The following is a 71,304-nucleotide window of genomic DNA, read 5'->3' on the forward strand; positions in this document are numbered from 1 at the left end:
AAGAAGAAATATTTAGTTGTTGGGTAAATCGAGAATGAAAAGAACTTCTTCATGAAAAGAAAATTTATGGATAGTGCTGGAGTTGCGCTAAAATTTGTGGGGTTGTAGTTAAGTTACTAATTATTTTCTTTTGTTGTTTCTAAACAGTTTATTGACTTGTTATGAATTACGTAAGGCAGAAAAAACTTGCTTGCTGCATCCTCAGGATCACTGTTCTCTACAACGAAGCCTGTGCGATTTCCCGGCCTCGACGAACAAAGAACTTGGCTAATATCCAACCCTCTTGACCTCACCCTTAGTCAATAACCTATATGTAACGCAATAATATGTAATGTAGGACTATGTAAAACAATAGGAAATATCTCATTACGTATCGTCCTGTAGGACTTTGTAAGGTTTTGGATGACAATGTACTTTAAAGTGATTTTCCGGAATGTAACCAAGCTTTAAGTTTGGTTTATATGATAATATGAGTTTACTAAGGACTTTGTGTTGTTATCAGGAAGATGAAGGGCTCTCGATAGGGCTATATCAGTTCAATTGTATGAAAATGTACTATTATGTAGGGGTATATAGGCCTATGCGTGGCTATGTCAAGCAATTTAGGGCTGTAGAGTCTTGGAATGCGTGAAAAATAGCTCTCTATGACTATTTCTAACTTTTGATTGGGCTTATACCACATTTATTCCAGACTCAATCGAAGTCTTGCTATGGGTGTTTGAATCGTTCGACAAATAGAACATCTTCGGTAGGCTTCGGTAACCTACGCGAAAATCCGAATGATTCGGAAAAATCGAGTATAGTCCCAAAGAAGACAATCTTCGGAAATTCGACTAACTCGGCAAATGAAACTTCTTCGGTAACCTCCGGGAAAATCGAACATTGTCGAACATCTTCGGAAATCCGACTATTTCGGCATTCGAGCTCCGTCGAAGCTTGATGTGCAGAAGACAATCTTCGGAAATCCGACTGATTCGGCAAATAGAAAATCAGCTTCGGTAACCTTCGGTAACCTCTGGGAAAATCGGACTTAATTTTTCGAGCATCCTCGGTAATCCGACTATTTCGGCAAGTCGAGCACTGTCTGTCGCCTTCGAGAGATATACCATGGAATATCCCACGAGACACCTGTATTTTCTTGGTATACACACTCGCCTGAAGGCTTGTGTTTATACCGAAAAAAATCAAATGACTCGTGGGATGTAGTTATTCCATAAGGGGTCACTGTTCCGGCATTTTGTTACTTTCCAGTAGTAAAATTTGTACATTAACCATGTCATCTGGAGCCCTAAAAAACTCAACTCAAGCAAAAAAGTGGTAGGGCTTTAGCCCTTCCTCCCCCTCCGCGGTCCCTGATTTCATTTGTGGTTTTGTACATATCTTTCAGTAGCCTGAAATTCCAGTCATCTCCCGCCCTTAGCTTAATCCCCGGGCGATTAGGCTGAAGGCGGAAGATGACTCACATTTCACGCCAACCTTTCAGCATCCTCGGAGACCCAGGGGTAGTTAGTCGGGACGATGCGATATTTTCGGGCGAAAGTCTACTTCTTGATGTAAGCTTTCGCCCGATAATATCGCGTCGTCCGAAAATATCGCGTGGACTAACTGCCCCTAGGTCAATTCCCTAGGTCTCGGAGGATGAACTTTCAGGTTCCAGGCCTAAGCCCGAGCAGCGGGAAAGCCTCTTGAGCCGACTGTAGGAGTGGATGACCAGCAGTTTCCTTCTCATATTCAAGATGGCGGAAGGTGAATACTCTCGTGTAGTGTTAAAAATTAAAATTGCTGTTTGAACAAAAGGTGTATTTATTCTGTTTCTTTACAGTAAAACTAGGCCGAAGTATAAGTCCCTTTATGTTAATTTTTTCGAAGACAATTCCAGTTTCGTCTACGGAAAAGGGCTGGAAAATGTGCCCTCCTTCTTGTCTGAGGGCTAGCGACATTGTCGGAACTGTTCTCTCTCTCTCTCTAGAGTCCGAGTAGGCAAGTACAGCAAAGGCGCTGACTATAATTAATTCTCACTGAGTCACTATGTGGTTTTTGTTCGTAAATTTCAGGTCAATCGGAGCAAACTCTTGAAGAAGTGTTGAAATCGATTATGCACGTGATCCTAGTTTTGTCCGGTAAAGGTGGAGTTTTTTTTTGTATTTTATTGTTTTTATTTGTAAGTTGTGCAATGGACAAGCAACATCGTTAATGTTGCTCTTCTTTCTCTAGCCTTGGATTTACTATAGACAATCGTTTCTTGATGAATTTTATATTTAATATAGTCCCACAGAACACGAGGATCTTCAATTTCTCTACCTTCCTCAATCCACGTACAATATTTATCTCTAATGAGTGATACATACGTTTCATCATCAGTTAAGCTTGCATTGAACTTCCAAAAGGAGGGCCCATGACGTTCGTCTTCAATTCCGTTAATAAACAATGTGATTGCTGATTGATCCGATTTAATCGCAGGTATAATGTCTACGCTCTCTACATCTTGTTGCAAACTACTTAATGTTAGCCAGAAATCTAATCGTCGTTGAATTACTGGATTTTTTTTGTCGCCACAAAAAACGCCTCTCATCCGGATTCCTAACTCTCCAGATGTCTATTAAGTCAAATGATAGGCGGATTTGTTCTATTATTTTGACGGATTCTTTTAATTTAGGCTTTCCTCCTAAGCCATCAAACTCAGGATCTAAGATTACATTGAAATCTCCTCCAATGATTATATCACAATCAGCTTCTATATTTAGACTATCAAGCTCAGTTTGGATCTCCTGGAAAAAGATGCACTGCTCGCTGGTTTTATTTGGAGCATAAATATTGACAAAAACAAACGGCTGCTCCTGCACATTGCCCATTAAAATGATATAACGGCCTTTCTTATCATGTGTACATGATTTCAATTTGAAATTAAGCCTTTCTTTGACAAGAATCAAAACATCTCTACTATGCTCAGAGCCGTGAGCAAAGTAAAGATCTCCTTTCCACTGGGTTTTCCATAAATTTTCTACATCTGGCGAACTGTAAGTTTCTTGCAAAAAGACTATGTCGGCCTTATTTTTAGACAACCAGTGAAAGAGTGCCTTTCGCTTCTCAAAAGTTCGAATTCCCCGAGCATTGAGTGATAACAATCCAAAATTTACATTGCGCTTTGTGAATTAGACAAATTAAGTACAGAAAAATAACTTTTACCTTGCTGCTGGTTTCTCCTTACAGTGCCAGTCTCTTATTAATCAAACTAGTGATGAGAATTACAGCAATCATCAACTGGAAGATATTGTCTTGATGTACCAACAAACTCTCAGAACTCTGATGTCAAGAGAAATGAAGGACAGTGAAGGAGAATTTATTTAGCAGTTTGAACATGGTACTGAAAATGGTGAAGGATAGGAAGTCTGAAAAAATATATATATTCCTCTAAGTTTAGTCATTAAGGAAGAAAACATAGAAAAATATGGCTTCACTCCTCTACGGATGCTTCTGCCACTCTCTTAAACCAAGCGTTGCATTGCTGTGGGAGCATATAAACCAAGCACAAATTGCCTCCTTCACAAAGTTCTACTTGTTAAAGCAAGAAAGTATGATTATTGGACAGCATCTTGACTTGGGAAAAGCTTCGTTCGAATTTTCCTTCGATACATTGTTACACAGCATGTGCGACTTCAAACTTGTTTTGTCTGTGACCTCTTCAGTTGGCCGCCAGTAAAGATTTGAATTTGGGATGACTTCATGTAACCATGCACGAAAAATAGAACTTGATACAGAATAATAACGACTGACAATAATATAACCAGATGGAAACAATAACAATAAGATAGAAATAAACAAGTAAATAAATAAATAAGTAGATATAAAAATGAAAATTATAAGTTTAGCATGTGGTGTCAAGGTTTATATTTCATGCATGGTTACATGAAGTCACCTTGGATTTCAATCTGTTATGGGGACCAAATTAAGAGGTCATGAACGAAACTAGTTTTGTAGTTGTATATATTAGTGTAACTGTGTGTTGAAATAAGATTTGAATGCAGTTTTTCCCTAGCAAGATGACGTTAAATGATTATACTTTAGAGATTTTGACAAGCTGACTGTAGCAGAAATGATTTATAACCAGAAAAATAATTTGAATGTGGTCTTTCCTAATCCAGATAGCTGCAAATCCTAATTTTACATGGGCAATAATATGCCTGAGATTATTTGTTCAGAAACTCATAGAATGTTGCAGCTAAAAGGTCAATGAAAAAATGGAAATAAATACAAGTGGTACTGCCTCAGTTACCTGCATGGTATTTTGTGATTGTTAGAATTGTATAAAGTACTGTCACGAAAGCTATATAAACTGTCATAAATAGTCCTTTATTTAGATCATTAGGAGATAAGTCTTTGCCAGTTTTGTTTAGGCCATCGCGGACGGCCTTTAATTACCTTAGTTTCCTTTCAATTATCAGTCAATTCTCTTTTCTTGGATAGAACACTTGTTAGCCATATACTTCCTGTTTGGCGACGTTCCACCGTTGAACGCCCTTCGTTTGCCACATGATAAGGAACGCCACTTTTAATTCTAGCCAGTCGGAGTCACGTTGTCATAGGAGAAAGAAGTGATCGGAGTTTATTAGTAGTGAGTCCTTACACGTAACTATCGGAGTACCGTCGGAGCATTGGAGTTACCTTTTCTTTTTCAGCCTTTAACGCAGTACCGGACGTAAGTTCTACTCGTTTATATTCACCTTTTCGTTTTTCCTTTTACCACGCTTTTGTAGATCTTGTAAATTTGAGCTCTCTTTTAATTATGTATTGTAATCTACTCTGTAGTTTTCACCGCATATGTATAATATTTGGGCAAGTCGACCTTAATAAACGCTGATCAAGTAAAGCTTGTCCAGTTGTTCTACATCGTGCGGTTGACGCTCGACGATCTCAACGCGCACCACGTGCCAGCTACTTGGGTTCGTTACAAGTACCGGTAGTCGTTTTTCGAGGACGCCAGATTTTGTTTTTAATTTGGTGGGTTAGTGCGCAAGCGTGACAATACAAACCCCTGGACGTAGCAGCTCTCACTGGACTCTTTTTAACAGTTATGATAAGGTTGACCCAACAAGTTTGTCTGGTTACGATGTACAGCGAAAATGAAAACAACTTAAGAATTTGTTTTACCTTAGGAAATGTGATATCAAGCCTACTTTTATCAATGTTTAATTTTAACAGTCGGTAAGCGACTGTTTATTAGAACTACATGGAACTGTTGCCAGCCAGACAGCTAAAAATCATGCAGTCAGGAATAGTAACAACGGTAAACGGTGTTGATTCTGGATAATTTTTCTGACCCTTAAACTGCTAATTTTCATAAAGCTGTAGTTAGGGAAGAGTCAACAGCAAATATGAAGGACAAAAATGTTCGTCGCACTCACCATTGATCGACTTGGAAAGACTAAGTCAAAACTGGTGCCCATGGTGCCAATGACTAAAGAAATGCTTATCGCCGCACCGTAAAAATCTTTTTACGGCAGATACTACTACAACAGCAAATATGAAGGACAAAAATGTTCGTCGCACTCACCATTGATCGACTTGGAAAGACTAAGTCAAAACTGGTGCCCATGGTGCCAATGACTAAAGAAATGCTTATCGCCGCACCGTAAAAATCTTTTTACGGTAGATACTACTACAATGGTCCAAGCCTAAGAAGTAATTTATAGAAAACTAGTTAGTGACCTATACCATGGACTATTTTTAAAATGGAAGACGGTGGGAAGGAAAGGAAATTCGAAGTACTTTCTGAGCATTTCCACAGGAACATATTCTCTATTGGCTTTATCCTAGCTGTAACCCTTTAATTAACCTCGTTCCCAGGCTCTCTCTCCTTTGCCTTCCTTGTCACATGGGATTCAAAGTTGAGAGAGCCTGGGAAAGAGGTGGCCCTTTGAGTTTATTAGGGAACTTAAAGTGCCCATAATGCCAAAACTTTTTTTTCGCTCATCTAATTCTATATTTCACCTAATGAGCTTCTGCGAAAAAATTTTCGATTTGGATAAAACGCAATTTTTTTTACGAATCTTTACAAAGTTCAAAATTCTATTTTCTTGCGGTCGACTCCTGCCGCTGATCACAAGAATAACGTGCTCAAAATGGCCACGAGACTGATGCCTGTGATGTAGGTTCAGGAACCTACAATGAAGACTGATGTTGTTTTCTGGATCATTAACGTTGTTACAAAGAGCGGCAACGCACCTTTCCGGCATTTTCAACTAAATGTAGACAACTCTGAAGCAAATTTCCACTTGTTTTCAAGTCAGATAAGTCATGACCCAAATCACGTGTTCCTGAACCTACGTCACGACTCACTTCAAACCGAGGAAGACTTGTGCGAATGGTGGACCAAAATGGCGGCAAATTTGAACGTCTTTAAAATGTTTTCGCAGAAGTTCATTAGGTGAAATTTAGAATTAGATGAGCGAAAAAAAAAATTGACATTATGGGCACTTTATAAAGCAAACCGCGGCGACGATGGCAACAAGACGCCACCAAACAAAAGGTTTAATGAGCAAAACAATAGGTGTACACGTGAGTTATAAATCTTTGTACAATTTTTTGCCGTCCTCTGCAAATCAAAACGTGAAATAACCAAGATCTGCGTAGTCTGAGGAACACGAACGACGAAGGCGAATTTTTCGTATTTCCATTTGGAATTAAACTCTGTCATTGCACATTTAACCGAGCATGATTTTAGAGCCATTGGCGTACTAAACATACCTAGATAGTTGCGAGCGTCGCGGGTAAAATATAAATTCATTTTTACTAGGCGTCGTTCCCGGCGTCGCCGTCGTCGTTGCTTAAGTTCCCTATTCCGCAGCTCGGGGGGAGCAGGGAGTGGTGCAGGAGGGATTAGGGTGGGAGGGAGGAGAGGGCTTCCTTCGCATCAAATTGTCCATTTCAATAAAGAAATTGGGTGCCTAATACAATTAACCCGTATTTCAAGCTATTCATATAAAAATTCAATGTCACTTAACTAATTTAAAATGACCTGAACTACGTATCTTCCTTCAACCGGCCGCTCGTCTGTCCAACAGTAAGCCTTCACAGTCCTAACCCCTCATGTTTTCTTGGCCCCTTGCTCTAGAATAAGCGCAAGAGTTTTGTCGTTCATCGCTCCTTCGATGAATTCCGACAACGATAAAACACCGTCTCCATTAGAATCGAAGGTGCGGAAAACCTTCAGCGTGCGTTCTTTGGGTTTGAGTTCGTCCCAGTTCGGAATGCCTTCGGTTTCTTCCGGATTGTCACCCATTGTTTTGTACAACGCGTTCACTATTAGAAACATTCCTTGCTTCGTGATAAATCCGTCGCCATTGACGTCGTAAATGCTGAACGCCCAGCGTACCTTTTGCTCCGTTGTACCTCGTGTCGACACAGAGAGGGAGCACATGAATTCACGAGAGTCTGCGCACAGAAAAAAAAATTATCATTCATCGTCAGTGTCCTTAAGTAAACAACCTTCCCTTTTCGAAAATAAAAGCTTCAAATCTCCGGGGGTAGTCCCTATAATAGTTTGTTAAGGGAGGCTCCGCCCGAAAGGAGTACTTTTTCAGGCTTCGGGTATATAAAAGGGTGCGGACTTCACAAGTTGTTGTATATCAAAGGGTAAGGAAATCTGTCATTTAGTTATTTAAAGAGCCTTAAATTAAAATATCATGGCTATGTCATTTTATTAATTAAGCACCACATGAAAATGGTAAGAAGACTTCCTTTTTTGGCGATTTATTCATAACACGGGCCAGTTATGAAAGTATGTGAAAGGGCTACCTTTTCTCAATTAAAGGTATTCGAAAGGGGTACCTTTTCTGTTAAATGGTATATTAAAGGTAAGGGGTTGACCAGTATCACGTGACCATATCGCGGGCTCAAGCTTGGAGCTCATCGAGGTCATGTGTTTTTTAGAGTTGACCTCTGACCAAGTGCTGGTTTACTATTGGATCTCGGGCTCATGTCAGATTAGGTTGCAAACGAGACCGGGTTGTTCGGAGGCCGGTTACCGCTAACCCAGGATTAAAGTTAACAGAAGTATAAATAGTTCTTTGTATACAAATGTTTTTCACTGCTTTTGTTTTGTGTATTTTGAGATTATTTAAACTCAAAACAGAAGGCCAAACAATATACAGAAAACCTCACTGCAAAGTTACAAAATTCAAATCAAAGTTTTCGCTTAATCTGGGTTATCTTAATCGGGCTTTGAAAAACCTGGCCCAGGAGTTCCGCTTTTAGGCTTGGCTAAATCTAGATGTTATATTTCTAGTACCCAGGGTCCTCTCTCTAACTTTGATCTTCATCGTTTATGGAAACTGGGCACCAGGTTCTTAGTGTTGTCGCCTGGAACTCATTGACTTCTCGTTTGTCATTTGCAAATGCTCTCAGCGCAAAGAATGAATATTCTATCGTCAAGGAGTTTCTTTCAACCTGCAATTATGCATGTGTTTTCTGCCTTTCCAAAGTGCGTCTCTCTCAGATGGTACTCAACGATAACCAGACAAGAATTTGGCAGACATTTTGAGAAGCTTGTTGTTCAAAGTTTGCGAAAGTATTCGTTTGATGTAGCTGTTTGTGGTGGGCCAAAAGACAGGGGTATTGATTTTAGAGGTGTTTGGCTACTGAAAGCATCATCCGTGCCTGTGATAGGCCAGTGTAGACGGTACAAAAAACGCTTAGGCCCAAAGCATGTTCGTGAGTTGGTCGGAACGTTAACTCATGAAGCGAAGGGCACACTGGGTATCATTGTTACAGAATGCGGGTGAGCATTTTGCCGCTATTGAAAGTAAATTTGATCAGAGAACCGTATCTTCAAATCAACATCGAGAGAAAATCTATAAGAAAAAGTCACTCTGTAGACTAGATATGGGGATCACCACTGCGGAGCTGATTTATAAATACGCAGGTATACAAGTATTTCTACTCGATGGGAGATGGCATAGTAGTCCCTCATGCACAGGGTCACCCTCCAGTGCTGCAATTCACTGGTACTCATATACACACCTGGGTTAATTGCCAGAGACCGTAAGACTACAGTGCCCTGCCCAGGGCTTCAATGGAGACCACTTGAAGGCCAGTGCTTCTGCTATAAAACTTATAGAAGAATCATAATCAAGGATTAATTTTTTAGGAAGGAAACCAGCCTATCCATGCCAGCTCCTTCTACCTCCACACAGCTCTGCAATTTCTTGTTTTTGAGAGTCACATTTAAAGCTGGGGGATTTGTGTGACATGAATTAAGCAATTAGGGCTAAGGAATATTGCTACACTCACTGGACAGGATACTAACCAATTATTATAGATAACTGCAGTTACTTTGTGGAGAAGCACTATATGGGTAAAATGACTCAACCAGGCTCGTAGGGAAAGGGATGCAACGGGTGCACTTGCACCCCTTCCCCACAGGCTGCAGAGGACCACTTTATTGTTGACCAACAATTTAAAAAAAAGTGAATTGATAAAAAATATATGATTCACTGTGCAATAAAAAAATGTATCCTAATCTTTACGTCCTCCTAAAGATTTGCTGTATGATCCCAACGTTTTCATCTTTATTTCTGTTTTTGTTCTTTCAAATAGTGACATTATTCTCTAAAACTGTAAAATACATACGCAAAGTAGTCTCTGCACCAAAAAAAAAAAAAAATCCATTTTGACGTTCAAAAGTTTGAGTAGTATCCATGTTTTTTAAGTTTGCTTTTGGCTGCCTGTTTCCACATCATACTGTCTTCAAAATGCACAAAGTTCAGTCTCAGACTACCCAATTTCAAACTTTCTTGGGGGAGCATGCCCTGGGACAGTCCTAGAGGCTCGCGCCTCCGGCAATTGTTTGGTCCGTCTCTTATTTGTTAGATGGTTCACAGGCTGCCCAAGCTCTCAATGTTATCCTTTTTTTTTTCCTTTTTATGCGAACGTTCAGGTTAACGTGACATATGGCATGTACTATTACATAACGACCGAATTTGACCACGCGAAACATGACTCCCGCCTTGCAGTATGTGGAGGTGTTGTGTTTCAACGGTTTGAATTTATAAAGGTTTGTATGGGAATGCAACGGCTTTGCTTGAAAAGCCAATTATTCTTACATTTTGTGAGTAAAATCTACTTACCCTGTTACTGTGTTGTATTCTTTGTTGTTTGCCTGCTCCTCAGGCCAATCTAACGCGATTTCGGCGAGTTATCGTTCTGTGGGTTTCCGCTACTAAAAGAAAGTCTTTCTTTTAGTAGTTAGATCGGCCTGAGGAGCTGGCAAACAACAAAGAACACAACACAGCGACAGGGTAAGTCGATTTTATTCACAAAATATCAGAATAATTGGCTTTTCAAGCAAAGCCGTTGCATTCCCATACAAACCTTTATAAATTCAAACCGTTGAAACACAACACCTCCACATACTGCAAGGCGGGAGTCATGTTTCGCGTGGTCAAATTCGGTCGTTATGTAATAGTACATGCCATATGTCACGTTAACCTGAACGTTCGCATAAAAAGGAAAAAAAAAGGATAACATTGAGAGCTTGGGCCGCCTGTGGATGGTTGAATGTCTGCTTTTGTACCTCCTTATCACTTAGCTTTTCAGTGTTCCTGGTTACACAAGTGTCTGAAGATGTTCCTCTCTTCAGTTATCACTACCTGGACTGTCAAACAGTCAATCATTGAATAATCTTTCTTTAATTTTTTCAGATACAGCAAAGATGCTTATGGGTTGTTCATGGGATCTCTGTACCCTATTGTTCTAAGTAAACTACAAGGCTACAGCGACGACTTACTCCAGTGGTATTTTGATCAAGGAAACAATGCAATGTGTGCTAATGAACATCAAGACATAATAGAAAGTGAGTCAGCTCAGATTATAGATGAGGGGTATTCATCAAAGAACACTCAAGTTATGGATCGTCATAATAACTATAGTAATTACTTGGAGGGAATGAGTAACAAGGGAGTAATTAATACCCAGGGATTCAGTTATCTTCATCAGTCATCTGCAACAGTTCAGGGAGACGTGAAGGCTAGTTTTAGCCATGAGAACATCAGACCTTATACAGAGACTACAAAGTCAAACACTTCTGCGACCTCGGATCAGTGCATGCAAAATCGCTTGAGAACTAAACTGGTGCATAATGGGCCACTATCAAATGTCTTCGCAGATGTTAATGACAATTTTGAACAGTTGACAAGCTCGGACATTTCTGACATAGTATCTGGAATGTTAACCATGTTTGAGCTGAATCCAGCTGCACAAAAACTGTTGCCTAATTTGGTTGTTGGCATGAAATACAGAAGGCGAAATTCAAAAGTTCCTGAACTTTTTATAAATGAGGATGATTCGTTTGTCAGCTTGCCCAAGTAAATATATTATTTTGTAAATTACATTATGTACATTAAACCAATTGTTACAAGTTTATTTTGATATGTGATGATAGGCTATAAGCGTCTGGTATTGGTAATAGACTATTAGTCTTCAGACAGTTTGGTTGACTCAATACTAATTTTAGTATGTCAGTTACCTGTTGACGTGTATAATTAGTGTATCAAAACAGAAGTACTTATAGAGGTCTGTTGTTGTTAGCTTCTGTTTAACAGTTGAAAAGAAGAGAAGGAAGTTTGCATTCTGAGTTGAAGTACCATAAAATATATGATTATTACCATTAACTGCTTTAAAAGCTTTACATATACCAAAAAAGGCAGTAGTAGTTTTATCGGGTGTAGGGTAAAGGGCTTTGTGAATCTTTTGATGGCAATCAAAAGAGTAAATCATTTGCTAACAGTCCAAAGATGAATCCAAAAATATCCTGGTTCAGACATTTGTACATAGCTACACTGTATTCAACATATAAAAAGGCCTTGACTGTGCACTGTTCTGTTGTAAAGCAAGCAGGAAGCAGTAGAGCATGAAAGAAGTGTAGGGAGAAACATGAGACATACATAGTCAAGTGTTTCTCCCTACTTCTTGAGTGCTCTACCGCTTCCTAAGTGCTTTAATTACGACAGAACAGAGCACAGTTGAGGTTTCTTTATTTCTTTTATGATAAAAAGAATCCATTAATTTCCCCACACATCCAGCATACATTTTCAACTGTTCTTGGATAAAGCACACTGTTTCATACAATCAGAATGCAGGTTATAGGGAAACTTTATTATTGATGACAAAGTATATAAAAACACGGAAGGAAGTGATATCAGTGCAGAGGAATTGTACTTCAAATTAAAGCTATTTTTAATGGAATGTAATTTTGTGTTGTCTTTGCTTCATTGCTATGCTATGTAGTCATACACTGTATTTACTGTATAAGACATTTTCCTTATAAAATCAATCCAAAGTAATGAAATAAATATCTGGGGCATAATGAAGGGGAAATGTGCTGTTTTTCTTACTTCATTCATAAACATTGGAAGATGAATGTCTAACATCTTACAGTTGTTAAAAATAAATTTGAAAAAAAAAAAAAGAGAGGAACTAGTGTATAACACAGAAAATGGGAGATATAAGAGTAACTATTACATCCAATGTTGTTGATCTTCTTACATGTAAACCAATTTTAATACCCTCCAAAATACCAGAAAAAGTTCTGTATTCTAAATTATATCAAAACTGGCAGTCATGAAAAAGAAATGAGCCTTATAACTTGTCAATGATTCAAATGGCATCTCTTATTTAGCCAGCCAGATGGTCATGTCAGCCAGCCCATGGAAGCTACATGTATAAATACAAGTTCAGCCAGTTGATGGAAGCTACCTTTAACAGTACTCATTGTTAATGAAATACTCTATTTCAACAGTGTGGTTGATTATTTAGTTTGATAAACTTGATACAAAATTTTTAATGTTTGATATCTTGTCGAGGGGAACTTCCCACACACAAGACATGTAAATTAAAGACATGTAAATGAAACTAAGTCATACTCAAAATCATTGTCAATAATCTTTTTTTGTAATAAATGTATAAGCTTGAGGAAAATTCTTTGGAAACAGTAAATTGGGTGGAAATTTTTATGAAGTGACTTGGGTTGGAAATATTCGAATTGGAATTTCCCAAAACGGAAAAAATTAAAGCAAGTAACCTTCAAGAAAGTAATAAAATATTGGTGATAACTGTTCTGTTTCCTGTCTTATCCTTTCCCACGCCACCCCCGCGGAATTCTTTGTTTGTTGAAGATATTCCTTGTGGCCAGCGGCAGTTAAAAGCGACGAAAACAAAAAAAGACTACGTGGAAGTTAATGGTGAGAAGCAGCTGTTACTGAGAAATTTACGTTAAAACACCACTTTTCCTCTTCCTTAGGATTACAAGAATAGTGACAATAGTTAAATTGACGTTCGAGGCCGGAGTCTTGTTGTTATGAGGGATTTTATATTGCTCAACCGCGCCGAGACAGCGTCCATTTGAAAGGTGCTTTTCAGATTTTTCACGCGCCGCAGTGGACTACAGAAGAAATAGTTTCATTTCGCGATTGCCTTTGAGGACAAGGCTTTAAACGGGTATATTCTATGTTGTAATGTCGGCAGACTTGAAGAAAATGCCCTCAAAAGAAGAAGTGGGGGGAAGCAAGATCGAGCTTCGGACTTCATCTGGTACGGTAATTTGTCTGAATTTCTCTGAAAAAGACCAAGTACTTCCGAAGATTGTTCGACTGGTCGACCCAGAAACAGATCACGCGGTTGTGTTTCGGTCGGAAGATGGAGTCTATCACGAACTAGATTCGGACTGTGCGTCGAATCTGCAAGAATTGCAACAAATAAACCATTGTCACCATTGCAACTGCGGTGATGGAAACGAACAATCTGCAAACGCGAATGCCGACGTCCGGAAGAACGACGAGAGGCTCGAAAAACAGCGGGAAAAACTGCAGAAGAAACTGCGGGAAAGAAAGGCGAGCAACCAAGATGACGAAAACTGTAATGGCCATTGCCATCAAGTTATTCAACTGCCGATCCAAGGACTAAAACAGTATGTACGAGTTAATTCAGCTGGCTGTATGAATGGAGAGAGCAAAATGAACTCTTCTAAAGATGGTAATTACAGCATGAATCTTAATCCTTATGTTTTCGCTTTAATTGTTCGATAAAGTATACAAAATTCTTTGTTAGCAGCTAATTTGACAGGTTAAACTTATTTTAACGCTTAAAAACTTTTGATCTTAGATTTGGTTTGGTCTGTTTCTTTGAGGAGTTTTTTTTTTCTTGAGATTATGTTATTGAAGTCCGGGTGCCATGATGCTATATGATCCTGTCATATCGTGAAATAACTCCGTGAAATACATCTCATTGTTTGAATATGGGAAATTTCTTTTGCTTATAAGCTTTTTTTGTCTGCCTCCCGTTTGCTATTTCTGTCGTGGTCTAGCAGACTGAAACGACAAAAACAGTCAAACAAGAAACGATTAAAAATGAAAATCGCGCTATAAGTTGGTGTGGAAGTTGACACTGGTAAACTGACAGATTATTCCCCTTTTCTTTGTGATACAGATTCTACATCGGACTCAAAGCCAGCTAAAGGTATTTATAGTAAATGTGCTTCTGTTTATAATCTTTGATGTTTCTTTTGATCTTTGTTAACAAATAGCTTTATAAGTTATAAATGACTATCGTAGTGAATTACGCTTGTACTTCTGCCAGTACATGTATTTACCTGTGTCACGGATGACGTGCCATGGAGAAAGGTTTGAAAATAGATTCTTTTTGTTTTGCATTATGTATAATTAAAAATATCTTGGGGGAGTTTCAGGGAAATCTAAAAGAGGAACAAGTCATAAGGTTGTTCCGTCCTACATTTTTATTTGTAGTTTCGTAATATCACAAACTTCCTAGATGAATGTACAATTTTTATGTCTTTTTTCAGACATAAATTGACCAGTAGATAGAAGTCTGAAAAAATTTAACCTGGCTCCTGTGTTTTCTAAGATATGCAAAAACAAAAGCAGAGAATCTGCAGTACATTTATATTATAGTACACAATTATTTGTCTCAGTTTAGACTTTTTAAATCAGATTTATAAATACTAAAATTAAAATATGAAGCTGCTCTCAGGCTTACTGCTTACTGTAGTTCAAACTGGGGTGCTAACTATTTTGTTTATTGTGTAAAATAACCAAGATTTCTTTTCTTATTGCTCACGGATCAAAGTAAGAGAAGGAGTATAGATATATGAAACATGAGATATGTGGACCTGTGCAGTCTTGATGATAAATTGAAACTGACCCAGTGAAAGAGAATTTGTTTGAAAATATTTTCATATGCTGATTCCAAGGGGTTACTATATATATGGTCCTGGACAAGCAGATGCAAAGAATCGTGTGGGGCTGGCTTGTTATCGGTGAATTTGAGAGTTTAAAGGTTTTGAAATTGGCCCATTGAAATAAAAAAGATACCTGCAGGTATCAATAAGGATGGAAAATTTAGTTATTGTGTCAAGATTGGAGCAAGGGTGTCAAAAATGGTCTTGAGCAATTTACTAAAAAGCTGCATTTATTGCTCATGCGCAGTATGGCGCATGAGTTAAGGATAATAAATAAATGCTATAACTTATGTTTCGGCGTTATCTTGTCGCCATTATCAAATGCAGATTAAAGTCGTTCAGTTCAGTTATAGTTATATACTAGCTTAGGTGTTAAGAAGGAATCCACCAAAAGTTCAAGTAACAAGTGGGCTAAAACTTTTTACCGAGATTATTGGAAACTTCTGTGTGACTCTTTAAATATCTTCTCAAAAGAAATCATTTCTAACAACACCAAATATAGAAAATAAATTTTGAAGTAATATATGAAACACTTAAAAGTACTGGTGAAATGAAACTGATGATGAAATTTTACCTGTGTTTTACCTGACAATTCCTCTGAACTTTGAAATTTACTTGCTTGAGTTCCCATGAGAAAGTGTTTTTGTGTTATTTCAGACAACTGTTTATATCTTTAGCTTTTAGAAAATGCAAAAAGGAGTGTAATATACTTAAAGTTATTCTGGTACAAGGTAAATAAGGCAAAGTTGATATTTGTTACAACGGCCCAGCACTGGAATATATTCGTAACAACCAACATAAACAAGTCTAACACTTGAACAAAAAATGCCTAAAGAGATTTTGTTCAGAATTGCTATGAAAGAAAGATATTTCATCCAATTCGCAATTCTGATCGTTTGTTAATTCTCTATCTATAATTTTTTGACTTGGCTTGCCTTGTTATTTGCCTGACGATATCCTTGTAATAAAGATGGCATATTACGTTACAGCATTTATCTTCTCTCCTGCATCTTAATTATCTATATCTTAGATCTATAATGCGCTTCTTTCAAATCAGCATTTCTCCCGTATTATTTCTAGTTGTCAGATGGCAAACGTTTTCAAATTGCTTGTCTGACTATGTACGCATTGCGTATCTACTTTATATGACTTGTATTCTCTTGCGCATGAGTATAGGCTACTCGGCGCCTCTTGTTGATCTTTGCATTGTTGTGTGGCAACTGTTGTTGTACAAGTACATACATATACAGATCTGTAAAATTCTTTTTTTTTAAGGAAATATCTTGTTCAAATTTTATGCATTCCTCTCTTATTTGGCACAAATTCTTGCTTGTCAGAGTTAGCCGAACTGAAGTTGTATTTCCTCAATCAAAATGCTTTATGTAGCCAAAACTCTAGGTGATGAAAATAACTGCATAATAATGTAACACTGTGCTCAAATAAAATACTGGAATGAAGTAAATGCAAGGTCCACAATGCTAAATGTGAAATTAACATGGGTGAGGGTTTAATGGAGAAAATATCAAACAATAAAAAAAGTTATGTCAGCTAGGCATCCTTGTTAATACTGCTAGTCAGTTTGTTCATGTGTCATTGACTGGATGTGATACTGACAATACATGTGGTACAATACTGAAGAATTGGGTCATGCTGAGGATGTTGCTTTTGAGTTATGGATGCACGGACAATTTGGAGAGCACAAGAGAAGCCAAGAGTTACTAAAGGCGTCACTGAGAGCAATAAATTGGACACATAGCTTCCTGAGTGCTCTCCAAACTACTGAGCATGTTCATAACTTGATAGGTAAGATAAAGTCTGTATACATGAGCTAGGTGGAATATCAGGCCAAAACTTATCCCAGTTTCCGTTGTATGAAGCAGCTAAGAGTTTTTCTAGTCACCCCTGGATGGAATGCTAGTCCGTTGCAGGATTACCCCCAACATTAAGTTTGCCAGTACTCATTTACATGTACACACCTGGGTGGAGAGAGACACTGTGAGAGTAAAGTGTCTTGCCCAAGAATACAACACAATGTCCCTGGCTAGAACTCGAACCTGCACCACTTGCATCCAGAGGCGAGCCCACTAACCATGAAGCCACCACACTTCCCATAACTCGATAGATGTACAGCTAAAGACAAGAACCAATTCTTCAACAATGTAGTGACATTGATTGTGAATAAGTAAGAAACAGCTTTATTCTTGGTGATGAAATTAAGTTCTCTTTTGTGAATGGTACAGACAAACACACTCTCTCTGCTCCAGTTCTCTGTCTTCGTCAATACTTTGTGAGGCTAGAATTCCTGCTGAAAGAACTTCACATTTGTTATAGTAACCATTTCAAATATCAATTTTATTTTTTGGTTAAAGCAAGTGAAAACGAATTTTTGTTATTGTGGTGATTTGCACACATCATTTTTTTTTTTGCTTTGATTATCATGTTTTCATTCAGTAAATGAATATTAAAATAGAAATTTGAGACAATGCCTCAACATCTTATTCATTTTGAGAATAATATGCTTAAAAAACATGGTTTTATTTTTGAATACCAGACTCTTGTCTATTGTTCTTACTAACAACATCCATTGATGGAATAGTTTCTTTTTTATAATTCTTCAAAGAAAACCTCTGTTAAGCAGGAGAATAGTGGTTTAATTACTATACAAATAAAATTCCAGAAGTAATGACCTGTTACCATAGTAAAACCAGCTTTGGTATACCGACTGCCTTAGATTGTGAAATACAACATGTGTCCTTATCTAAACATATCATAGTAGAAAAAAAAAATTGCTTGAATATGTAGTCTTGATATGACATTCCAACAAGTTAGTAGCCATGGAAATGTCCATTCTTGTTACAAGTTGGATATAAATCAATTTTCTTTCCACCAAATAGATTTTAAACACAGTTTATGGTTTTTCTTTATCAACGTATTTATTATTTTCAGAATTTAAGCTGTTAAAGGCCATATTTACTAATTAAATCAAATAGTATTTTTTTAAAAGCATAATTAAAACATCACATTTTGTTTTGAAACATCTGTTACCCAGGATATAATTATTTCAAGCCAGTTAAAAGGTTTTGTTTGAAAGAATCCCTCAATACACTGTAGAACTTTGTCTGATATATTTTTTCAAATCCTGCTCTATCAGTGTTTTGTCTTTGCTATAGATTCTACCTGAACACATGATTGACTTTAAAATATCTACGAAGTAACCATCAGCTCTACCGACCTGCAAGCCCTAGTCTGGAAATTAGAATTAGTTATTACATATTTAATTTCCAGCACTGTAATATTTTTTTGTGAATTTATTTATCATTGATGTACATGCTGTGCAAGGTAGTAAATATGGAGCATTCCCTCTTCCTGCATTGCAGGTTAGGTAGCTTTTCCTAAGTGTGCATAGGAAGTTTGATTTGTTTATTGTCTTAGCTGTGATTATCATCACAAAGAGAGGAGAAAGTAATAATTTTGAAAGAGTAACTTACATGTAACATTAAACTGCATAATAATATTTTGTAGGAAGTAGTTTTTTCCCTAGTTGAAGGAAAACCTTTTTTTTGTAGCCTGAATTAACTTTGCAGTATGTTGTTTTGATCTATAGCTTAAACGCATTGTGTTAATGTTCCAATTGCTTTGATTCTTCTCTGTTTACTCGGAGGCCTCATTCTGTTTGTGATTCTTTCTGGTTTCTTGTTTATAGAGAAAAGTATGTCGGAAGAGCTGAAGATTCAAAAGGCACCTGAGGTGAGCTTGATCAATAGAGCAGTAATGTTTGTTTCTCTTCGTATAATTCCAGTTTGTGATGTCACTGAGGCTCACCCAAAAATACACAGTAATGAATATCTGTTCGAATGACAAAAACCTGTTTGCTTGCCAGTTGTCATCTATCCAAGATGGCTGGGGTTATCCATTCCAAAAAATATTCAGCCTTTCAAATGGCAGCTGCTATCCATTCCAAAAAATATTCATTCATTTAGACTGGAAGAGGTTTTCCGTTCATAAAACAAAAACATTCAGCTGTTTCCTTACTCACTCGATGCTGCCGTCTGTTTGAAAAATATAATTTAGCTACTGAGCCATTTACAGCCATCCGTTCAATTCTTTTTCTTTGGCCGGTCCAATGGCTGGCATTCTCTGTTCAAAATTTTTCTTTAGTTGTTCAAATGGCTGCAAAGTTGATTTTGCTTTGATGAATTTGACTAAAATTCGTCAAAATCATCAACTCTGCCAAGCTGATTTTGCTTTGAAGAATTTGGCTAAAATTCGTCAAAATCATCAATTCCACCAAGCTGATTTTAAGCTGATTTTGTTTTGGCGATTTTGACTAAAATTCAACAAAATCATCAATTCTGCCAAGCTGATTTTGCTTTGACAAACTTGACTAAAATTCATCAAAAGCACCATGCACTCAAAATTTTTCTTTAGCCATTCAAACAGCAGGCATCATCCATTCAAAATTTTTCTCTAGCCATTTATGTGGCTGGCATCATGTATTTGAATTTCTTTCTAGCAGTTCAAACGGCTGGCATCTTCCCTGCAAAATATTTTCTAAGCCCTCTCAAAGGCTGCTTGAAATTGCGACTAACTGGTCGCCAATGTGACCAAAAATCGGGTGTTGGCGACCAGATATTCAGAACTGGTCACCAGTGGACGATTCACCTTTTCTTCCATCAACCTTTTAACCCCAAAGTGTAAATGACATTACTTGTGGATGAAAGGTACAATTTATTTGAATAGATATAGTAAACCAAACCCGCGATTCTTTGATCGCCAACTGTATCGCCATGTTTGATTCAGCAGCTTCTCTATTTTAAGGGACACTAAAGTAAATGATCCTCTCACATCGGAAAACTTCGAAATGGCTACCCCTGTTTGAAATCACCCTATAATGCATTGCAAACCCTTGAGCATTGAGTATGTCATGTATGCCTAGACAAGTTGCGTCTCTTCTATCTGGCTACTGGAAATTTGAATTTGGCGACTATTTTTTACCACTGGCGACTTAAGGATTTTTTAATTTCGAGCCCTGCATCTGAACCATTACAGGATGGACATCCTTTTTTTTTCCTTGGCCACTTGAACAGTACAGTACTGTTTTGAAACCACTTTCTGATGCATTTTCAACCTCACAACTGAGGCTGGGGGAAATATTTTGCTCTGACATGGCTCAAACAATACTTGAAAGAAACTGGAATCACCACCACATACTAAAATTTTTTTAGGAGGTTAGGGGAAGAGTAAGATTGCACTGCATGATGGGAAGGCTGGGTGCAATAGCATCGAGTATACAACAGTTTTCCCTTGTTCTGATTGGCCACATTTTCTATGGCATGGTACAAATAATTGAATATTCTTCCATGAACATGTAGTGTTACATGTGTACATATGAAATGTTAATGAGTAAAGAAAAATTGAAAACTTGTCATCTTGTTTTCATCCAAAACATTGACAGTTCCCTCGTGCAGTGTATGGTTCATTGTAACTTCTTGTATCAACCATCATTTGAACTCTCTTTCCCACTTACCATTGGTTTACACTGTAACACTAGATGTACATACATAAAAACACTGTACATGTAAACATTCTTGCTCACCTAATTGTTTGCTATGAAGCCCCTTTTTTGAGATAACGCAATAATTTTCACGGGTGCATAAAGGACTGTTAGCTGGTCAAAACCACCAGCTATCAGCCACCTTTGAACAGCTGTCTACATGTCCTTTTGTCTCATTGTACCATCACATCTGATGAAAAGTCTGTCAGTTATTAATAAAAGGAACTTGTAAATAATCTGTTTCACAGTTTTAAGTCGCAATCAATGCCTTTTTAACAGGTGTACAAATTAGATGGGCAAATTGATTCCACCATCATTGTATAGTTTGCTTGATATTTGTCCAAGCGCTGTTGAACGTCTGCAACATTAACAACAATATTTTCCAGTATTACGTGCAATCTACTGAAACAGCAAGGCATTTCAGCTCAATGTGGCAACTGCTGGGGTCGCCAATGCGACCAATTTTTTTTCACTGATTTTTTCATGATTTTCACTGAAATGCACTTGCTGGTGACTACATGTAAATTTGAAAACTTAGGGGACAGCTGGCCCCAAGGTTTTTTCCTCAAAGTCGTCCCTGCATTTGCACTGAAGAGGGCAGGGATTATCGAGATTCTAGGTTTCAAAATTTTCTGGGGAGGGCACGGGAGTGTGCATTCTTGAGGAGCAGGGCACAGGGCTACCATGGCCGCTTACTATTTCTTATAAGCCTTCTTCTTTAAAACTAAGAGTGACGGCCTTGAATTTAATAACTATTAATAGAATGTTGTTACTGATTTCTAGATTGAAGTTTTAAACTGCTCAACAGTGAAAGTGTCGTGGGCAGGGCAAGTTAGTAACAACAGTCATCTTACTGGATGCAGTTTTGACCTGCAAATGTTCTCCAAGGCATCACCTTATAGTTCAATTTACAGGTACATATATGAAATCCCTTGCTACAGTCCTGGCCAAGAGATACATGTAGAAGGTCACAACTTGAGTTTCCCAAATATTTACATGTAAAGTTCGGTGTCATGTTGTTGCAGTGCTAATTTGTACATATATGTATTTTCATAAGAAATACATTGTTTTGTAGTTTTACCTTAAGTTGAAGTTCTCTTTGATAAAATACTTTTTTGTTTTCTGTTAGTGGTTCATCTAAGGAGTTTATTGTTAAAGAACTCAGACCTGGAACTCAGTACAAGTTCAGGTTAGTTTTTTAGTTTAAGCTTTGCTGCGTGTATCTTCAGGTGTTTCTAAGGACAGTAAGGGGTGGTGAATGCTCCTCCAAAAACCATATCTTGCATGGGTCTCGCAGTCTCTTTTTATCAGCAGCATGTGCATCTTGCATTCCTGGAGTCTTGAATTTTTGCAAGGCCGAGAAAGTCTTGATTGATTTGTTTTGTTTTTTTAATGATGTCCAAAGGTCTAGAGTCTGAATGTATCACTCTCGCATTTAAAACCGGTTGAAGTCTCACTCTTGAAAATGAAAAAGTCCAATGTTGTAGCTTGTAAAGTAAAACACTATCCTTGTCTTCTCAAATTTACCATTCACCACCCCCACAGTTCTTAGTTGGGGTTCTAGCTCTAGGAAGGGCACTTATTGGCGAGCGGGCACTTTGGAAAAACTAACTGTTCTTAATTTAAACTGAAAACTGATATATTTCATGTAGCTTTTAAAGCATGTCCTGCTTGATATTCACTCTTAAATTTAGTTTGACTAATTAAGTTTATTATCATTATTATGAATGTTCTATTTTATCAATATACACTGTACATGTAAATAGTTTTGTGAACTTGAATTTTATTGTCGTATTTTAAGTTGTGAAGCACTGTTGGTCAGCGAATGTAAATAGTGCTCTAAAAGTTATTAAATTATTATTATTATTATTATTATTATTGTTGTTGTTTTTGTTATTATTATTATTATTATTATTATTATTATTGTAAGTGTTATTGTAATGGTTGGCAGGTGCTTATTTCTTTTTGGATATAAACACTTGAACAATGTAAAACAAAGAAAACTTCTTGTTTTAAGGAATAGTGTCCTAACCAGGAAATTATCTTATTGTTAAACTCTGGATCTACATGTACCCAATCACTAATGCCATTAATGACACGAGGAAACTAATCAAAATTTGCAGTAAAACCTTCTATTGAAGCAAAAATAATATTATTGATGATTGTTTTTGCTTCACTTTTTATACTACATTGGCCAAACCAATATGTTTAACACTGTAGTGATTGATTGTTAGCTCTGGCAAAACATTCTGTACTCATTTGTAGACATACAGGTGGGAGAAAATAATCTGAAAGAAGAAGACAGTCATTCAATTGATGCATGTGTTGCGGCAATATTTTGACAGATTACAAGCTAAGAAGGATGATGATGAGGGAGAATTTTCTCCAGAAGTTACCTGTGATATGCCGTGTTCTGTACCCTCCACACCTAATCAGCCTCATCTTGGAAGCAAGACAAAAACCAGCTTCACAGTCAAGTGGACGGTTAGTACCTATACTTTCTCTTGTAATTAGTATTACATTGAAGAGGGTCATACAGTATTCTCATGATACATGATTAGCTGAATTTACTTTCCATGAAACGTGAATTAAAGAAATTATTCTTCGTGATCCATGACCAGAAGGTTTTGTGCACCCCGTGAAGAACTTGAATTACTAACCAATATTCATGATTTCACTACTCTATTCTACATCATTTTGAGACGTGAGTCCTCTGAATGGTTAGAGTCGTCTATTGAAAGTGATTTGGGTATGTGATTTGCAATAAGGAGCATTTACTTAGCCTTTCATGATTTTGCTTTCTTCATACACTCTTCTAGCATAAGAGCAGGTTACTAAAAAAGGTACCTTACTTGCTTACGTTCGTGATTCAGGAAAATGAGATTTTGATATCCGTGATCCGTGATTTGCTATTTTTTCCACCAGAGAACCATGCCAGAGACCTCCCCTGTAAGACCCTCAATGAATTTTCTCTGTACCTACTCTCAATATCAAAATTTCTCCTTTCTATTTTACCATACATCTCTTTTTACTGAACTTTTAATTTGATTATGCCGCTAACAAAGAATTTGATGGTATAACTTATTACACATAGTCTCGTCAGTAAATGAATATTCAAGTGACATTGCAATTATTTTTGTATTGATCACTTTTCAACCTTACAAGGTTGACTAGAAAGGTCTGTACTGTGGTTGTGGACAAAGCTGGCATCCACAAATGAAAATGTCAAAAAAATAAAACTTTATTTAACTGTCTACTTGTCTCACGAAATTGATGTCAAAAAGAGTAACAGAAAGATGCACTTTTAGCTTAGAACTCACTCTACCCAGAAATTGGTAGCAAAAACTAAAAAAAATAAAATGCCCCAAAATGACCCAGCCTTTACTTTCTACTAATACCTCAGCCACGAGTATAAAGAAAAACATCCATTGTCTTGTTTTGTTCCATCACTAGTAGAAACCTAACTTTATTATTAACATTCTTCTTTCTTTCACTCAGGCACCATCGGATAATGGCTCTCCAATCACATTGTACAGATTGGAATGGAATAAGGGTGAAAAGGGTGGCCCATACACAGAGGCTTACTGTGGGCCCCAGAGACAGTTCAAACTGACACATAAGCTCCCTCCTGCCACGCCCTGTTCATTCAGACTGCAGGCGGTGAACAGCATAGGAGCAAGGTGTGTACAAATTATTTAAGAAATAGAAAACATGAACCGTGTTTCTATCGAGTTATAGAAACACGAGTGGAAGTTTGGGAGAACGAGAAATGCTCGCCTGCGGCTCGTGTTCCCACAGCTTTTTCGAGTTCTCCCAAACTTTCACAAGTGTTTTTATAACTTGATAGAAACACGGAGAACATGTTTGTTATTCCTTTTAGAAAACACCGCGACGAAAAAAAAGGAAATCAAGTTGTTAACTTTGATTATCAAAATGTAAATTCTCTTTGCTCGCGCCATCATTACGTCAACAGCTCGTGCTAGCTCTGTGTTTCTATCGAGTCATAGAAACACGATTTTTAACCAATCAGTGCACGTATTTTCTTAGGACTGTTTTCTAAATGCTGTTACAATAATACTGTGTGTACATAGTTTTGTCTGTAAAATTAAGGAGTCAGATCTGAAGTTTGCTGGGCGCCAGGAAAATTGACTGGCTGTGAGGATTATTTTGCCTGCCTGGTTTGACCATCTTTATAAAGAGTAAAAAGAAATTCAAATTCTCATAAAGAAATTCAGTTCAAAAAGGTTTACCTGTCTGTTAAAACGAGTCGCCTTCCCGCTGAAATCATTAATTAAACGCCCGCCTGCCTTTCTTCCTTCGTTTTTTTAAAAAGTTATCATTGATTCTTCATTCCACCTTAAAAATGCAGCCTGTTTATCTGCTTCCTTTATTTCATACCGACATACTTTCTTTCTCATAACTGCAGTAAATTCAGCAAAGAGTTAAAGTGCATAACCAGTGCAGGAGCACCATCTGCACCGTCGTCTCCCAAGCTAGACAAGGCAGGCGTCAACTTCATTAGTCTGTCATGGAGTAAACCAGAATCCAAAGGAGCTGAGATCTCAGAGTATTTATTGGAAATGGAAGATGATACTACGGTGAGTGACAGATCTCTAGGGTAGACTACTGAAGTCTGATTTCAACAGCAGTTTGAGTAAGAATTTCATGGCTTTTTTAATGTTACAAGTAGACCTTAATGATTGGCCTAGTTAAGATATACATTAATAGGTTCCTGCTCTATACAACTACTTCAGCTTCTTGTCAGTAATAGATTTCGTACAGCTACTTAACATTCATGCAGTGATTCTCGAGAGAAACGAGAATTGTCTTGCGAGAAACGAGACAAGAGGTGGTACATGTAACTGTACGTTTGAGTGGTACAGTACATCTGATAATATCAGTTTTTATTGATACTGAAGTAATTACATGTAAAACACATTTTATTACCAGTGATTGCGTACAGTAGAATGGACTTGTTAGGACGAGTGAAAAAGGGCACTGTGCTGTAATAGTGTTCTGCCCTGTGCAGTCTTGCAACCAGCCATCTTTTTTATGATCATGTCCAACATTTCAGGGCTATGGGTTCCGTGTGGTGTATCGAGGAATAGAAAACTCTTGTGTGATCGATAAACTACAGAGAAATACTTGCTACAAGTTCAGGGTAAGTATTGGTAGAAAAAAAAAATCGTATTCACCGTCGAAGCAAGCTAACAGGAATAGTGTTGTTTATTACAAGTTTTAAAGGAATAGAACGATTTCAAAGACGCATCATGTGCACTGCTCTTGCAAACAGTCCCTGCTACAACATTCCATCGTGTACACCAGCTTGCGTATTGTCCCTGCAACACGCACCTTATAAGTAGACATGAAGGGGCTTGTCCTCACTTCACGTCCCCGAAAAATGTCCCCAAGTGTATGCCGACATACTTGAGGACACTTGGGAAATTCCCTCTCCTCTTGAGATGCATGTACATGTGTGTGGTTCTTCCTATGAACCAGTGTGCTGCATTACTCATACCATCTAGCTAGCGCTGTTTTTGTTTGTACACTGATTGTGCCTGAAACAAGACACTTCCTTGACTTGTAGGATGAATTTTGATGCATCAAACAATACATGTGTCCAAGTGTGTGCCGACCTCTACGGAGTTTATAATGTCCATCTCCTCATGAGATACATGTGTGTGGTTCTTCGTATGAACCAGTTTGCTGTATTACTCATTTGACCTTCCAGCCGGCACTGTTTTTGTTTGTTTTCTGACTGCTGGTGCTTTCCATTCGATGAAAAATTTCTGGAAATATCCCGTGACAAATGGAACAACAGCGTTTTTTAGAATTTCCGGAAACTGAGAGGACAACCTTGCTAGGTATTCCCAACCATTTGTCCCCGTTTCGAAATTTTCCGAATTTTTGATTGAATGGAAAGCGCCTCGTGCCTGAAACAGAACACATCCTTGTAGGATGAATTTTTACACATCAAGCAATACATGTTACCCTAGCTAACCTGTTTACTATGGATTTCCTTACTATCGCTTCATTCATGATTACCCAGCGAGATGTGTACCACACTTTAATGATGGTGTATTCTGTTGACAGCTGCTGGCATCTAATTCACAAGGAAAGAGCAAATGGAGTGATACTGTGATGTTTGACACTTGCCCTGAAAGACCAGGTAAGTATTTCAATCACACACAAAAAAATTTTGAATGGTCAATTTAGATAGCGCATGTACAACTTTGCCGCATGTGACAAGTTATCAGCAAATGCATGACACAGATTGTTTCATGTAAATCCAACCCAGAAATTCTCATGTAAGTTGCAGGATTGACTTGCACAATAACTGCTCACTTTTAATGTTGTAAGTTTGTGATAACGTAGAAGTAATACTGCTAGAAGTAGGGTAGAAGTACTCCTAGTCGCTTCATGCTACAGAAGCCGGAGATAGGCACCTGCCTGATGGGCCACTTCGCTCGTACAGTATGTAGACTTTTACCATGGTCAGTATGTGAAGCTCAACACACGATTATTTGATTTTGTCTCCTATGTAGGTCAGCCATCACCTCCTGTGCTCGAAGGAAAAGTTCGATCTTCAGGATTTACTGTGTCATGGGGTAATTAATCAAAACAAGATAATTCAATTGTAGTCTAACAAGTGGTTTATCACTTGAGACCCTATGAGCAAACTGTGACGGCTACGCTAACGAGAAGGTCATCAAACAAAAGATTTAACGAACAGAACAATGGCTGTACACATGCGTTTAATTTTTAGTCTATTTCTTAGGCGTTGTCTGCACAACAGAAATGTGTTTTAGGTTTGCGTATTTTGGACAACATGAAGCACGAAGAGCAATTTGTCATATTTTGTTTTGGAATTGAACGCTATCATTGCATAGTTGCTAAGTTTGAGGACGTTTTTAGACCGGTATACATGTGAAGCCTGTACTGAACCGGTCCCGGTTTTTCAAAGGGTGGATAACGCTATCCACCGGATAAATAACTATCCAGCGGATGGCGTGGTTTGTTTTGTTAACACTTATCCACTGGATAGCGATTTATCTGGTGGATAGCCTCCAGCCTCCAGCCTTTAAACGACTAGGGCCAGGTGTAGATAATTGCAAAATTCAAATTTAAAATATAAATTCAATACTTACCATGCTCCATTCTCGTCGTCGCTCTCATCACTGCTTAAGCTCCCCACTATTACGCGTGAATCGATTCAAACAATGTGTTCACTAACACCATAGGTACATATACGCATGGCTGTTAGCATGCATGGCTTGCCTATGATTCCGTTTGTTGTACAACAAACAGAAGTAAGATGATTGCAGCTTTAATTTTAGAATTGACAAAGGTATTAGTTTCTAAAGAAACTCGGTGTTCACTCGCGTCGACGGCCAAGACAGGGCAACACGGGCAACACTTAAGCCCAGGTCAAACGTCGAACTTCACATGAGGCGAGCTAAGTTGCAATTTGAGTCGATCCAAAAGGGTAAAGCTCGGCCGTTGGGTCGAACTTCAAACTTAATTCGAATTTAGATCGACCAACGCATTCTATCATTCTACTTTAGACGGATAGAAGGTGTTGGTCGATCTAAATTCAGTCGGACGGACTCGGTTGGGTCAAACGTCGAACTTATCATGAACTTAATTCGTTCAGTTTAGTTCACGAGTCTCGTGTGGAGTTCGACGTTTGACCTGGGCCTTCGCTGTTTATCAACTGAAATTACAAATAAACTAACCCTCGAGGCGAATTTAGAAGCCATTTCGAACAGCCATCTAACAGTTTGACTTGTGTTTAGATCCACCATCAGATACCGGAGGGTCAGAGATCACAGCTCACATATTAGAAGCGGATGACGGCAAAGGTACTGAACTAATTCACTTACAGACACCTTATTTATCAATGTAAATTGGGACCACTGAAGCTTACAATCGTTAATGGATTCTACTACAAAGCGGATTTAGAGTGGTTTTCACTTGAAGGTATAAAGTAAATGGAATTTGCTTTTTCGCCACTAAGCGACAACGCGACTTCAAGGAAGAAGTTTTTGAGGTCGTTGTTCGTGATGTTGGTGATAAATAGTGCATAGCAAGTTATGCTGAGATAAAGAAGGGATTGCAGCTCATTGAAAAGAAGAGTGTAACCATGTTTAAGAAAACGTAAATTTCCTTAACAGGAACAGAAACATAGAAAATTCATCATAACCATTACGGAAAATTAATGATATTGCGTCCTTGTGACAATTTTAAAGCCAAAATGGCGGTATTTTTCAACGCTCAACAAAAATTGAACTTTCCCCTAAACTCAGAATAAATTTTTACTCGTATCACAGAACCACAAACCTGGTGAAAACATTTTGTGTCATATACACCTAAGGATTATGTTTCAGACGTTTCCTTTGTTTTCTCCAGGAGGGCAGTTTGTTGAGGTGTATAGAGGACTGGACCGCGAGTACACTTTTACTGGCTTGTCTCCTGGGCACTTGTACAGAATCCGTTTCGCAGCACTTAGTGATGGGGGCATCAGTGAGGTGAGCTGACAGTTTGGTTAGAAAAATTGTTAAGTTGCTTAATGCGACATCAGAGGCGCGGTGTCCTGATGGTTAGCGCCGGCGCAGTACTCTGGATCGAGCGGTCCTGCGACCCCTTTTTCGAAAGTCTCGGTAGTTCCGGTTCCGAATTTGTTGTTGTTGTTGCTGCCGTGTTTACAATCAAGACCGAGATATTAATAATTTTGAAATTCAAACAACAAAATTATCAGGAAAAGAAACAGAATGAACTGTTTTTTAAGCTGAAACCCCTTGGATTTAGATCATAAAATATGGCCTTGGGTCCGTTAAGCTACCGGGGGTTCCAACCCTAGTCGGGGAAATTGTGTTGTGTTCTTGGGCAAGGCACTTTGATCTCACAGTGCTTCTCTTCACTCAGGTGTATAAGTTGGCACCGGCGAATTTAGTTCTGGGGGTGGGGGAGAAACCATGTGATGGACTAGAATCCCATCCAGGGGAGTAGAAATACTCACCTAGTTGCTTCATGCTACGGAAACCGGGATAAGCCAAGGCTTTGTGAGAACATTTCACCACGCCGTCTTGGTTATGAGTTTTTGTGGCAGGATGTTAAAGTTTCGTCTCTTTCTTATCTTTCAGTGGTCCAAAGTGAAGAAAATCAAGACATCAGCAGTCATACCCGGCCAAGCCAACCCACCAGTCTTATCAAAGAATCACAAACCTCAACCCAATACCCTGGATCTTCGTTGGGGTAAGCTTACAGTATCTCCTCAAACGAGTGTAACCGTTTGCTGTACAACGCACTTAGTGTACGTTTGGCAATGTTACATTTGGAAATGAAGTACAATGCAATCCCGAGTTCTCGAACTCTGGATTTTTCGAATCTTCCGTTAACTCGAACCAAAAGTCATTTCCCTCCCCTCAGTCCAACGCTGTAATTTTACCCCCGATTTCTCAAACTACCTGATTTTCGTTTCCATTGGAGGCTCGAAAAATCGGGATTCCACTAAATCTGAATTTAGAGAATGTTTACTCAAATGGAAGTACGTGTTTGCATTTAATTTTTGGCCACTGGCCACCAGTTTAGTTACTGGACTGAAACACTATGATAAATGTGAGCTGACTTTCTTCTTGGCAGATCCACCCAGCTATGATGGTGGTGCCGCGATATCAGGCTACGTCATGGAAATGGAGAACTCTGTAACAAAAGGTCAGAATGCCACTTTTGTTTTGTACTTTGCAGTTGGAATCAAAATATTAATCTAAGAACTTTAAAGATGTGACTTCGGATAACAAACTATATTCGTCTCTAAGCCTGAGTATATTGAAAGCAATTTGCAATTTGCTGCAGTGTAGCGAAAGTGTGGCAAAGGTGTGCTCCGCTCACCTAGCACCATGCAGATACAGTAAAAGTAGGATAACAACTCCCAACAGTAAAGATAACATTTTACGATTGTTAACAGATCCCGAAAGTAGTGAAACTTCGTGAAAAAACGACAACCGGAAAAGCGCTACATCCAAAGGAACTTTCCTGGGTGCTGATGTTTCTCATTGGAAATAACAAATACCAGTTGTACCATCATTTTTATTATTATTATTATTATTATTATTATTATTTTTATTTATTTATTATTTTCAGCAGCATTGCTTCTTTTGAGCTCTGTGTAATATGGAAAATATTCTTACTAGTGTTTAACATTAGATTTTGAGCTCAAGATTTCTATGATGTGTAGAAATCGAGAGCGAATAATCTAATTATTTTAGTATAAATCTACTAGTCGTTCAAATCTATCTCTAAATTCTCTCATTAGACACTTCGAAAACGCAAAGTAGCGGCCGCCAGTTCGTTAAAATCCGCACACTGCTAGGCGAGTCACTATCTACAACAGAATAGATAGTGAGCAGCGTGTTCAATAAGAGAACGGTATTTGTGATAGAACGCTACTAGATTTGTACTAAATAATGATGGATAGGCTAGACTATGGAACATGTTTTAGCTACCTGAATGTACCCCCCCCCCCCCCCCCAAAGTAGGGATAAAACAACGCTGCTTAATCCGACTTAACGTTCTGAAATTAAAAGTTTTTTCGTTTGTGTTTTCAGAGTTCAAGGAAATTCACCATCTTATGGACAATGTGTGTACAGTAAGTGGGCTTCTGCCTGGAAGGACTTACTCCTTCAGAGTGAAAGCAATAAATGAGGCTGGGGTAAGTTATAATTAGCCCGGTTAAGATCTCAATTCTCATTACTGTTTTCACACGTCTTCTATTACTATAGTGGTGAGAATTTAGTTCTAAGTTGAGTAAAATTTCTTGAGATGATCAGGTTTATGATTCTCATGTCTTTCCTACATAAATTTGTAATAAATAGGTAAGGAGAAGAACAAGAGAGCTTGATCGTCAAAGTTTGTTTCGGCAACATTACAGTGCTACCTACGCGCCTCACCTATGATAACCTTGTAGTTTTTGACAATTTTTTTTCACATTTTTTTTTTGAAAACTTCCGTTTCAAATGGCCAATCAAACTGCGACAACTTGTCGCAGTTTCAAACGTTCACAGGTTGAGTCTTGAAATTCCCACGGAAGTGAACGATGAATTTGACAGTTTAGCATTTCCGCCCTCGACAGGTCCCATGTTTTGACTGGCCGGTTGACTTAAAATGTTGTCTCTAAAATGAAGACGATTGCTCAGCCCTTCGAATACGTTTTTTGGTTTCAACTTGAATAAAAGTAAACCTCAAACAAATTTTCTCTTAAATTTCTTTCATTTTTCACTGTACGTTGAGAATTTTGGGTCTTAAGAAGCGGAGTGCTTGCAGTGATATTTGATACGCATATTCTAGTCCAGGGATTCAGATTTTTTTTTTGTTTTTTTTGCACTCTATTTGTGTTCAGTTCTTACTGCCCCTCGTTCCATATCCTCTTATGTTAGTGTCCTAACCCATCCAACAGGTCGGCAAGGTATCAACGGTGTCGCACATCACTACAGCTCCAGGTCCCCCCGATGCTCCGAGAGCGCCTGACACTTTGTGCCGCTCAGCTGCTGCTATCATTGTTTCTTGGGAGGTGAGTTATTAGATAACACGGCACATCGCGCATTTGATACGTCGGCCTTGTTATATTGAGATCACTTAGGCGCCGTCCGCACTACGTCGGAGTAATTTGAAAACCAAGCTTCATTTCTACGGTTAAGCCTACCGTCCACACTAATCCGTCACGAAAACGGAGCTTTCCGGTAACGCTCCTTCCAACCGGAGAAATTTGAAAACGCCGGCTTTGCGTTTGAGTGTGGACGGAAAAACGTTTGAAAACAGAGCTCTTCGAAAACGATGACGTCACGATGATCATGTGACTTCCCGGCCCGAGTCTTTCTCAAACACAGATGCAAAATGGCGGGTAATTGTTGCATTTTCAAATTTTCTCCGGCGTACTGTGGACGAAAAACATTGGATACATTTTCAAATGAAACGCCGTTTTCAAATTTCTTCGACTTATTGTGGACGGGGCCTTAGAAGTCTGCGTGGGGCCTGAGACCCATACAGCCCGGTTTGTCCCGGATTGCTGTAGCGTGAAGGTTTACCTCTATGTTTTTTTCAAAACGATATTTTGAGTGATTTTGGCGCTGTACAGGATTACCATTAAATTGAAGGAATCGTGAAAATATTTTCATGAGATGGAAAAACACCAAATAGATAATAATAAACCATAAAGGAACAAGGATGGTTAAGGATGGAGAAGATTAACACGGATTGCAAGCGACGAACTAGAAAAATTTAGGCTTAACTTTTCAAGATTCGCAAACCGTGACGTAGCTCCTCTTACAGACATCATAACCATTTAGTCTGAGTTAGTCTCTGAAACATTTTTTTTTTAATTTTTCTTTCACAGAACCCTACAGAGAATGGCACTCCAGTGACAGGTTATACGTTAGAGTGGATGGAAGATGGGAATTTCATTGAGGTACTACTGTGGACGAAATTGTTCTGGCATTATACCGTTTCTCAAAAATACTGTTGCATGATTAGTTCTAGTATAGTTTAGTCTAGAACGCTGAAACCTTTTCATTAACAATGCCGGGAAACTTGCCAGTAAAGGAGGGTTACAAAATCCCTTTCCTTGTTGCTTCGCCTAGGTTGACTTTCACTTGTTTTTCTCTGCTCTTTAATTGTGGACCGGATTGTTCGAAGCCCGACTTAACTAACCCAGGATAAGCGAGAATTTTGATTTTAGTTTTGTAATTTTTCGGTGAGGTTTTCTGTTTATATTGTTTAGCGTTAACTTGCTTTCGAACAACCCGGCCCTGTATAGTAGAAAAGACGCACACGACGCTACTTTGCTCTGATAATACTTGTCCTTCCGTTTCAGCTGTACAGTGGCGCGGACAAAACTTGTGAAGTCCGCAAGGGAGTCAGTCCAGCCAGCTTTTATTATTTCAGAGTTAAGGTTTGTTGTTTATAACCGCGTTTTAATCTTTTGTTTGACTTATGGTATTTAATTTTTCCCGCATTTTTAATGGTCAAATTGTTACTTTCCCCAGGCTCTCAGCGCGGTTGGTCCCAGTCTCTGGAGCGCGGTTAGTACTTGTCAAACCCCAGCTGCCTCGCCTTCCGCCGTGACGTCAATAAAAGTGGTAAGAGAAAATGAACACCGTTTTGTATTTCCGGAGAATAATTGCTTACAAGTTTGTGATAACTATTAATATCATTTATATTTTAACGCAGTATGTTCCTGAAACGTATTTTAAAGACATCTTTAGTGCGTTTTCGGTACGACGTCGGTTCGTTTTCGGTTTATCTTCGGTACGTCTTCGAAAGTCCTTGGTATGTCTTCCTTATGAGTGCGACATCGGTACGACTTCCCTATGTCTTCGGTAATCTCCGATGCAACTTCGACAGGAGCTCATGACGGGCTCCTGACTTCGATGTATCTTTGGTAAAAGGATCGAACCATTTGAACCTAACCTTGACAGATAATTTCATCAATGTTGCAGATTTACAAACGAATGTTTCAAGGCTTTTTGAACTTGATTTTTCTTCTTCCAGGTACAACAGTCTTCCTCTCATGTGCGTCTGCGCTGGCGACATCCGGGAAACAATGGCGCAGAAATTACGTCATATAACGTGGAAGTGGCGGGTTGCAAGAACATCAGTTTTGACGTGAACACCGGCGAGGGATCTGAAACCGAGGAAGAAACGCCTGTCATACAGGAGTATGACATCACTGAACTTCAGCCCAACACTCTTTACAGGTAGGAAGAAGGATTTGCTTTGTGAGTAATAACATTACTGTAGTCTATGAATCCACTGTTTGGTATCTCGCTGAGCACTATTTCGTTTGTTTCCTTTTTCTTTAAATATTTTATTAGTGGTACTATTCAGTATTAGTACTATTATTATTCCTATTATTTCTTGTATGTGTCTATTATTCCACGTAGCTTGGTGTGAATACGCCAAAATTGTTATTTACAAATTAATTTCTCATATTTATTCTTCATTTCACTTTGTCTTAGATTAGTATTTTTGCTATTTGCTCTAAATATTCTTAAGTAAACTTGTAAACTCGTAACTTATTGTTACCACGGCCCGTGGTAACAACACCCATCCCTATTTAGTTTATTGACTAATGTGCTCTTCTCGCAGAATTTGTGTTGAACGCTCCTCCCTTAACCTGTGTTTACTGTTAGTCGTAACTCATTTAGGTGGCCTCAAAATTGCGCTCTTTCTAATAGTCATCATTTGGTACTTTGTTGTTCCTTTAGAATACGTGTACAAGCCGTGAACAAAATAGGTTGCGGTCCATTTAGGTGAGACTTGCTTTATTAATCATTGATTTGTTAGGTGTGTTAATGGGTTTTACTAATATATAAGGTCACTTCCTCAATGCCGTACACTGTACTCTACTGAAACATCGACGTAAAGAGCAAAGTAAGAATCCATGTGGGGGCCAAAGGAATAGCGTCTTAAGAAGAAGCTTTTTTGGTTCGTCACGTCTTCTTCCCTAGGAAAGATTGCGTGACGAAGCAAAGGACGTTTGCATAGTGCGCTGTTAAAGGAAACTCTGCGGGAAAAAGTCTGGACTCAAAGAAATCTTGTGGAAGGTTAAATTTACTAACTGCAAGTCGTGTTGATTTGTTTTTTAAAGCTTCATCGTTTAAAAGCAACTAAAGGTGATATGCTTTTGTAGCGTGAAGTAATTAGCAGTATTGTTATCTTCCCCCCACCCCCTCCCCGGGACTGATAGTGGCTTCACCACCAAGCATTGTGTTTAGTCGTCTCAGCACATAGTTATGTACCAAGGTGGTGTGCTTGTCGTGGGGGTGGGGGTGGGGGGGGGGGGGGGGCTGCATTACAAGACGGAAAAATGTCTTGTCCTAGAGAAGTTATGCAGCAATGGTAACTAGATGTCTTGCCCAACATGTTTACCGCAGCGCTTCTATCAAAGTTAGTTATGAGGCATACGACAGTCCCTGTCAGTTCCCTCATATGACAGTACCCATAAAATTAAGCAGCCGTTTTAATATTAATCAACAATGATTTAGATAAACATATACAGGCAAAAACTAACGATAGATAAATCCGACGTTTCGGCGACATCTTGGCGCCATTGTCAAGGGAAACTAATTAAATATGCGATTTTAAGAGTAACTAACTGTTCAACCGGTGTTTACGAGCCGCAAGATTGCCCAGGAGTTCCCGACAAGCGAACCTAAGCCTCAGCTCATTGATCAACAATGCGTTGTGTATAACTTCAAGTGTGACCTGTGCGATGCTGGTTATGTCGGTTACACCCGTGGCCATCTGTTCGTACGCGTTGATGGACATAGAAGCAAGACCTCGTCAGTACGCAATCACTATGATAATAGACACGCAGGCAGGATTCCGGATGACCTTCGCAATTGTTTTAGCGTGTTGAAAAAATGCCACAACAAGTTTGATTGTCTCATTAATGAGATGTTACTCATTAAACAATTACGACCGTGTTTAAATGTACAATCAGACTCAGTTCGCGCTGAAGTCTTTGTCTAACTTATGCAAATTGGAAACTCTGAACTCTTAGTTACTCTTGAAATCGCATATTTAATTAGTTTCCCTTGACAATGGCGCCAAGATGTCGCCGAAACGTCGGATTTATCTATCGTTAGTTTTTGCCTGTATACGTTTTAATATTGTTTTTTTTTTCTGTAGTTCTACCGTATTCGCGACCACTGGTGACCTGCCCCCGCCAGCTCCTTTGTTGGAATTAGCCACGCCCTCGTACCAGAGTCTGAAACTTAGGTGGACGTCATCACGTGGCACAGGCGGGAAGACCGGCGCGGCTGGCATGACGTATACACTTGAAATGTTAGACAAAAATGGAAGGTGAGAATCACACGGTCTACCGTATTCAAGGATGGTTTGTGCAGCCTAGTACTGCTGTTACTGTTGTTTTGTTGCTGATAAGAAATCGTAGTTAAGTAAATGGTTTTAACCTAGGAGTTTAAGTTGTTCGTCTTGTGTGATCTTGTGTGATCTTCCGGGTGATGGTAGTTCTGAAAAGAACTGTTGTTGAACGGAACGGAACGGAACTGATAGAATAATGTTTGTCACTCGATGGTGTTTTACGATGGGGTTACTCCATTCGAGCTTAAAGTCGAGAAGAGAAAGGGAGGAACAGATTTTTCGTCTTTCGCGCTAACGAGCTTTTGTTGTATTGCTTTCCCCCTGCAGCTTTGTTACTGTGTTTAACGGCCCCACCACTTCGCACAAGGTTGGCAAACTTCAGGAGAGGACTGAGTACCAGTTCCGTATCCAGGCGAGCAATGACGCAGGGCCTGGGCCCTTCTCTGATGTGGTGTCTTTTGTAACCACAGCACAACCACCTAACACAATCAAAGGTTAGTTATTATTTCGTCGGTGAAGCAATTATTCATTTGAAACGACATGAAAAAAGAAAAAGAAAATGAAACCATGGAAAAAGCTCCTGTCAGTCTACCAAAGCTTGGATTCCCGATTGTTTGACTGTTTATTACCTTTCACCGCATGTGGAGCATAAGTCCATGGAAACTGTCCGCCATCTCCTTCTGTTTTGGGCCAAGTTTTCGATCTCTTTCCAAGTGTAGCCTGCCTTTGACGCCTCATTGTCCACGGTTCTCCTTCAGCTGTTTCTAGGACGACCTTGATTTCTCTTTCCCTGGGGGTTCCACCTAAGCGGTAATATTGGCAATATTGCTGATCGGTTTTCTTAGGGTGTGCCCAATCCAATCGATAGTTTGAGCTGCGGATAAAACTCGTATGTATGACCATTTAAACAAAAGCCATCGAGCAGTACTTTCTTGTGGTATTGTTTCTTATGCTGTACAAGGTGGTTCTAACTTTTGAGTGTGTAGAGAAACCCTAGTGTGTGACCATTCAAATGAAAGCTATTGAGCATTACGTTCATGTGGTACAAGGTGGTTTCATCTTTTAGCTTTGTGGATGAAACCCTAGTGTGTGACTATTCAAACGAAAGCTATTGAGCAGTACTTTCATGTACTGTCTGTACGAGGTGTTTCTAACTTTCAAGTCTGTGGATGAAACTGTTCTGTGTGGCACTTTCGTAATGTTGTGCAAGGCTGTTATAACGTAGGTTTCCAAATCGTACAGTTACAAACTACGTATATCGCATGAGATATTCAACAGGTACCTATGATTTTCAACGACCTTCTACTTCGTGCCAACTAGACATCTTTGAGTAATCAGTTGTTTTATATGACAATCTTTCAGGTCTGACAGCAGAAAACACGACGCCTTCTTCACTGTCTGTCAGCTGGGACCCGGTACAAACCGTAAAGAGGGGAGAACAAATTGAGTATTTATTGCAAAGTCAGTGTGTTGGAAAGGACCAAGATTTTGTACAGGTTAGTTTGAACGTAAATGATCTTAAACTTTTCTTGCTGGGATTAAATGTTCGCGCGTTTGATTGTTGCGCTATGTAAGGTAAATCCCCGCGAAGACGTTCTCAAACTGCTAGGTAGCTTCATCTGTCCCAGTTGAAGGATATGAAATGTTACGAAGGGATCTAGATAAGTCTAGAAAATCTTGTTGTGTTGAGAAGGAGGAGGTTTCGAATGGGCAACCCCATACGATATCGTTTCATTCCCATTTATGTGGCCTGGGCTTGATTCCGGCCTCGATTCCGGCCTCGCGCCATACACGAGTCGAGTTTGTTGTTGGTTCACGCCGTGTTCCGAGGGATTTTCTCTGGATAGTCAAGTTTTCCTCCTGAAAAGAAAGAAGAAAAATAATTTCCAAATTTTAATTCAACCCTGCATGAAAACCAGCTATGGCTGATGTGGCTTCATCTCTTAATGTTGTAATTGTAAGGATGGTGGGAAAGATTCTCCTTTGGACTTCAGGTTTCTAAGGAATTGTGATCAAAGGACTTCATCATAACGGACTTCATCGTGGAATAAAACAGGAGAATTTCGATTTTGATCGTACAATCTCTCTTACTTCATTTTCAGGTTTATCAGGGACCTAACACAAAGTTCGAATACGACTCGCTCCCAGCGTCCACTGAGGTTCGCTTCCGCGTCTGCGCAGTACGATTAATGAACGTTCCAAGCGGGTCCCCAGGCCCCATCAAGGGCGTCTTTTCGCCGGTGACGTCAGCAAGGACTACGACGCCGAAGAAGAAGAAGAAGAAGATTTCCGAGAGTAGTGCGGACGGTGACGACCAAGCAATGGACGTCAAGGAGACAAGAAGGGTATCACTGACTGATAAACAGTGGGCCATGATTTTCTTTTCAGGGTTCTCCTTGCTTGTGGTTGCTGTAATTCTCCTGCTACCTTGTTTGTTCGGGGTTTCGGATTAGTTGACCCTTTCACTCCCAAGAGTGCCATTGTTCAAAATTTAAAAAAAAAGGAAAAAAATTCAAATTTCATCTTGTGAAATATTGAACGGTAGCTGACGAAAGTTCTGCTCGAGAGCTTTCATTTGAATGGTCGTACACCAGAATTTAAAAGTTAGAAAGACCTTTTCGCAGGCTACCTTTCGTTTTGCTCCTAAGAGAGTACCAAACTTCAAGAAAAAAGAAGAGCAGAGTCCCAAGTTTAGTGTTGAACAAGAGCACACGAAAGTTCGGCTTAAGAGCTTTCATTTGAATGGTTGCACACTAGGATTTCAACCGCAGACTTAAAAGCTCAACCACCTTGTTCAGCAATAATAAGTATTGCTACATGCAGTACTACTACGAAAGTTCGGCTTAAGAGCTTTCATTTGAATGGTTGCACACTAGGATTTCAACCGCAGACTTAAAAGCTCAACCACCTTGTTCAGCAATAATAAGTATTGCTACATGCAGTACTACTGGATGGCTGAGTGGTGACACGATAAGGTTTCAGTCAGACTCAAACGTTAGAACTACTTTGTACAACACTTTGAACAGTACCAGCTGAGAGTACTGCTCACACATCAGGGTTTCAGTCACATATGTAAAAATTGGAACCAAGTTAATACATTTTGGCTCTCGGAGAGAAATGTATATGGAGAAAAACTCTGTGATACTTTAGGGTTAGGGTTAGTGTTAGCTTTTGTTCGAGTTTCAATCTTAGATTTTGACTCCCTTGACACAACATATTAAGTTATAAATATTTTTCTTGGGCAAACTAGTTGGTTCCTACCGGGATAGTCACACACTGGGGTTTCATCCACAGACTTTGTACCTTGTACGACCCGATAAAATTTCCAAATTAAGGTTTTATCTACATATGTAGACTTTATAACCGCATCAGTTTTGGCATCAAGGTTTGGCTCTCGGGTAGAAATGGTCGATTCGGTGATAATTAACCTTTTAACTCGCGCTTAAAGCTTAAAACTTGACTCACCTGACTTGACATATTAAGTTATAGATATTTTTGGTGCTTAAACTTTGGAGGTGGGGGAGGAGTAAAGAGATAGCCTTTAGATGTGTTTTAAGAGGTGTAATTTATTATCTAATTGTTATAAGAAAAAACCCCGACGAATTGTTAACGATTTAACTATTAATTAATTATCAACGTTCCTGTTAACTCCTGACGTTGGTTACATTCGTGGATTAAGAAAGAGTAAAGAACATGTACAATGAATCAAGTGCTAGTCACGTTTCGGTGGTCACGCAACACGTCTTTTAGCTTGCGTGACAACCCTGGGAAGTGAAGTATCGAAATAAGTTAACCGAGCTCCAAAGCTAAGAGCTGTTGTTAATCTCGTGAGTATAATCGGATGTTGAATAGCCTGGTAGCCTTAAATAGTTATATTCTTGAACCAAACGCTCTAATAATCAACAATTTTGTCTTTAAACATTAGTAGCATGTATGCGTTTGATATAGACAGACAAGTGCTAAAACCTCTAAATGGTGATGTTACTTTCCGTTGCTAAGCAACTTTGTAACCAAGAAACAAAAAATTTCCGGCCTAAGACGCCGACCTTTTGTTTTGGAACACAGCATGCAAGACAAGTTAGGTGTTTGATGTAAAGTATGATCTTTTCTGAACCAACTGTACTCCCAGTTACTCCAAGAAATATCTTCGTCTCGTTGCGTTGGATTTCGAAATGCAGGCAGTTAACCGTTGGAAGTAGATCTTGGGAAATTCAAGGACAATTTGCCCTTATTTACAAGTCAACCTGAACGTTTCACGATTATTCCCAAGTGTGTTGGTCTGGTATTCTGTAATGAAAGGACAAGGGTGGGAATTTAAGAACAAGTGCGTCCACGTGACGGCTGGGTTTGCAGCACGCGGGGATCGTGCATTTTCAGATTTGTTCTTGCTGTTCTTGTTAGTGTTGTTGTTTCTTAATCTATCGCTTATCTCAACAAGGTCGTTTTAATATCTGCCTCCAAACTTGAGGCTCAGTGGCAGTTGCGTTAGTAAGGAGTTATTGCTAAAATAGCGTCGTTAGTCGTAATGCGTGCCTATAGTGCAGTTCTGTAAAAGTACTGCAGAGAAACCATAGACACCGTTTGCATAACAGACGCTTTAATTTGAATGACGACACTTAATACATCCCTAGGCTTTTCATATGAAAAGGCTAGGGATGTATAAGTATTGTTATTCAAATTAAAGCGCCTTTTATGCAAAGGTCTATTGATTAAAACACGCATGACCGACCGAGGCACAAGTTTCCAAAAATTCTTTTTCTTTTTCAGTCTATTAACAGTCCTACTTTACTGAAGATAGTTTAGCGTTGACAGACGAATGAACTGATTGATTGTTTCAAATTTCAAAATAGAGAACGTTAGTAAGCTTATCGCTATGCAAAGTGTGTTTAATCTGTGCTCAGTGACATAATTTAGTTTAAAAAGTAATTTGAAAGATGTCGGAATAGGGTGTCGATGAAGGGTTTAAATCGTGAGGTGTTAGAGTGTATTGAAAATGCATTTCGAAGAAGAGATATATTTATTTTTAAAGATTAATACACTAAAATAATGACTAGTTTAATTGTACAGAGATTCTCCAACTATTTAACGTGATACCCTGCACTTTGATCTGTGTTAGTAGTACTACACAATAAACAAAACTAGTACAGTTGAGTTAATGAATTAACTCGTGTTGTTCAGTTTACTTGTTGTATTCGCAACAATCGACATTTTCTCATGCTTTAACGTTTTCACCTACGTAGCCAGCAGTCATTCAATTTATTGGAACAAAAGAAAGTGTTTACATAATAGTTGAAGGTAGTCCATTTCCGAGTTTCTTTGTGCCTCTGTTTCAAAACGAGTCTTCGTGCAAACCCCTTCTTTTGATTTGCATGAAAATGAACCTGTATGCGGAACTCATTTTCATATGAATGGTTTCGCCCGTAGACTCGTTTTGACACTGAGGCAAAAGGCAGCTAGGAAATGGCCTATTGATTTGGGACACCAACATGACCACTGTTTCATCGTTTGGGGACACCAATATGGCTGCTGTGACGTCACGTGAAAACATCATAGCCCGAGAAATGACTTCATTATATGGTCAGCACTCAAGAAAGATCAACCTTGATCCCAGGCTCTCTCTCCTTTACCTCACTTGGCGCTGAGGAGAGAGCCTGGGATCGAGGTTGAAGAAGGTTATAGTGGATTTGGATATTTTCTAGCATCATTGCTATGGTCCCTTGGAGTGCAGGCCGTGGAAAAATGTGTTGGATTTCTCTTTTACATCATCGTTGACATTTTACTGGCGAATAAGAAGGATAATTTGTTTAAAAAGAAGTGAAAAGCGTTCTTTGGTTAAAAAGGTTAAAACATAAGCTTTCGGCCATCAGTCTATAGCCTTGAACGATAATGGTCCTCATTTCGATGGGCTATACTTTAAACACGCCTTCCGAAATGACACTATTCCCCACAGAGAAACACTTGGAACAATCGCAACATTATGGAGTTGGCGCGGAACCAGTCTTTTATAAAGGTCGGCACACACGAGGGGACTAGTCACTGCAACTGGTCCCCTGAAGAGTTTACACGAAGGGACTGGTGGCAGGGACTTGTCCCACGAACAGTTCACACGAAGCGTTTTGAGGAACAAGTCGCAGGGACTTGTCCCAAAAATTCAAACTGGTTTGAATTCGTGGGACTAGTCGCAGGGACCAAAGTTGGTCCCTGCGACTAGGAGCAAAAATGGCCAGTTCACACGATGGGACTTGTCCCCGCGACTTGTTGCAGGGACTAGCCCCCTCGTGTGTGCCGACCTTAAGTGTTAGTTTGAAAAAAATATTACGCGTGTCAAGAACCTTGATAATTACGGTTATTTCTTATCCTTTAATCAATTTTCCAAACAATTTCAACTTAAAACCCCTTTCGCCCTTTATTTGGGATTAATCAAGTCTATCCCCACCCCCTGGAAATCAGGAATAAAGAAAATTTTTCGTTTGCAAACTTCAAACAGCAAAAACAAAAATAAGGCAAACGCAATTTCCACCAAAACCGTATGCTCTGTACTGTTGAAAATATATTTTACCCACTACCACGGAAAACAACATCTTAACCAGGAAAACAGTTAGATCACAGAGTTAACGAACTGCCGTTCAAAATAAAACATGACATAAGTGTAATGTTTCAGTACAACATTCTTCCAACAATGTGTCAGTCGTTTGAGTCTTTAAAGCCAAAACACGTGATATGATGTGTGCCCTTAATGCTTGATTGACAATTGAAAACCTGCGATCAGACCTCCTTTTTTATGGTTCTTTTTTTTTTTTTGCCTTTGAAAAAAGAACGCCTGATCGCTGGTTAGACAGTTGCTTTCTTGTCGATTCGACCCGTGGGGACCCGGGTGACATAAGTTATGGTGTAGTTTTATGTGGTACTTCCGTGTGGTTTAGTTTGTAGACAGGGCAGCTAGCTCGTGTCTCGAAGGGATGGTCGTGCGGTACGTGCTCTACCGTCAAATGGTTTTTCTAAACACGGTACCAGTGAAGTGTAATGCTCTAGAGCCAATAAACCAGCCAAAACTCGAGAAAGCAACTCTGTTTTAATTCAAGCAACTGACACCGTGTTTCATCCAACTGAACTACAGTAAACACCCGCGTATAAGAACCTAGTGATTTAAGAACCTACAGGCTGAAATTGGGCATTTTAATACCCAAATATATAAGAACCTATTTAGGCTGGCAAAGAACAATAGGTTCTTATACAAAAAAACACTCTTATTTTGTAGCCAAAATACTGGATTTTAATTGATAGAAATTGTGAAATTTCTGAGAAACACCATGAAAATTATTTGTTTAATTGAAAATCTTTTAAATACAGAATATAGAATACTGTATAAAATTATACTGGTGTAGCCTTGGGACTTGAATCTGTAGAGTGCCCTGACTTTTGCTCATGTGAAATACACATTACTGCTTGTCTTTTTCATTCCAACTGTAACAGTGATACCCAAAGAAAATGTTTGTTCTTTCTGTGCTTCAATCATTTGCGGTTTAAAATACAAATGTTCAACCATTATGACATACTAGTACTACAGTAGCTCTCTGAATGGTATCACTATGACAACTCCTACAAATAAGAGCCTACTAAGAACCTAATCAGCCTGAGTTCGGAAAAACTACCCCAAAATATAAGAACCATTCAGCCTGAACCCAAAAATTCTAGGTTCTTATACGCGGGTGTTTACTGTACTGGAAAACTACTGGAGGAGCGGTTACACAGCTCACAACACACTACATGAAGAACAGTTATCCTTGAATCTAAACATCCCTCCTGGAAGAAAACATCAAGTTTTGGTTTGCACAAAACAACATCAATGGCCTATGAATACAGGAGATTGCGCGCTGTTTACATCTTTCTTACCTGGGGTAATTAATTGAATTTAGTCGAAGAACGAGTCTTCGTACAAAACCTATCTTAGGAAAATGAGTTTGATCTCACATTTTTCTTAGTTTGCGAAAAATCTGTCTTACAGATTTTTGTTTGCTTTGCATGAATGTTAAATCAGAGCCAATTTCTTATTCCCGAAATTTTGAGGTGGGGTCATCCGGGTAGATTTTAGGAAAACACGTGATTTAACCTACTAATGCCCAGTCTCTCCTTGGGTACTCGGTCGTTCATTTTGGCCATTTGTTGACGTTTCATTGTTCAAGTTTCACACAGCATGGTAAAAGACTTAAGCAAACAGCAAATAGACAAAGGAAAAACATCTTAGAACATTTTTGAAAAGAGTTAGAAGTTGGGCTGTTATAATCCGTCAAAATTGTAGTAAGATAAGCCACCATGAAAGCTTTTGTTGTGCATTGGCTTGCGCGTTCACGTTACAAAACAAAGAACAAAGCCGTTACGGATATACGGACGAACTGTCTCAGTCTGAGACGTCACGCAGTTGTGTGACATTTCAAGAACGGCAAACAACAATTTGATCATCAAATTGTAAATCCTTTGCAAACTCTATGTTATTCTTTAAAAGTGGCCAAATACTTATATTAAAAAAGAGAGAGAAAAGTGAGAAACTTGAAAGAAGATCAATTTTCATTCAATTATTCCCGGATTATTATGAAGCCGACAAACAATTGAAAAGCGTAAGTCTTTTCAAGATTTAGCTGCCGTTGTGCATTGACCTGAAGTCACACTATAAACAGGTTTGAAAACAATGAACAAAGATGTTATGGCTGTACGGAAGAAATAGGCAAAATTTTGGAGCTAAAAGGTTATACCTTATTTTCAAAGGCCTTGCAGGGCTTCCGCCCTGACTCAGACTCAGACGTCACGCATTTGTGTGACATCCCAAGAGCCCGCAGTCAGAAGCAACTTGGTATTAATTCAGCAGTACCGATCACATGTAAACATTTCTCTTGTTTCAGTTTCGAACTTACGAGGCGCAAAACAACTGTTAAAACTCAGCTTCCTCGAAACATTGTTGTATCGAATAATACTGCCAACAAGCCAGAGAGTAACAATGACACTTGTTGAAGAGAACTGGCAGACGAAGTGTTCAGCTATCGCACAGAGAACTACGTTTATTTTCAACACGGAGCTACTGAGCGATGTGAAATTTGTTGTTCCAGCATCGACTGGCCAAAGTAAAAGCAAGAAGGTGATCCCAGCTCACAAGTTTGTGCTTGCAATCAGCAGTCCTGTGCTCTATGCCATGTTCTATGGTCAAATGGCAGAGCCCAAAAACTCTATTGAACTGCCTGACTGTGACTACGAGAGTCTGTTGGAGATGTTTCGCTATTTGTACAGCGACAAAGTGAATTTGAGCGGAAGTAATGTGATGCAAGTGCTTTACTTAGCAAACAAATACACGGTGCCTTCACTGGCTGAGAAATGTGCCGAATATCTTGGACGCAATTTGAAGGCATCAAATGTGTTTTGTATTCTGCCGCAGGCTCAGAAATTTGAGGATAAAGATTTGGAAGATCGATGCTGGAAAGTGATTGAGGAGCAGACGGAAGAAGCTTTGAAGTCAGATGAATTTGTAACAGTTGAGCAATCACTAATCGAGACAGTTGTGGAAAGGGAGGGATTGAACGTGAAGGAAGTGGAACTATTTAAAGCTGTTGATCGCTGGGCCACAGAACAAAGTAAAAGGCAAGGGATAACTCCTGACGGCGGGTCGAAAAGACGAATACTTGGAGAGGGGATCGTGAAAGACATCAGATTTCCATTGATGTCACAGCAAGAGTTTGCCTCAGTTGTCATCGATTCTCGTATTCTTACTTTGGATGAGGTTGGTGACATCATCAAACACTTCAGTGATGTGTCAACAACTTCCTTTCCATTCATTCAAGCCCCAAGAATTTCCAAGGATACTTCAATTATCCATCGATGTCAAAGATTTCAAGCCTTTAATACTGGCTGGGGATACGGCAAGTTGCCCGTCTGTATTAATTTTTCAGTTAACAAGCCAGTCATGCTACATGGAGTTCAGCATTTTGGTTTCGAAGGTTTTGAGTACGCGATTTCCATAGAAGTTAAAGATACCACAGATGGCTCTTCTCTGGTAAAACAATCAGGATCATACGTTTCAGAAAAAGACAAGACTTGTTTTTATTATGGCTTTTCTGTACTGTTCGATCGACCAGTTTGTTTGGTGGAAAACAAGGAGTACAGGATAGAGTCGCTTATTAAGGGTCTTAAGTCCTGGTATGGAAAGGGAGGACGAACATCTGTTGAGTGTCAAGGAGTGGTATTCACTTTCCGTACTTCATCGGGTGGCAGTTTTGGAACCACTGAAACACAGGGCCAGTTTCCTGTGCTGTTTTGGTCAGCAAAACGTTGAGATACTGTTAGGTACATTTATTTCCGATTGCAAGGTGTTTTGTTTATGATTCTTGAACGAGTTCAACGTAATTTTGAGTTCATATTTTTTTAGATTACCAAGGGTACATGAATTGTTGTTACATGCATGCAACACTGAAAGATTACCGCATACTGCTATCAAAGACTAGAGTGGGACTGGAACTAGAATAAAGAAGTGTGAAGGCTGCGCAGCAACGCCAAACGTTAATTTATGATGAAAGCTTTACTTTTCGTGAGTTGACTAAAGCTCACAGTGCTTTACCACGATTCAAGAAGAAAGCATGCGTACAAGAAAGCCTAAATTCATGGTTTCTCTTTCTTTTCGCTGAAACTGACCGTGAACTTTGATCGAGCAACGGAAAATGCGGCTAGTCTCAATTGCTTTCGATATTATCTTGTATGCTTATTCGCGACGTGTTTTCGAAACTGTAGTTTTTATTATAATCACCCAGCGTAATAAATCAATAATTGTAATTTTAAATGAGGTTAGGTGTGGTAAATAGCGAATAAAGGAAGTAAAAAATTCTACAATGCTGAAATAGGCTAATTTGTTATCGTTTTTTGAAGTTAAGTGCACTAAAGAACGAATAAGCAAACTTAAAATGCTTTTCCAGTTGAGTTATATATATTCTTGCAGGGAGGGATGTTAAAGTTGTATGAAAGTCACTATCGCAGCTAAAGGCATCAATTCAGTTTAGAATTCATTTTTTAGTTCTACTTGCTTAAACGGACAGGACAAAGTAAACCTAAAAAGAACAAAAGGAACACCAGACCCCGAAGTATATTCAAATTTAGGTACGGTCTAAAACCAGAGCTCCATTATTTTGGGCGTGGTTTTACCGACGTTAACCTAACTAGGGCGTACGCGTTTTCCAGCAAATTAACGGGAAATAGGGCCAGTCTAATGAACTCTACCGTAGCATTTCATTCTGGCGTATAAGCCACCGAAATGTTAAAGAAGGTGATGTGAAAATAAAGTAAAAGCTAAATGCATGTGTAGAAAACAATTTGAAAACTATAAACAAAGGTCGTCGAAAAAAAACCAGAGAAATATTGAAGAAGATCAATTTTCATTCAATTATTCCGGGATTTTTATGGCGCCAACATACAAATGAAAGTTCGTACAGTGTGATCGTCCGGGTGAGCGTAGTTCTGAAAAGAACTGTTGTTGGTGACTGACGTTTCGACAACCTGAGCGGAAGTCATCTTCAGAGTCAAGTGAATAGTGTTTGTCAGTCGATGATGTTATAAGTCTGGTCCGTTGAACGTGATTGGTCAGTATAGCCATGATGGTATTGGCTGAAAGACTCGAAAAGTTTGTCATCAGTCATTGGTGGGTTTCGATCCGTCTATTGTTAGTCAAATAGGTCGGTTTTTGGTCCGTGTATTGTTAAGTCGGTCTGTTAGAAGTCCGTTTGTCGGTTTCGTTTCCGTCATGGATAAGTCGTTTGTAAGGCGCCGGTAGTTGTTGACATCTGTTAAGAGGCGTTTGTTCTAGGTTAGTGTACCAGCTTTCCAGAGTCAGTCGTTGAAAATAGTTTGTACTGTAGGTTAAGCACTGAGGAGAGTCCCAGTCAATGTTGTGGTTTGTCAGTTGATGATGTACAGCAATGTGATTGTTCGTATCACCATTTCTCGTGGCTCGCTTGTGTTCAGTCAGTTTCGTGTTAAGGTTTCTGCCAGTCTCACCAATGTAGGAAGCCTGGCAGTCGGAGCATTTGATCTTGTAAACTGCTCCCTGTCTGTTGTTAGGTTCGTCTCTGTCTTTCACGTTGGTCAGTAAGTGTCGTAACGTAGTTGTAGGTTTTTGGGCTACACGAATGTTGTAGGGCTGTAGGATCCGTGAGATGGTCTCAGAAGTGCCCTTAATGTAAGGTATAGTCACTGTAGTAACAGGTGTAGGGTTCCTGTTCGTAGCGTCAGCTTCAGTAGGTCGGTAAATGTTTCGTCTAATAAAGTCAGCGTTGTAGTTGTTTTTGTGAAAAACACGTTCAAGGTATCTGTTTTCGTCACGTAAGCTGTCCGGTGTGTCACAAACTAGTTGCGCTCGTCTCGTCAAAGTCTTTATAGTCGTGGCTTTGTGTGAAGTCGGGTTGTAGGATGATTCGTCAAGTAATCTGTCGGTATGCGTCGGTTTTCTGGACACTGTCGTTCGTAGTTCGTTGTTGTCGCGGCTTACCAAACAGTCTAGAAAAGGAAGTTTTCCGTTTTCTTCGATCTCTTTAGTAAACTGGATGTCGGCGTTCTGTTCGTTTAGGTGGTCGTGAAAGTCGTCAATTTCGTCTTTGTGAACGGCGGTAAAGGTGTCGTCAACGTAGCGTAAACAAAGCGGTATCGTTTGTCGGCAAGTTGCAAGAGCGCGTTCCTCCACGTGTTGCATCACAATTTCTGCGACAACAACAGAAACAGGCGACCCCATGGCTGTTCCATGCAACTGTTTGTAATGTTTACCGTTGTATTGAAAGTAAGTCGATGTAAGGCAAAGCTTCAGTAAGTCCATGACGTCTTCTGTCGGTAACGGTAGTTTAACAGTAGATTGTTGTATAGCGGTCTCGGTACACTGTAATGCCAGCTTACGTGACGAAAACAGATACCTTGAACGTGTTTTTCACAAAAACAACTACAACGCTGACTTTATTAGACGAAACATTTACCAACCTACTGAAGCTGACGCTACGAACAGGAACCCTACGCCTGTTACTACTGTGACTATACCTTACATTAAGGGCACTTCTGAGACCATCTCGCGGATCCTACAGCCCTACAACATTCGTGTAGCCCAAAAACCTACAACTACGTTACGACACTTACTGACCAACGTGAAAGACAGAGACGAACCTAACAACAGACAGGGAGCAGTTTACAAGATCAAATGCTCCGACTGCCAGGCTTCCTACATTGGTGAGACTGGCAGAAACCTTAACACGAGACTGACTGAACACAAGCGAGCCACGAGAAATGGTGATACGAACAATCACATTGCTGTACATCATCAACTGACAAACCACAACATTGACTGGGACTCTCCTCAGTGCTTAACCTACAGTACAAACTATTTTCAACGACTGACTCTGGAAAGCTGGTACACTAACCTAGAACAAACGCCTCTTAACAGATGTCAACAACTACCGGCGCCTTACAAACGACTTATCCATGACGGAAACGAAACCGACAAACGGACTTCTAACAGACCGACTTAACAATACACGGACCAAAAACCGACCTATTTGACTAACAATAGACGGATCGAAACCCACCAATGACTGATGACAAACTTTTCGAGTCTTTCAGCCAATACCATCATGGCTATACTGACCAATCACGTTCAACGGACCAGACTTATAACATCATCGACTGACAAACACTATTCACTTGACTCTGAAGATGACTTCCGCTCAGGTTGTCGAAACGTCAGTCACCAACAACAGTTCTTTTCAGAACTACGCTCACCCGGACGATCACACTATACGAACTACTGATACTCCTGGGTTCAAACCATTTACTATGATACAAATGAAAAGCGTAAGTCATTTTAAAACTCAGCTGCCGTTGTGCATTGGCTTGCGTTCACACTAAAAACGAGTTTAAAACCAAAGAAAAAAAGACGTTATGGACAGACAGCATTCTCGTTCCCAGAGCCTTTGTTTCTTCTGGTCACGTGGTCGGGGAAACGGACGGCTCTGGTCGCAGCGATTACCGGATGTCCGTAAATCACGAACATCCAGTAACGCATGCGTAATTTTTGCCTGCATATCTGCTAATGCTCAGAAGCTAATCCTGAAGGAGGGGAGAGAGGCATAGGGTGTTCTCACAGATCGGACTTCGAAGAAGCGTTGCATGGGTTTTCACTTCTCTCAAGTTAAGTGATTTAGAGTTAAAAAGAGAACAGAAAGCCCCCTCGAATCCCGTTGCTTCAAATACGATTGTAAACTTGTCTAATATTTTACCAACGGGTTTCGTTGAGCATTTTGGTGGTGGACCGTTCAGAAAAATTCAGGGATCTTGTTGTTTGTTCTCTTCATACTCGATAAAATGGAGAAGTTTATTTAAAGAGCGAGGTACAGTAGTTCAAGCTCTCAAGCAAAGTAATCAGGATACTACATGTATAACGTCTATCGATAACACGATAAAATTTGTTTATGGACACACGGAAGCGTTTATGGAAATCAGCCGTGGAAATTACATCACTGACCCGAGAGGATTTTAATATAAGCCTGGTAAGTACTATTTACTTCCTGGTTATTTACATAGGTTTGTAAGGAACAGTAGAATAAAAACCTGTTAAACTCAGAAAAAGTTTGTTGTATTGGAGTTTTGCTCATCTTTCCTTGCAAGGAATGTAAGAAAGGTGCTCACTTAGCTTTCATATGCTCTTTCCTGTCCCCCATTTTCGAATTCTATAATAAAGGGTCTTACACAATCAACAGATCACTAACCTGTCAAATTTAAAAATCAATCAATCAACTTTTATTGTGCACTATTTACAGAATTAATTTACATCAGTATTATAAAATAAACATGACAAGAGAAATATATGTTGCATATGGCTATGAAAATAATAAAAAAATATATGTGCGTGGTAACCGGGTTAGCCATTGGCTTTCGAACTGGTTACCACCATGTTAAGGTAAATGCGGAGAACAAAAATGAAAGTCCTATGCCAGTTGTCGTAGAGTGGCTCTATATGTGTGCAAGGGGCTTCGATAATGGCGCTGCAGCAACTTTAATTTAGCTTATTTGGAACCGTCTTATGATGATTTTTCTACATTCATGCTTGAGAAGAGCCTGCTCACTTAGGCTTCTGTAACTGGAGACATTACAAAACTAGATGAACGGCTATTCCCACAATCCTGTCCGGCCCCACAAGATTCTCTCTCTGCTTTTGTTGATATAATTTCTTTTGGTTTATTTTATACCTTTCGACCAGCTTAAATAAAGCTTCATCTTTTGGGTTCCTTCATTCGAAATACTCCAATTTTGGTCTTAACAGCTTGTGAGACAGCTTGCTATGAGAAAGAAATGGAGCCTAGGTGTACAACATGTTAAGACTGTGAAGGCCAACCTAAACAGGGAAAATACCTTCTCTAAAGTTTTACTCCCCAAAGGGGCAACAGGCTTAGGGAGAGTAGGACTTCACTAAAATTCATTATTATTAATGTTATGAAGGTCTTTATTTGCAGTATAACTCAAAGAAAAGTTAATTTCTTAAAACTTTTTCAAAAGCAACTTGGAAACCTTTTGGTGAGTTCTATTTGTTACTTCGAGCAAGAACATTTTAAACAGCAGTTTGGGTCTGGTAAAAGTCTAGTAAATCTCTGGTATGGTACTTCTTTTGCATGAGTGTTATAATTCACAATTGGCATTGGTAGGAAATAATGCAATGTCATTGGTCTTTTACAATTCCTTTTCCATCCAGGTAAAAAGGCTCATCATCAGTCTGTTATACAACCATGTACAACAACAAATCTTGAATGCATACTACGCTGGTTTTAAGTCAATAGTAGTATATTCCAAGTACCTTCAATACACATGAATATATATAAGAATGAGATATGGAGGGGTGAAAATGGGTGCTGTCCACGAGTGTGGAGAGCGGTATATTCATGTGCATGAAGGACTGACACCGCGTCATGCCGGGGGTGGGAGGGTGGGTTCGCTCACAAACAAGTAATTTCGTAGGAGAAAATGTGCCGAAAGGAGGGAAACATGTTAATATATACAGTGCAGAGGATTGTGGGACATCTATTGTTATTATAATATTCATTTATTATTTTTGGTACTTAGAATAGTTGCTGCATGGCGCAATAATGGCCTCTTTGACCTGTATGGTACTTTATTATAGCACGGTATGGCATGAAGAATCATTAAGATTTAGTAGTGTTTGCCGATTAACAATGACTAATAATCTTATTCATGTTCATAAAATGGAGAGATTTAATCATTAAGGTTCACGATAAACTGCGAGCTAGCTCACTTGCAGCCTGCGCGCAGCGTTGTTCACCGCAAATGACACAAATGACGGCTTCTTTTTCACATTTTCGCTTCATTTCTCAGTGTTTTAACGGTTACGTTTAATCAATACCTATATACATAACACTAAATTAAAGAACCCTAGGCTTAAAAGACTTAAAAAAACCTTTAAAATGAAGGTGACTTCAGTAGAAACATTGGCCGAGATTTACACACAGCATAGTCAATAGTATGATGACTATATGGTACTGCTTTGTAATACAGTATGTGACGTGTGCCTAAAACCGGTGTGTTAACAGGAAAGGTCCGAAAATATTTGAATTTTGCTTCGTCAACAAAATACGTCGAAAAACGAAGGTGTCTGACGAAATATCAAGAAATTGTGTGGCTCTCGCGCGAAAGGCAAGTCAATTGACGTAGATCTCTTATTGGAATATTATTTTGCCCTTCTCAAATTTCACGGTTTTACTGTACTTTAAGAAATTATTATCACGCTACAGGAAAACCAATTTTTGGTAGATGGAATGTCCAGAGATTAATAAGCCACATAAGATCACGTAACCGTTTTTGCTGTACAGTGTAGATAATTCTTAACTCTTGTATAGATGGGAACAGAACGTATATAGAAGTGGTCAGAAGCAATCTCGGATCGCTTAAGGTTACAGTATACCTTCGGGTAGGCAATTTTCTTCAAATTTGGATTTTTGGGTCAAAATAGTGGTCGAAGAATAATCTCTAATTTCTGAAAAAAAAATTTGAAAAAGGCTAAATATTGGCGGAGAAATGGCGCTTTTACGTTTTCACCGGAAGTAAAAGTTTACCTCTTGATTGACAGCCCTATGGTGCGTATGCAATCAACCGAGACGATTTTCGCGGGAATTACCTATATGGATGTCACGAATTGACTACTCAGTTGATCAGCATTGTTGTTCTGACTACCCAACATTTTTGGTATTAGGCGTGTCTCTATTAAGTTATAAGTAAACATAGACCACGTTTAAACCATGGACCAGTTCGAAAAAGCGAAAACAGCGAAGAACGAATGAAAATACATCAATGAGTGAAGAAGCGAAAGTTCGCCACGCGGATGAAGCTATAGTTATCGTATAAGGCGGGCAAATATTCGTGGTAAGAGAAAAGAAAGGTTCTGTAAAAATTTCGGAACTTGACAGCAATAACAGGGATGCTGAGTCCGATATCGACGAATCGTCGGACTCATTGAGACCATTTGAAATATTATCCATGCACAGTTGCCCACACACAGTTGCTCTCTGCGCTTTCTTTTGTTTGTTTCCTTCGCTCAACCACTCTAGCGTTCGTATCCTTTTTAGTCTTCCCCATTTTGCCAGACCAGCTTCAAGAAAAACCGAGCTACAGCAAAATTATCTCTCTGCCTTCGGTTCCTTGAGCGCATTGCTAAACACAAGAGTTTTTTAGAGATTCGCGCGTAAATTTCACCAGGAGGTTAACGGTAGTAAACTTTCCCTGCACTGATTGGCTTAGTTATCTGAGAACCCAGTTGAAGGCGTTTGTGGGCGGAGTTTGTTTGCGAAGCAGAAAATTTTTCTTAGCGCTGTTTTCTCGAATAAATTTTTTTCACTTGAAGCAGACACTTTAAAGAGTTATAACTCAAAGGGATTTTGTTCAATTGCTCTTAAATTTGGACAGTGGCTAGTTTAACATATAAACTACAAAAGCCTGTCTGGGAATTGTTAATTTCGAGATACTTTTTCTTCGAGAGCGATTTTTGTACGATCATTCCGCATTTTTTAAATCCTATTTCGAAAATGTTCTGTAACTTTTTACTGCAATTGAATATGCCAAAACGCAGACACGTTTTTTAAGCGCTTTGGGCCCTGAAACCGAGGAAAAAATTGGCGAAAAACGAAATTCGCTTTGACTTGTAGCTTTCGAAAGGTGATTCGGGCGGTCGCATTTAGTGGTCGTGAAAAATTCGACAATTCATTTTCTTTCAAAATTCCTGGTATGGTTTGATAGCCAGCTCCATAAGCTTTAATTTGATATAGGGGTTTAGGTATCTACAGCTTAAACTGCACGCGCTACATCGCTTGCGTGCGAGACACCCCTGAAGGTATACTGTAACCTTAACAAGGATAACTTTGCCAGATTCTGATGAACTTATCCTTGTTAAGTCACTATTACCATGTAAAACGCAAATAGAATTGAATTTGGAGGTAATTAAAAAACAGTTTTAACTGAAATAATACTGACCATAACTAAGGAATTCATGAACAGGTAAATTTAACAAATGTTATGCGAGGCCAAGCCTAACAGGTCTGTTTTCTCCTTTGCCGTAAAGTGACGTTTGCTGGATATACCGTCATCGTCGTTATCAGTCATCAATCTCTACCACAATAAAAAGCATTAAACTGTCAAACCGTCTTTTTCAATTGCTTTAGGATCATTTTATGGAGGAGAGAAGAGATAGGTAGAGAAGTGATCACAAGTGAGTCTTAAAGGAGAGGCGGACAATCACAAATGAATTAATCCTGAAACTGGTATCCTTTATTTTATCCCACAAACTTGTTATGTCAATTATCCTAGTTATCGTTTCTCGGGAGTAACACACCCTTGAATCTCTCTATTCTCTATACCTTTTTTGACTTTTTTTTTCCGCCAGGAAAACATGTGTTGGTGTCTTCCGGCTCAGGTAGGGAGAGTGAAACGGAACACAACGCCAGAAAACGCGTTCACTCCGACTCCAAGGCTACCGAGCCTAAACCAACCCAGATGGCTAAGCTAACGGGGGTCCAGAAATCGATTTCGGGCTTCTTCAGTGGCGCGGAAAGCTCTTCTTCTGCATCAACTACAGCGGCAATTGTTTCACTTCACGGAGAAAAGGAAAAATCGTCACTACAGTCATTACAAGCGACACATTTTAACATAGACAGCTTCATTGAGGTTTATCGCTTTGGTCACACGAACTACCTTTACAAGTGACACACTATTATACGCTCGTCTTTGTTAAACCAGCAGCTGAACGAGTTAAAAAAGTCCTCACGCGAATTGTACGGGGTCGAACAAGACGTCAGAACACAAATATAAGGTCATTTGGAGTCGATGTTTGGATTTGCGGTCGTGCAGCTTATGGAAAGAAATAGATGCAAAGAAACTCGATCGAGATCATATATTCTATAGATGTTTGAAGAGTGCTCTTGAATTCGCGCAGAAGTCGTCTGATCCACGTGAACAGTTGAAGCACGATGAAACAGTTAACACATACATGTAAACGTGGGAACCCCAAAACGATGAATTTGTTGAGGGGCAGGGGCATCCAACGACTGTTTTCTCTCGAATGCTTTTTAACGCTGTTTTAGACTATCTGGCCGGAGTACTTTAAAGTTCTGTAAGTTAATTTTAGATTGCGCTAAAAAAATTTATCTGTTCGGTTATTCTAGGGGAGCTTGAGCATTTTCGAATTTATTAGGGCTTTTTTGTCCATTTCCCGAAAACCTTAGGTCTTATCGCCTTTCCGAAAATGATAGCTTACCTTAAGCTTTTTTCGGTACCCAAAACAACATTTTTAACAACCTGAAAACAACAGACATTTCGAGAATGAAAGTTCGAGGATGAAACTTCGAAAGTTCGAGGTGACAATTCTCTTAAGAAAATCAGAGGGGATTAAAGACCTTCCGAACAGATAATTTACCGAAACGATCCGTTGGTTGCCCCTGAAGGGGACCAGGCCACAGAAATCAAGGACGTGGTGGGACATTCCAGTTCAACTGGAAAGATTGGAACCTGCCCATTGTACCTTTAAAGACCACTCATGATAAGAACAAGGCGGGTTACACAACCCGGAATGGAATAATAAAAACAAGCCTGCTTGTTGCCAATCTCCTCCTTTCCAAACTTGAAGATAGTGGAGTTCAAACCCTGTTACAGAGTTCAAGCCTGTTCTTAATACCCAGAGCACTAGCTACTGATAGCATGAACATTAAACCCGGTTTGCAGTTTGATCGAGGAGTGAAAGATCTTGTTGGGCTGCTATTTCCCGTAAGCTTGACATATGTCAAAGAAAATCCTGTACCCGATCCGAGTGTCCTCCGTGGGTCTTCTATTGTAGAAGCAAATGCATTAATTCTGACAACGCGGAACAATAAGCTACCGTTGCCTGTTGGGTGAGACATTTGTTGAAGCGCCTCTGCGAACATGTTCTCGCTGCATGGACTCTGGTACTCAGTGTGTAAAATTGTTAGTCTCAGTCTGGTCGGCTGATTGGGAAGAAAGCAACAAACAGGCGATGCTCCAGAAGACCGACGGAACACTCCCTCAAGAGCTGCAGTTTATTTTTCCGTGTAGCCAAATGCTTAAAGGAAAGCTTAGGGTATTCCCTGATCATTTAGGACATTCTGTGCAAATTTATTCATGGGTTATTTACCGAACAAGCTTGGACAATAAAGGACTTATTACATGGCTGTCAGGGAAATTTATTTTGCGGTACACAGCAGGTAGTCCTAAGCGGGCAAGATAGCACCATCTTGCCCGCTCGGGTAGCCAATCATAGGGCAAGATTTGGCTCCTCTTGCCCGATGGTGAAGTTAACCATATAATAAGAGTGCAGCGCATACAGTAGCTTCTTTTCGAGAAAGCTATACGTTTGTCTAGAGACCTACGTGTGTTTCTTGCGTCAGTCGGATCAACCATTTGTCTCTCGAGCTCGATGTTTAGGTTATGTCTCTCGTACCACATAATTCAAATGTAGCTGCTTACGGACTCCTTAGATGCGAGTCTGTTGAATAACGTGCGTGTTGTATATGTCACTGTTTAGCATTGTACAGGCATAACGAAGGCTAGAAATAAACGTGTAACCACGAAATGAAACCATTAGGCAAAACGGCAATAACATTTTCTCTTTTCAGTAAATACTTGAAGCAATTTACCTGAAGCGGCTTGAGGCAAAAGGAAGAAAAGTTGGATCGGTTTAGAGCTAATCCAAAGTGACTGAAGTGATTACCGAAAATTATTTCACTCATTCTTCATTTCGTAGTTTATTACACCCAGAATTTTCGTGTGTTTGATGATCACGTGACCATCCCGCCCCACCCAATATCTAAGAAAACAACCCTGGGAACGAGGTTAGACTTTTGTAGAGTTCGTCAACACTCAGTTATCTTTACAATGGTTACTCAGTTCGATACACCTATATTCCTTCAAATTTATGAGCTCGTTTTGAGATCCCTGACTGTAAGTACGAGAGTCTGATCTGTTGAAGACGATTCAGTTCGCCATTTGCAGTGGCCAATCCAGACTTTGAGCTAAGGTGGGGACCCGGTCTTGTTTTACTTGCCCTGCCGGCTTTTCTTCCTTTAATCATTTCTTCTTTTTTCACCCAAAATAGGGGGTGGGGGGGGGGGGGGGGGAGGGGGACCTCCCCGAGATCCGCCACTGATTTGTACAGCGACAAAGTGAATTTGATTGGAAGTCACGTGCTTTCACTGGCTGAGAAATGTGCGCTGTATCTTCGACGCAATTTGAAAACATCAAAGTTAATTTGCATTCTACCAAACGCTAGAAATTTGAGGATAAAAGTGATAAAGATTTGGAAGATCAATGCTGGAAAGTGATTGAGAAGCAGACAGAAGAAGCTTTGAAGTCAGATGAATTTGCTACACTTGAGTAATTACTAGTGGAGACAGTGCCATTTTGAGTGCTTTTGAGCATTATTTGTTGTTCATTGCTTGTAAATTTGTAATTGATGCAATAAAACGTTGTGGTTCTCATTTATGGAGGTTTTTTTCTGCAGGAATGGAAAAGGGCATGTAATTTAACCAAAACCGGTCGAGCGTAATGTTACTCCCCGAGAATAACTCTAGGCATATAATGCTGTTGTTTTGAGTGTGACGCTCAAGAACATAATGCATATAATGTATCGTCACGCAGTTGTGTGACATCTCAAGAGCCCGCAGTCAGAAGCAATTTAGAATTAATTCAGCAGTATCACATGTGAACTTCCCTTGTCTCACGTTGGAGTATACGAGGTGAAAGCAACTGGTAATATTCAGCACCCTCGAAACATTGTTGTATCGAATAATACTGCGAACAAACCAGAAAATAACAATGGCAGTTGTTGAAGAGAACTGGCAGACGAAGTGTTCAGCTATCGCAGAGAGAGCTACGTTTATTTTCAACACGGAGTTACTGAGTGATGTGAAATTTGTTTTTCCAGCATCGACTGGCGAAAGTCAAAGCAGGAAGGTGATCCCAGCTCACAAGTTTGTGCTGGCAATCAGCAGTCCTGTGTTCTATGCCATGTTCTATGGTCAAATGGCAGAGACCAAAACCTCTATTGAACTGCCTGACTGTGACTACGAGAGTCTATTGGAGATGTTTCGTTATTTGTACAGCGACAAAGTGAATTTGAGCGGAAGTAATGTGATGAAAGTGTTGTACTTAGCGAACAAATACATGGTGCCTTCACTTGCCGCGAAATGTGCCGAATATCTTCGACGTAATTTGAAAGCATCAAATGTGTTTTGTATTCTGCCGCAGGCTCAGAAATTTGAGGATAAAGATTTGGAAGATCGATGCTGGAAAGTGATTGAGGAGCAGACGGAAGAAGCTTTGAAGTCAGATGAATTTGTTAAAGTGGCGCGATCGCTAGTCGCGACAGTTGTGGAAAGGGAGGGATTGAACGTGAAGGAAGTGGAACTGTTTAAAGCTGTTGATCGCTGGGCCATAGAAGAAAGCAGAAGGCAAGGGATAACTCCTGACGGCGAGTGGAAAAGACGAATTATTGGAGAGGAGATCGTGAAAGACATCAGATTTCCATTGATGTCACAGCAAGAGTTTGCCTCAGTTGTAATCGATTCTGACATTCTTACTTTGAAAGAGGTTGGTGACTTGGTGAAACACTACAATGGTGTCTTAACATCTTGTTTGCCATTTATACAAGCCCCAAGGAAGGATTGTTTAACTGTTCATCGATGTCAACGATTCCGAGTCTTTAGTTATGGTTGGGGATACGGTTCGTACCCTAACTGTCTTATTTTTTCCGTTAACAAGCCAATCATGCTACATGGAGTTCAACATTTTGGTTCCGAAGGTGGTAACTACACGGTTTCTATAGAGGTTAAAGATACCACAGATGGCTCTTCTCTGGTTAAAAAGTCAGGATCGTACGCTTCAAAAAAAGACAAGACTTGTTTTTATTATGGTTTTTCTGTACTGTTCGATCGACCAGCTTGTTTGGTGGAAAACAACCAGTACAAGTTAGAGTCGCTTATCAAGGGTCCCTCGTCATTGTATGGAACAAAAGGGCAAACAAATGCTGAGTCTGAAGGAGTGATATTCACTTTCTGTGCTTTACCAAATAGCATTTCTGCAACCTGTGGAACACGTGGTCAGTTTCCTGTGCTGTTTTGGTCTTCTAGACGTTGAAATACTATTCAGTACTTAATTTTTTCAAGGTCTTATTTTATGACTTTGGAACGAGACTTTTTTTAAGTTAGACTTCAATGACATATTAAGGGTACATTAATTATTCATTAATTACTTCACAATTTTCTAATCATTATTACATTCTACGTTGAAAAGTTAATGAATAACGCTATCAAAGACGACTGGGATTTGTATAGGTAATCATATGGTTTCGAGTTCAATTTGGAATTAATTAACAAGAGTGAAAAAACTCACAAGTGCAAACTAATTCCAAATTGAACGAGAAAAACCGTGGAGGAAGTACCCGAAGATCTTTCTTGAAGCCATTTCTCCTCATTCGAGAAAACTTTTTTTACGGTTTCTGCATAAAATTTTTGTCATCATTTTACGTGGTATCATTAATTAACTTAGAAAATTTCCATTTGTCTTTCAGCCAGTCATAATCCAGAATTACGCTGTGTAATTTGCTCTGGTGTTACACTTTTTGCACTGGTGTTACACTTGAACTGCTCTCAGCCAATCAAAATGGAGTAATTTTTTCATGTATATTACTAGAACTAGAATACAAATGTGCGCAAGTGTATGTGACGGGTATTGTGGGAAGTCATAGTTTTCCGTTACTCTTACCAGGATAGAAGAAGAAAACTATCTTTTTTGTTTATATAAAGTCAGTACGTTTATGGTTTCTTGCTTGGCGTTGAAACGCCATGAACTTTGATCAGTGTGATAGAAGGGCAGTTTATCTGTGCTATTTTGGTAAATTACATGGCGAATTACTATTTCGAATGTTTTCCCTCTGTAGTGTCTTTCTGCTTGACCCTGGTCAAGTTGATTACTTTTCAACTTCCATTAATTATCATTGCATGTTTCTCTGTACTATTTTGGTCATTAACAAGTTGACTTACTCTTTAGAATTTTATTTCCCCGTTCAGTGCCTTTTTGTTTATGACCCTAGCTGGTCAAGCTAATTATTATTGCATGTAAGCATTGTTTCACTGAAAGTGCACTGAATACTACCATTAAAGATGTGTAGGACAGCATCCAGTAAATATCACATAATAAAATTCATAATCGTAGTTGTATTTTAAGTGAGGTTCTGTGTGGTCTATCTACGAGACATTTTAAATCTAGGGGATTTTAATCAGTAAAAGTTTAACAACAATTTTTCTCATTTTAATTGTGAAGAGTAGTGGATTTGCGCTATAGAGATGCAATTAAAATATCCAAAAGAAGTCGAGGCATAATGAAAACTCGTGTCGCGTAGTAAATACTCCACCAGTTGAGCTATAAGTCGGCACAGAGAAGGAAAACCCCAAGCTCTAGCTTGCGTTGTAATAATTATGTATGAAAAATGATAAGTCACAAATGTAACTGTGGACTTGAATGTAAAACAAGGATGTATCTAGCCAGTTGTGTAGTAACGTAGAATTTTGAAAGTTCAGTAAACTGGAATGGAATCCATATCCTTTTCATACCTTACTTAAAACTACTCTGACGATGTAATGAGCATGAAATCTGTTTATCACTCCTTGAGCCTCTTCTTTGAAATCTTTAGTCGTGGGCTGACCTTACAACTTCATCCTCGCCCCCCCCCCCCCCCCCTCGTTTTTCATGCTGATATCCGACATGTATATCGTAGGCGACTGAAGTTTTGTATTGAGCCTAGGTAGTGTTCAATATTAATCACGGGAGTCTCTCCTTAGTTTTACATGTGAAAAACGAGGAAAACGTTTGCAGCACTTGTCAAATCAAAAATTATTTTGTTGACTTCAATCCTTGTAAATTTTACGTTCGTGCCTTTTGTAGAAACTGTCTTTTTTGATAGTCGGTTTGTGCATGTAGTCCACCTGGGTAAATTTGAGTGAGATTTGCTCATGATAAGCTGCTAATAGGTGCTACAAACAACGCTCAAAGGCGTCTTTCGCTCTTGCAGGACAGTTTACGAGCGCATGATTTTCATCGGGCATTTTCAGAGGTCATAAAAATAGTGGCTAGAAATTAGAGGCGCGCGCTGACGAAAAAAACGCGTGAATAGTACCAATGTAATCTTCAGGGTCGTGTGGGAAATGTTACTTTACAGTGGTATACATTGGACAATTTGCGTAAAGTAATGCAAAGCTGTACGACTCTTGTAGAGTTTGTCAGCCGGTAAGCTGAAGACTGATTTGTCTGTTTGAACCCTCTATATATTGCAATAGGCCATTTCTAAATTACCATTAGCCTCTTTCTCAAAGCAAGTCGGTGCCCATCCTTTCATAGGAAAATGTAATTTCATTCACATACAAATTAAACTCATTTTCATATGAATGGTTGTACACCAGGCCTCACTTTGATAGAGAGGCTCAAGGCACTCGGAAATGGGCTACTGTCAGTTACACTAATTCGGGTTAAAGTTTATGCTAAGGTCCGTTGGTTTCTTTACAGAAAAATTAAAATGATTTGTGTCACCCAAACCAACACTCAGGCAGTTCGACGCCTACTACTGCGTTTTTTTCTTGTTTCGTTTTCGAGTTCGAGCTGGAAACAAAAGTGAGCTGCCTCGAAACATTGTTGATTCGAATAATACTGCAAACGCAGTTGTTGAAGACAACTGGTAGACGAAGTGTTCAGTTATCGCGCAGAGAACTACATTTATTTCAACACGGAGTTACTGAGCGATGTGAAATTTGTTGTTCCAGCATCGAGTGGCGAAAGTGAAAGCAAGAAGGTGATCCCAGCTCACAAGTTTGTGCTTGCAATCAGCAGTCCTGTGTTCTATGCCATGTTCTATGGTCAAATGGCAGAGACCAAAAACTCTTTTGAACTGCCTGACTGTGACTACGAGAGTCTGTTGGAGATGTTTCGCTATTTGTACAGCGACGAAGTGAATTTGAGCGGAAGTAATGTGATGCAAGTGCTTTACTTAGCAAACAAATACATGGTGCCTTCACTTGCTGAGAAATGTGCCGAATATCTTGGATGCAATTTGAAAGCATCAAATGTGTTTTGTATTCTACCGCAGGCTAAGAAATTTGAGGTTAAAGCTTTGGAAGATCGATGCTGGAAAGTGATTGAGGAGCAGACAGAGGAAGCTTTGAACTCAGATGAATTTGATACAGTTCAGCGATCGCTAGTCGAGACAGTTGTGGAAAGGGAAGGATTGAACGTGAAGGAAGTGGAACTGTTTAAAGCTGTTGATCGCTGGGCCACAAAAGAATGCAAAAGGCAAGAGATACCTCCTAACGGTGATTCGAAAAGACAAATTCTTGGAGAGAAGATTGTGAAAGCGATCAGATTCCATTGACTTCACAACAGGAGTTTGCCTCAGTTGTCATCGATTCTCGTATTCTTACTGTGGATGAGGTTGGTGACATGATGAAACACTTCAGTGATTTGTCAACAACTTCCTTGCCATTCTCTCAAGCACCGAGGATTCCAAGGATGGATGCTTCAATTATCCATAGATGTCAAAGATTTCGACGCTTTGATACTGGTTGGATCAGATGGCATACGTAACCTGAGTGGCTCAATTTTTCCGTTGACTTGTTCTTATTATGGTTTTTCTGTACTATTCGATCATCCAGTTTGTTTGGTGGAAAACAAGAAGTACAAGTAAGAGTGGCCTGTCGAGGGTCCCAATTCATGGTATGGAAAAGGAGGACAAACATCTGTTGAGTCTGAAGGAGTGGTATTCACTTTCAGTCAAACAAGTGGCCAGATTCCTGTGCTGTTTTGGTCAGCAAGACGTTGTAGTACTATTTAGTGTATTATGACCCCGAAACGAGTTTAACCTTATATTAATTTATCTTCTATTTTAAACTTCCGTGATTCCCGGGAAGGCCACTATAGATCTAGTTTTGTTAAGCAACAGGCCAGTTTCCGGTCCTATTTTAATCAGCAGGACGCTGTAATCACCGTTCTATGAAGTACATTATCTTCAGTCGTAAGGTATCGCTTTATGACCCTGATCGATCAAATTGTTTTAAGTTAGACCTCAGTGACATGTTAAAGATGCGTTAATTTTTATTTCATGTATGGTTACTGAAATGTCACTGGACGCTGCTTTCAAAGATGACTGGGGCTGGAACTAGAATACGTACAAAAAGCGTGAAAGGGTGAGCGAATGGGGAAAGATGATCGTATGAGGGAAGAGGTAGTTTTCCGTTGCACGACTAACGTTTGCGTGGTTGACCGCAATAGAAGAAAAAAGCAAATTCCTGTTTTCTACATCCTTCATGATGGAACACCGTGAACTTTGATCGAGCAATGGAAAATGCCTTTTTTGTGGCGGATGCTTTTCGTTTTTCTAGCACAAACGTTTATATAGCAGAAAGAAAAGAAATTTATAATTCATGAATGTGATAATTGAGGTTAAGTGTACAAAAGAATGTGGGAGTCACAGTGGTCTATGTGGCTAGCTTGCTCGAATCCGGATCGAGTGGTCCGGGTTTGAGCCCTGGTCGGGGTCATTATGCATGTTATGTTCTTGGACAAAGCTCTTCACTCTTACACTGCTTTAACACGCCCAGCTGTATAAATGGGTACCGGTAAACTGTTGGGGCAACCTGACAGAATGCTGCCGGAGAATAACCTGTGTTGGAATACCATCCCATCTAGTGGGAGTAGCAAAACTCTTAGCCATTTCATGTAGCGATGTCAAATTTGTTGATAATGAAGTTTCACGTTTGTCTCACGATTAAGTGACTAGTGTATTTCGATTCTCGATTCTTCCATCATTCTGGCGAGAATGTTGTTTCCTTAATTAGCGTACGCTGGTGTACCAGTCTTTTAATTCTACTATCCCTGTGGATATTGTTAGGGTGAAATTGTATGGGGATAGTTCACTCGACCCTTCGTCTTCGCCAGTGAGGCTCTCGATCGATAATCTCTACCTCGTTCTAAAGTGACTGGAGGCCGGTTTCGTGGGCTTACTCGTGTTTTGGTTTTCTTGCAGTGTCCATTGGCGAAAGTTAAAGCGAGGTAACGGTTCCAAGGCACGAAAAAGCAGACGGCCGAGCAATGAAATGTCGTCACAAATGTTGAAAAGAAACGCGAGGAAGTACAGACAAAGCTCGAGTTCATTTTCAGTCTTAAGAGACACCACGCTGACATCGTATCGATGAGCTATAACTGAAATCATAGCTTGGCCAAAAGCCACGTCCCTACAAGACACTGTTCTAGACTCTTCTGCAGGTTACTTTTCCCATATTTCAACGTTGATCGCTTGGAAGACGAGGTTGTCTCGTATGCAGCCAGGATTTCGTTCATCTATCAGTATGACCTAAATTAATCCTAGCCGTATACCGAACGTTTCGCATATTTGAAGGTTACAATACTTGCTACAATATTTGAACGTCGTTCGGGCGTGTGCGGCCAGAGGTTGTCCTACAGAGCATCAAAACGAGTGCGACCGCCCAGGGGGGTACACCCAGAAAAGTTGGGTCGGGGTGTGCGGCCCGATTCCTTACCCTATTTATAACCAAATTAAATCTGGAAATTTGCCTACCCTATTTATGACCTGACCAAAAATTTGATACCCTATTTATGACCTGACATTTAAATCAATACCTTGTTTCAGACCTGCCGTAAAATTAGTTCCCTTAAGTTCAGACCAATGTTAAATTGCCGTAAACACAATTTCTTGTGTTATTGATAATGATGAAACTTAACTTTGTTAAAAAAACATACCAAATTTAAGACGAGTTCAAAAACCATACCCTATTTATGACCAAAACGGTTGAAAAGCCATACAACGCCTTCCAAACTAAAATGTGGTGTTCCAATTTGATAAAATTCAGAGTAAATACTGAGAACCACTTCAAAAATGGCTACTTTTTCGGTGTAAAATAGAAACCTGTCTCGGAGAAAAGTTATTTTTACGTTGCAGGTTTGGAAGTTTCGTTGGAAATGAGTGCAAAATTGGCCTAAAGTGAAACGTAGAGCTTAGACGGAAATCTGTGATTGCCATTTAATTCCAAAGACGATATTTGCAATATACTAAGAATCTTAAACTGGTGTTAAAACTCAGAGGAAAAGTTTCCCTGTTTGCAAGGAATGAAAAAATTCTTCCGAGCAATTTCCTATTCTTTATTTGAACTGAAATGTAATGTTTAAGTCACGCATAAGAAACCAAATGATTTTTTTGAATTTCTTGTCTCGAGAGGTACCTCCATAGAAAACGATTCAAAATTTCTGATCCCCCAAACAACACAAGAGCGGATTCAAAATTTCCGATCCCCCAAAGAACACTAGAAAGGGTTCAGAATTTCTGATCTCCCAAAGAACATTAGAAAAGGTTCAGAATTTCTGATCCCCCAAAGAACACTAGAAAGGGTTCAGAATTTCTGATCCCCCAAAGAACACTAGAAAGGGTTCAGAATTTCTGATCCCCCAAAGAACTCTAGAAAGGGTTCAGAATTTCTGATCCCCCAAAGAACACAGGAGAAGATTCAGAATTTCTGATCCCCTGCAAAGCCAGTGTTACATCCAATGTAGCCACATTAAATCATAACACTGAAGACAGGGTTTAGATCTTGCTGCCTGCCTGAACAATGTCTAATCAAAATATTTTTTCTTCATAACAATATTCAATTAGAAATTTTATACAAATATAGCATAATTCTTAACAGATTCCATACACTCAGATTATACTGAGAGAGTGATGAAGAACAGTTTTCTTCACAGCAGTCTATTAATATAAGTAACTGTAAACATCACACACTGTATTACAATGATCCATGCACTTCAAAATTACAGTAGCTGTAAGTTTAAAAAAACAATATCAAACAGTACTTAAGAGGATAGGAAAGTTCAGAATTGATCAAAACAGTAAGATTACTCAAACTGCACAACTGTAGGCATAAATGCAGACTCCACTTTCTCTGTCAGAATTTGCCCACCTTATGTGAAAGAAAAATTTCTAACAATTTCTGTTTAACATGGAAACAAGGTACCTCACTGTTATAAAACAAAAAGAGCATTTAGGAACACTACAGTACATTACAGGGATGGCAATTAAAGACTGCAATATACATGAACATTTAAATTTGCAGTTGATACATTTAAGTGGGTCAATGTACTCTACATACATGTATACAGTGTCCTCCAAAAACCTGTTGTCATATAGCAGAGGCCATGGACTTTAGCTTTGCCCAACACGTTTTTACATCTTCAATCTAACTTTTTGAGTGGGCTACCAGTTCATTCACACTTCAGTTACGCAACCAGTTTAACCATGCTCAAAGGAGAAGAGTGTGGGTAAAATTGTTTTTATAAAGACCTGACAGATATGGATGCAAGTATTGTAGCTAATGCTACAAGCAATTCTATTCTTTCTTTTTTAATTTGGCATACTCATCTTGGAGATGTCTCCTGGTAGCTGGCAATAGTTTGCTGTCCTCAGTTAAAGAAGCCCTCCCAAAAACAATCATATCTTATTACTAGTTCATTACTAACTTCATGCTACTTGCAACTATCTCATTCCTGGTTGAGGGATGCAAATCTCTATTCTTTTTTCTATCCAAGAGGTTTTGTAGATAGAGGATAGCTATCTTTGACATGGCTTAAAGCTAACTAATATCTATCTATCAGATAGTTAGGAAATAGATTGACTAGCTAAAAACTAGCTTCCTGTGTAGATAGTCAACAGATACTTAGATGGCCTATCTATCCACTAACTTGTCTATCCAAAAACCACCACTAATGTAATAAGCCAAAACCTAGGCTTTCTGAAGACTAGTCCTTACATTGAACAATAAAACACTATCCTATCTAGTAAAAAGATAGCCTATCTGAAAACTACCCATCACTCATATCGCACTGTGATAACCTACCCAAAACCCAGAGATAGTAAAAAGATAGCAGCCAATCTAAAAAATTATCCATCACTCATGTACATGCAGCACTTTAATATTTACCTAACCAAAAGCTTTCTTAGTCACAGGTGGTGAAACTATAGCTAACTATTGAAAACTCTTCATTATTCATTTTATATGGATCTTTGATAACTGCTCTTCAAATCCTAAACCTAAGTGAAATCTCTGTATTTACATAGGAAAATGTATAAATAACTAATAGTTTTATTTAAACCTGCTACAGCTGTACATTAAAATTTAATACCAAAAACCAGGCACATCCTGATGCAAAAGGAGGACAAAATCTGGCTGGAAATGAGTTTCCATTATGTTGCGATTTATCACAAAACTTACTTAAATTTAACATATATCTTTCTAAAATCCTGTTTGAAACACTTCTCAGCTACTTAAATTGGAGTCTAGTAAATGTTTACATTCTTCAGTAAATTTTCATGAATTGTAAACAGATTTCATGACCGGAAAAGCACAAAATATTCTTGACATGAATTTCAAATTTCAATTACAGTAATTTCTTCATGAAAGTATTTTTTTCAATTAATTTTATCCATGAATCATGGGTTTTTCAAATTATGGCAAGACTTATGTACAAAGTCTGGAAGTGGTTAAAAGTAATTTTCCGTAACCTAGCTGTGAATTATATCTGCTGTTCTAAATAACCTCTATTTGCATAAAGAAATGCCAAATTATAAAGGACCTTTGGAACACTGCTCGATTAAAGAAAACTTCAACCACCCTAATGAAAATAACATCAGTCTTTAGCAACTCAAGTAATAAGTGGCAAACAAATGGTCTTGATAATGTAATATGCACATCTAACATAACCTCAAGAAGACCACCATCAACCTGAAAATCAAAAAGGTGAAGGATGTTGCTTTTTGATATCTTGTGTTTTAGGTGTTGTATACTACATATGTATGCCCAGTTGATCCTAGACAAGATATACACTAGATATATAAGAAGTATATGTAAACTACATGAGAGAGCTCACATTTATTGCACTTATTGTACTTTTACAATGAATGATTTTCCCAACACGAAATTGTTCGTATATTGTTGCGTTGAATACAGTTGCTTTCATAACTCCTTTAGGAAATGAACATTTGTATTCACGAAATCAACAAGACTTAACAGTGTGTTAAAGTATCTGTATCTTCTGTAATCTTCCACGATCAATTTAACCGGCCAGAACGTTTCCAGTATTTTAAGAACCGTCACAAATTATGCAAGAAAATCAGTTTACCTTGGAAAGCTGCAGGAACCATAACCTTTCTGTAAACCTGACGAGTGTAAGAGAAACCGCCAGCTGCTGGCAAATAGTTTGATTGCCACACTGTTTTGCCGACGAAACTTCATACTTTTCCACCTTTACTGGGATTTGACTCAACTGGAATAACAACGGGCATCTGTAAACAATTTGTGACTGCTTTCCAACGTAGAGCAAGGCTATATAATAACAGAGAGCTTTGTTATCGAATCCTAACAACATTGACCACGATCTTTGCCCGCCATTTTGGTGTTTCCGTTCGATCCCATAATCCTTCGGTCAATCTGATAAATGAATACTTTTGACCAGCAGATTCCCTTTCCAAAGGTGTCGGTTATTTGCGCGCAATTTCGAATCCAACATTGTCAATAGCAGCAAGAAGCATGGAATGATTTGTCCAAGTTCAAATGAGTATCTTGGTTGCTTCGGTGAAAGAAAGGCAAGTCGCAGAAAAGTAAGTATATCATAATTGTTGCTCAACATTACAGTTAGCTGCTCAATCTTTGAATCGAAATCAATGTTGTGGCTGAAGAAATTTCGTTGTTATATTTATTTCGCGATCACTGAAACACAAGAAAAACGTTTGTTCTCCTGATTTTATTAGCACCCGTAACGAAGAAATTATTCACACGCATTTCCTATGTATGAAATGCTTGCATAATAGCTTGTTAGTGTGCTTTTTGAAGAGGTAACTTAAAGTTTACACTGAATTGATTTGAAGCTACAGATCACCCTCGATACACTTCACTACCGCATTGCCTACATACTGCTCACTATTCTTTACAAAAGAATACACTCCCGATCAATTGATTAATGAAAAACAATGTTAATTCTATCGTTATTTATAAGAATATTTAGCTTCAATTGCTTCATTGCAGAGCAGAGGGGAAAAAAAGGCAAGAATAGCGGCCCTCAATCCGAAACGAACACATTAAAGCAGAAAACGGAGGTGGCGCAGACGGCAGCTGAGTCCTGATTAAAATTTTTGTTATCTTTGATGTGGACTTTAAACAACAGCTCGCAATTCTGGAGCCTAAATTCATATCTTTTTTAATTGAAAATAAAACCTTTCACTGTCCGAAATGAAACTGCAATTTTTGTCTCGATCCTTTGGCGTGGTTTCAAATCGTTATTAATAATGACCTAGCTGTGAATATTTCATTTGTGTACTTTTCTGATGCCCTTTACTCTGTGATCCTTTTGTCTGTAATGTGTTTAAAGTTACTATCCAATCGTTACTTTTTAGCTATCAGACATCTAGTTAATTTCTTGTGAATTATAAATAGACGGCCATTTCTGTCCTGTCACCTGACAAGGGGGATCAGAAATTCTGAATCCTTTTAAGAATTATGGGTAGATGACCGTTTTGTTCTGATAAGTTATGCACTGGGGGATCAGAATTTTTGAATCCCTTTAAGTCATGTGGGATCAGAAATGCCGAAATGTTGTAGAATTATAAATCGACAGCTCTTTCTATCATGTTAGCAGATTTGGTGGGGGAGGGGGATCAGAAATTCGCAATACTTTTAGAACCATGAACAGATAGCCGTTTTTGTCCCGTGAGGTGATGGGGATCAGAAATTCTGAATGCATTTAGAATTATAAATAGATGACTGTTTTGCTCTGACGGGTTGTGGACTGGGGATCAGTTTTTTGAAACTATTAAAGTCTTGGGGGATCAGAAATTCGGAATCCCTTTAGAATCATAGATGGATGACCGTTTTATTCTGATAAGTTGTGGGCCGGGAGATCAGAAAATCTGAATCTCTCAAAAAAGGAAAGCGCGATGGGTGCA

The 71,304-nt window shown here is 39.1% G+C and overlaps 5 protein-coding genes, 2 long non-coding RNA genes and 1 pseudogene across 7 annotated transcripts; 6 read left to right on the forward strand and 2 right to left on the reverse strand.

The window, feature by feature from the left end:
• Positions 1-6,889: 6,889 nt before the first annotated feature.
• LOC110050318 (neurocalcin homolog) lies at positions 6,890-7,516 on the reverse strand. Its single transcript, XM_020756237.2, has one exon. It carries the CDS (start codon positions 7,415-7,417, stop codon positions 7,085-7,087), a length of 333 nt encoding a protein of 110 aa, XP_020611896.2. The 5' UTR covers positions 7,418-7,516; the 3' UTR covers positions 6,890-7,084.
• Positions 7,517-8,350: 834 nt separating this feature from the next.
• Positions 8,351-12,446, forward strand: LOC110050242 (uncharacterized). Its single transcript, XM_020756146.2, has 2 exons — positions 8,351-8,776; positions 10,698-12,446. The coding sequence occupies exons 1-2, from the start codon at positions 8,394-8,396 to the stop codon at positions 11,362-11,364; spliced, it is 1,050 nt and encodes a 349-aa protein (XP_020611805.2). The 5' UTR covers positions 8,351-8,393; the 3' UTR covers positions 11,365-12,446.
• A 747-nt stretch (positions 12,447-13,193) lies between these two features.
• On the forward strand, positions 13,194-41,843 carry LOC110050317 (fibronectin type-III domain-containing protein 3A-like). Its single transcript, XM_089293241.1, has 26 exons — positions 13,194-14,025; positions 14,479-14,508; positions 18,951-18,994; positions 21,585-21,715; positions 21,931-21,990; positions 23,147-23,285; positions 24,300-24,481; positions 25,228-25,399; positions 25,876-25,962; positions 26,895-26,970; positions 27,347-27,409; positions 28,598-28,663; positions 29,211-29,329; positions 29,945-30,056; positions 30,444-30,515; positions 31,409-31,512; positions 32,257-32,370; positions 33,193-33,264; positions 33,670-33,747; positions 33,842-33,934; positions 34,347-34,552; positions 35,063-35,107; positions 36,489-36,662; positions 37,011-37,177; positions 38,046-38,179; positions 38,786-41,843. The coding sequence occupies exons 1-26, from the start codon at positions 13,509-13,511 to the stop codon at positions 39,134-39,136; spliced, it is 3,408 nt and encodes a 1,135-aa protein (XP_089149367.1). The 5' UTR covers positions 13,194-13,508; the 3' UTR covers positions 39,137-41,843.
• Positions 41,844-45,555: 3,712 nt separating this feature from the next.
• Positions 45,556-48,014, forward strand: LOC110050380 (BTB/POZ domain-containing protein 6-like). The gene has a single exon (XM_089293242.1). It carries the CDS (start codon positions 45,676-45,678, stop codon positions 46,999-47,001), a length of 1,326 nt encoding a protein of 441 aa, XP_089149368.1. The 5' UTR covers positions 45,556-45,675; the 3' UTR covers positions 47,002-48,014.
• A 10,973-nt stretch (positions 48,015-58,987) lies between these two features.
• Positions 58,988-61,851, forward strand: LOC149108833 (BTB/POZ domain-containing protein 2-like). The gene has a single exon (XM_089294543.1). It carries the CDS (start codon positions 59,073-59,075, stop codon positions 60,390-60,392), a length of 1,320 nt encoding a protein of 439 aa, XP_089150669.1. The 5' UTR covers positions 58,988-59,072; the 3' UTR covers positions 60,393-61,851.
• A 1,181-nt stretch (positions 61,852-63,032) lies between these two features.
• Positions 63,033-65,067, forward strand: LOC149108834 (BTB/POZ domain-containing protein 6-like; annotated as a pseudogene).
• Positions 65,068-67,877: 2,810 nt separating this feature from the next.
• LOC149108835 (uncharacterized) lies at positions 67,878-69,792 on the reverse strand. Its single transcript, XR_016208528.1, has 2 exons — positions 69,486-69,792; positions 67,878-69,088 (listed from the first exon to the last, which is right to left on the reverse strand). It is a non-coding gene; the product is annotated as an uncharacterized LOC149108835 (long non-coding RNA).
• A 32-nt stretch (positions 69,793-69,824) lies between these two features.
• Positions 69,825-70,603, forward strand: LOC149108836 (uncharacterized). The gene is made up of 2 exons (XR_016208527.1): positions 69,825-69,963; positions 70,388-70,603. It is a non-coding gene; the product is annotated as an uncharacterized LOC149108836 (long non-coding RNA).
• Positions 70,604-71,304: the final 701 nt, after the last annotated feature.

This window comes from Orbicella faveolata, unplaced genomic scaffold (genome assembly GCF_042242905.1).
Source record: "Orbicella faveolata isolate gen_17 unplaced genomic scaffold, um_ofav_v1 contig_25, whole genome shotgun sequence".
NCBI classification, from domain to species: Eukaryota; Metazoa; Cnidaria; class Anthozoa; order Scleractinia; family Merulinidae; genus Orbicella; species Orbicella faveolata.

Excerpts from the sequence above, each read along its gene's own strand:
- LOC110050317 (XM_089293241.1), top strand. The coding sequence starts at position 13,509 with ATGTCGGCAGACTTGAAGAAAATGCCCTCAAAAGAAGAAGTGGGGGGA. Across the intron at positions 18,995-21,584 it reads AGATTCAAAAGGCACCTGAG|ATTGAAGTTTTAAACTGCTC; the intron begins GTGAGCTTGATC and ends ACTGATTTCTAG. Across the intron at positions 25,400-25,875 it reads AAATGGAAGATGATACTACG|GGCTATGGGTTCCGTGTGGT; the intron begins GTGAGTGACAGA and ends CCAACATTTCAG.
- LOC110050242 (XM_020756146.2), top strand. The coding sequence starts at position 8,394 with ATGCTCTCAGCGCAAAGAATGAATATTCTATCGTCAAGGAGTTTCTTT. Across the intron at positions 8,777-10,697 it reads ATCATTGTTACAGAATGCGG|ATACAGCAAAGATGCTTATG; the intron begins GTGAGCATTTTG and ends TAATTTTTTCAG.
- LOC149108833 (XM_089294543.1), top strand. The coding sequence starts at position 59,073 with ATGGCAGTTGTTGAAGAGAACTGGCAGACGAAGTGTTCAGCTATCGCA.
- LOC110050380 (XM_089293242.1), top strand. The coding sequence starts at position 45,676 with ATGACACTTGTTGAAGAGAACTGGCAGACGAAGTGTTCAGCTATCGCA.
- LOC110050318 (XM_020756237.2), bottom strand. The coding sequence starts at position 7,417 with ATGTGCTCCCTCTCTGTGTCGACACGAGGTACAACGGAGCAAAAGGTA.